Below are 58,414 nucleotides of genomic sequence, written 5' to 3' on the forward strand. Positions count from 1 at the left end.
AGTCACTGACTCGTGAGGCCCTCTGAGCCTGCTGGATGTGACTGTCTGGCACAAAATAAAACAGGGAAAACCAGGGCCTGACATTCTCACTGGTCAGCAGATGGCTGTGAAAGAGGGATTAGCTGTGTGTGTGTGTGTGTGTGTGTGTGTGTGTGTGTGTGTGTGTGTGTGTGTGTGTGTGTGTGTGTGTGACAGCCAGAACTCTGTGTGTGTGTTCCTGCCTATACACTTGTAGCAGAAGTTTGATGTGAGTTTGTGACAGAATGGCATTTTTTTTAATTTGACCAACTCACAAACTCCACTGACACGGAACCAAACATGAGTTTGAAATGTTTTCCTTTGGACCGTGAGGCCATGACTGAATACACACCTGAATGTAGCACTGGCAGGATTTTTTTTATTTTGTTTTGTTTTTTGGGTTTTTTGGGGGGGGGGGGTACATAGTTACATTAAAACACAAAAAGACCAAGTACAGAACTAAAATCTACCACAGTTGCAGTGAAAATGACATGAAGAATGTTAACTGTGGCATTTTCTCAGGCTTTAAGTAGTGTATTGACAAAAAAAACAACAATTAATCTTGCAGATCATCTGGACTCTGATTCTGGAAAAATACTGAACCTCTATTAAATCAAAGTGATGTAATAATTCACAACAAAACTCTATGGCAAGATGTCATCAGGTATACCTGTGTAACTCTGCTCCAAGAAAATTGATCAAAGAAAATCAACAACACTTTTTTGTAACATCTACAAACTCCAACCACATTCTAAGAGATCAAAAGCTCCTGTGCACTGAAATAGCAGCCACAACGAAAACAAAGGTTAATATGTAAAGTTAAAGTACAAAGTCTAATTATACAGTAAATGGTCTCTAAAACAATAAGTCACATTCTTCTGCGGGGATTTTTTTTAATGTTGTGCTGTTTTCACTATGTAGGGACGGGACAGGAAAATAGACCCTGCTGGTTCAAGATCCTTCCTTTGCTTGTTTGACTCTGAGGAAGAAAAATTCTGAGGAAGACAAACTGATCCAATGTCATGAGAATGATAGTGTCCAACTTGTACTGAATGTGATGTCAAGTGGCGAAGAGGTTGTTGAACTGCTCCTCTGGGAGGTTTGTAGGAACTTAATTCTTCAGAAATAAACATGATCTGCATTTAAATCAACAAAAACAAAACAGCATCTTCCAGTAACTTCTCTGTGTCACTATTTCATGTTTATTTAGAATTCACCACTGTTTGCTCTTGCTCAACAGATGACTTACACGCCATTCATGAGGAGAAGGAGGAGTGGACGACACTGAATAAGACTGAACATTGTTCCTTCTCGGCTGCACAAAGTTTACCGCTGACTCATTTAAGAGATGTTAGAGGGTCTGAATCCTCCCTGCTGCCCCTGAAGACTGAGACATCCAACTAACTCAGCATATTTAGGCACCTTAAAGTGTACGCCTACCTTCATAACAGTCATTTAAGGTTTGATACGATTTACTCAGAGGGTTCGACCATCTTTGTCAAGTCTGTTGGTCTCGTTGTCAGACGCTTCAAGAGAGTTAAGAGTGAAATCGAGATTCTGTAATGAAAGTTCAGGCTCAGTTGGATCAAACTGCTGGTGCTTCTTGATTAACTTCGTAACTAATGTGGTCTTGGTCAAGAGCCACCAGCAGTTTGATCCAACTGAGCCTGAACTTTCATTACAGAATCTCGATTTTACCCTAATGCTCTTTTCCTTCCAGATAAAGTGGATGCAATCAGCCAGATTAGATCTCTCTGAGGGCGACAGTATCTTAATGACTTAACTAAAACAAGAAATTTGCTGTAAAAGTGAAACCTTGTGAAAGTTTGTAAAAGAGAATTTTTGGTTTTAATATTGCAAATTTAACAGTTCGGGTTTACGTGTGAGTGAAATGGGCACCTGGCTCAAAAGTTTCAAGTGCGACCACCAGACAGAGCAGAATACATCTGAGAAGAGGGGGACGTGAAAATTCAACCCCGCTTGGTAACCACCACAGAGGTACCCTAACCACGCAGCTTAGAAGGAGAAAGAACCAAAATAATCTGTGACTATCTCTTTAGCTGTCCGCATCTTTCAAATTCCACATGCCCAGATCATAACAAAGGCTTTCTGTTAAAAGTACGTGGTGCCCACCCAAGCCCAGATGATGTCATCAGTATAATTTTCAGACTTCCTCTGGAGCCACAGAAGGTATCAGAAGTTTCTTCAACTTCCTAAACTGATCTATATGTGTACTTTCGGTTGAGTTTCACTTTTATGATACTGCCCGTTTTCTGAAGTAGGCTTCATCAAATAAAAACATGAACTGAAACGTATAATAAAATAAATCGTTATTTTTACAGAGATGAAAAGTATGTGTGATATACCGTACTATTTTGGGCAACAGCTTACAGTTGTATTTATAATATATTTGTTTGTACATGATACGTTTGTTGTTTTAATCTATTTAATCAATCATTTAAAAATATTTTATTTAATAAAATTAATAATTGGCACTATTATATTGCATGATAACCTCACATTAGATGCCTTGGGGTCGTTTTTTCTTTTGTCTTTTTTTCATGCTCTTTTCCGGGTCCTTTTATGGCTGCCCTAATATCTGGACTTCAGTTTATGGAAGTCTGCATTTCTCAACTTCCTGTCTCAAGAGTTTATCACATCACACCCATTTACTCAGGCATTATTGCTTCAGCACCTGGGTCAAAGTTTGAACTTGCAGGTAGGAGGACGGCGCACAGGTCCTTATTCAGGAAGTCTGTCCGGTGCGTCATTGGTGACTCTTTGGAGCTGCGGAGCCACAACAAGTGCGGCTTCATTAATCACCTCATACAAATGGAATAAAGACGACGATGGAGAGCTTCTGGGGGAATATCTTCTTCATTTTAGTAGTCATTAGTAAGTAATGAACTTCTTGTCGTACTTCCGAACTTTTGATGCGTCGCAGTTCAAAATATGCTCCAGAACTTTAACCTGTTGTTTTTTCATCGGTAACTTTTAAAAGTTATTTGTAGTTGAGCTTATTCTCATGATAACAGCGACCGGGGGGGACTGTAAAAGAATTATTCTGCCATGCGCCGTCAAATGCATGAATAATTCCCCCGTGGGTGTAATAAGATTAATATCACTATTCACCGTGGTGGATAAATTCAATTTAACGTTATTTTTGGCAAGTGGCTGTCTGCACAATAACGTGTGTGAATTTTTCAGCAGCAGCCAGACACCTTAATCTCCCCTCCAACGTGCACATTCCCATATTTTTTACAATAAAGGAAATAATAATGTGTAATGAAATGTGTCCTATTAAGAGTGCTACAATGTATTGTAGGTAAACAGGCGTGGCAGGACATTTTACAAGTGCAGCTCTCCTGAGTCCAGTAGCCATCCACATTCCTCTCACTGCTGTTTTAGAGAGAAACAGGCTGCTGTTAGCTGAACTCTGCTTGTATGGGCTTGTGGCTCTGATGCAGCACTCAAGCAAATTCCATGTCCCGAGGAGATTCAGAGGGCTGCGTTCAAATGCCGTCTGCGGAGAGACAGTGTACCTGTCAGACGGATCTTTAATCGTAAACAAGTGCAACTGATAGACAGTATGAAACCCCCTTCAGTGGGCACCCTCCTCTCTGTAACTCGAAGTGACGTGGCTGAAACCTACATCATTCACCTGCTAAATTAGGAAGTCAGGCTTGTTGGATCTGTAAATAAGACAACACACATATTTGTGCTTAGTAATACAACATAGTGTAACAAAAACTAAGATTAGGAGCACGGTAAAGACAAACCCCTTTCACAAGGTTTATGGCTCAGGGTGACACCTGAAGGGGCTCATCATTGGGATCCATCACACAGCATTAATAATACACACACACACACACACACACACACACACACACACACACACACACACACACATATATATATATATATGAGGTGTTTGCTGTGAAAGGTTATTTGTCATGGATTTGTTGAGGGATCCTTCCTTAGTTGCCCTCCCATTTTGGACTCTTGAAGGTTTTTTGGGGACATATAACCAGTTGATATGGATTAGATACATTAGTATAACCCCGTACGGTTCAACACCTCCATCTCAGATAATTCTAATTTTAACCCTGATTTGAGGGAAGTATTTCAGGACCGTTTACACTGCATTAGTGTTATCTAGATCTACTCACGTTGACGAGAGAGTGCATGTTTCTTCGTCTTCCTGAGAGTCGCTGGCATCGTCTGCTGTTAAATCATGGTGAACAAGCAGAGGAAGGATCTTGAACCAGCAGAGTATGTGGTCTATTTTCCTGTCGAGTCTACATAATGAAACAGCGGCAGCACGTCACTGAAAATCCCCACTGAAGACCATGACTCACTGGTCTTAATGTTTTTTGGTGACCATTTATAGTTAGGCTTTGTCCTTTTATTGTTCATATTAAAGGACTACAATATTCCAGGTCATACAACCAAATGTATTTTCTCATTTTCCTTTGAAAAATGTTGATATTTTGATCATCAAGCTTAGTTGTAACAGGGATGGTTCAACTGCTTTGTTCTGGATTTAAGAAGTATCAGTTTGTGGTATAATCTCACCTTCTCTCAACCACCAGTTGACCTAATCTGGCTCTCACACTCCTTCAACGTCGGAACTGCTGGTGCCAAGATTTTTAGCGGACCAGCAGCAGAGGAGTTTGGCTACACGGTACAACAAGCGACCAACCATGAAGGCAAATGGTATGATTGTCTGGACATTATTACAGTACCTCTATCTTATTAGATATACAGTAACAGTGTTTTGTTTCTGAAATCATCAACCACATGTCATTAATGTCTATTTTTTTTAGTCGGCCTTCACTCCAAAATATGTTTTTCTTCTTGTTCCTTAGGTTGAATGTTTGACTTTCACATTGTGGAATGATGAACGTGCATTAGTCTGACGCAAGAACCTCGATGAAAGTGATAGATTTCTCTGTGTTCATCAAAACCTACAAGAATGATGACATAAATAGTTTAGCGTCCAGTCCTGGTCTAATATTGTTGATGTTTGTATCCTGGTAGCATGTGGAAACTTGAATGATCAGTTCAAGTTGTAGGATAAAAGTATTTACATATTCAGTTGGTGGCATTGTGTGTGTGTGTGTGTGTGTGTGTGTGTGTGTGTGTGTGTGTGTGTGTGTGTGTGTGTGTGTGTGTGTGTAGGGGGGTGTTAATTATGACTTTGCTACACTTTTTAAAGTAGCAATAGCAGGTTGAAAGACCAGTGTCTGTCAAGCAAACCTTGCATTTTAGAAATGCTAATATGAGCGGTACCACAAGCAAGGCTGCAGAACACAACAAGCTCAAATCACTCTTGTGAAAACCAAATTAACTGCAGTTTTCCTCAGTCATATTTCTGGATTATAACATGATGATTTTCTATCAATGGAAAGTCCTGTCCATTTAGTCCTGCCCTGTTTATCTTTTTATCTTCAGGTATTTAAACACATTCCAACAAAGATTAGGTGGATTAGAGCCTGGCAGTAATATGTGCCAAGAAAACATTACTCACACGATTACATTTCTTCCAGTAGCCCTACACCTGGATCAGCCATGTTTGCGCCTGATTCGACCTTCATCCATCATCTTATTGTCAACCAAATCGAATTACATTTTTGAAATATTTGCTGTTTGCGTTCATGTTTTACATTGAATGTCGGCAAACTGTCGCCCCAAGTACCACTGTTCACTTGAGTGTCTTTACAGTGTGAACCTGCTTTTTTACTTGTAAGTTTATGTTAACAAAAAAAACAGCAACAAAAAAAACGGAATCTTACAACACCATACAGACTAAACTCAAGCAGCATTGTAGACAAAATTGTATATTTGGTGGTTTGGTGAAATCCCCTTGGCTGCTGCAAACACCAACAAACCTTTACTCACAACTGAACTCACAGTTTGTCACTCAAACAGTAATGCCTGGATGTCGTGCACTTTGAGTCAAACTATTATGGTCTGTTTTTATAACTGGACCAGAGTTCAGACAGTGTTTTGTGTTTAAGATTTCTCACCGGTACCCACGAGAGCGGCGTCATGCATCCTGTTTCCTGTCTCATGAAGAACGATGCTCCCTCTTTTAATGCTTTGACATTGTGGGAAAATGACATGACTGAAGTCCTCCAGCATATAGCAGTGTGAGAAATCCAGCCTTGCTTTGAGTGGTTGGTCTGAGTCTATGTTGTAATATAGCCATGATCAAGCTTTCTGTGTGAACGTGCAGAATCTTGTATGCTGATAACCGGTATGATGTGACTGACTCCTTGGCACTCGCCAAGAATGAGAAGGAACATAGTGTTACAGTGTTACTTTTGAATTTGTGTACTCGTGTTTGCCCTCATGTTACTACAATAAAGCTTTCTTCTGTTTCTGTAACCATCTACAACTGACCATTCACACAAACGTGCTTAAAAAAGTTGTTTATAATCGTGAAGAAGAGATGAATACTGTTGTTCTCTGTAGGCTCCTGGTTGGTGCCCCATGGAGTGGTTTCACTAGAAACAGGAAGGGGGATATTTATAAGTGTCCTGTCTCAGGATCCAAAAACAGCTGTGAAAAACTCAATCTCCAAGGTAACATCTGTTGTCTTGTCATTAAACCTCTCGACTAAATGTCAAACACCTACGATCTCTCCAAAGGTTTTATTGACAATAAACACATGTATTTTATGCAGATTTTTAGAGGCGAGGGCTGATTTGTTATCTTTGTTAATAATCTACAGATACTGTCAGTATTCCAGATGTCAAGAACATCAACAATAACATGTGTCTCGGTATGACTCTTACACGTGTGCCTGCAGCCAACGGTCTGATGGTATGTTTGCGTGTTTTCAAACACAACATTCAGAGAAATGTCATGTGATTGATCGTCATGCTATCTTAGAAATGAGTGTACTACATGTATACTTACAATGACAGTAAATATTTCTCGTAAATCTGTCTCTCCTTATGTTTTCTTCAAGTTTTTATGATCATTATTTTGATGGAAAATAGATGATTTAGACGTATGTGAAGTCGTGCTGACAGATAATACACTGAGTCAAAATCTGTGATGGAAATGTGTGTCGATAGGTTGTGTTTGAGTAAAGGGAAACCAGCTACGTAAAATTTAAAATTAGTCAAACTCGGATTACTGGGAGCTTCCAAAATTTGAAGATCCATTAAGAGTGTCCTCTTTTCTTTTGCGGTCTTCTGGTACAGATGTGCGGCCCTCTTTGGGGGCAGCAGTGTGGCGCTCAGGACTACTACCCCGGAATATGTGCGAGACTGAGCCCCCTATTTCAGCCTCAACCTGCCTTCTCTCCTGCTGTTCAGAGTGAGATCTCACGTCATCCTGTAGTACCCAGTTGTGGTTTGCTCATGTTTCATAAAAGTAATGAGTTATGTAGGAGTTGGTTCATAGTTGGCTTTTAAACAACATTCTTTTCGATGCAGGTGTAGGCCGTGTTCTAATAATTCTCTCAAGTAAGACATTATATGTCATGATTTCAATATTTTTCAACCGCTTTCTGTAGCTCACCAGTGCTCGTTTTGTCCTCGGCTACAGGAAAATGTCCAAAACCTCCCTGCTTGCTCATGTTTTACCTCACAATACCATCATTTCAACTAAAGAGAAAAGGAAACATACTAATTATATGTTACGTATTGCAGGAAAATTTGTTGTCTGAAAAGTGTGTTGTCCTGATCCTTTGGTATGAACTAAAACCAGCTAATGAATGAAGATTCTGCATCTGAAATACTTTTCAATTTTTGTAGTGCAATCAACCCAGAATTTAGCTGATGTCGAACCCTGAGTCTTGTGAGCAGTAATTGGACTATAGACACGTGTCTCGTAGCTTTCGCATTATTCTATTTTAATCACAGAAAACGTGACGTGTCTGTTTTTTTCTGCCTCTTAATTTTTTGGTTTTTTTTAGATTGCAACTCAGTTCTGTAAGATTTCACATGAAGGACACACAACTAACTCCATACTTCATATTCACTCTCTTTCGTGTTTTCATCTCTTTCTCACATCTGTTAACGTGTCGTCTCTAGCATGTGGAGGACCTATGGACATTGTGATTGTTCTGGACGGGTCCAACAGTATTTATCCCTGGCATCCAATGACGGAGTTCCTCCAGAAACTAATCCCTGGGCTCGACATCAGCCCCCAGAACACCCAGGTGATGGCACGCTTCAGAGACTTTTAAGTTGACATAAAGCAAAAGATACATTTTGTCCTGTGCACTAACAACTCTCTGTGTTTCACGCCAGGTTAGCGTCATTCAGTATGCAGTTAATCCCAAATTTGAATTCAGACTGAACCAATATAAAACCAAGGATGCGGTTATTGCTGCAGCATCCAGAATCACACAAATGAGTGGTCAATCCACCAATACCTTCCAGGCCATTCAATTTGCCAGGTTGGTGTTCATGTATATGTGATTCTTTTCATGTGTACATCTCATATTCATATTCTGGTGATAAAACTAAAGACTACAATTTCAAGAGTAAAAGAGTAAATTGCGCTTCTGTCTTAGTCACTGGGGTTTCCATCAGCGTAATGGAGCACGACCGGGCGCCGCCAAGGTCATGGTGGTCGTCACTGATGGGGAGTCTCATGACGATATGTTCAGAGACAGCGTCATTGCTGAATGTGAAAAACAAGGCATCACTCGCTTCGGTATTGCTGTAAGTGGTGAAGTCAACACTTGATTTTGTTAATATATCAGCAAATTCACACTTAAGGCTTTGGTTCTTTTACATGTCAGTTGTTGCATGTAGTTGATCATTAAACATTAGCCATATAGCTGATTTGAAGTCTGAAGTGTTCAAACATTTGAGCGGCTTCTATATTGATAATGATCTTTATAGCTATTTGTATACTCTTATTCCCCAGCCGTCACTCACACATTGTAATCCTGAACATGTCTCTGTTCTTACAAGGTCCTGGGTTATTACATCAGAAACAACATCAACACCGAAAACCTAATTAAAGAAATCAAATCCATCGCCAGTTTACCCACAGAGAAGTACTTTTTCAATGTATCAGAGGAGGCGGCCCTCTCCACCATCGCGGGGACGCTGGGGAGTCGTATCTTTAATATAGAAGGTGTGTATTCTTTTAATTTCCTTCCTTGTTGCTGCATACATGTTCATTCATACACAACCTCATGAGCTCATCCGGGCATGTGTCTACAAGTCCGTGGTGGATTAAAGATCTCCAGATAAATAAGAGAACACGTGACGATCTTTCTCCATGAAGCCAGTTGTTAGATTCTTGAGCTGCTCAACTACTCCTGCTTCAGCTGCTTGCACATGCTCTGTCTGTCTTCAAGGCACTGGAAAAGGAGGAGAAAACTTCAAGATGGAGATGTCTCAGGTGGGGTTCAGTGCCCACTACTCCAGCAAAGAGGTACAGAGTGATTGCCTGTCTTTTATATGACTGTGTTTAGAGCTTTAAAGCTCTATTGAGAGCAAAAGACATAACTAGTTACCTCAATTTAGTTATTTTGAGGCCATGAGATATGAATCGTACCCATGACTGGAATGAATATGAATGCTGTTGGAATTGTACTGTTGGATGACAAAGAAATCTGGGGCAGCACCTTCAGTGATGCCAGACAGGCCTTGTTTATTTTTTATACCTCAGGATCTATGGCTCTTCAGATTCGTAACAATAATGAAAAAAATAATAAAAAGGTTGATTTGTTGGCTAGATATTACTAGGGGAACTACAAGAGTAAACATCGATGTCTGCACCACAGGCCGTAAGTTTTCTGCTATCACAGCGATCAAACTATGTGATCCTACTGAAATAATTACGACTAACCATTTCTGTTAACAGTTCCATAGCCAAGTCAAGCATGTGAAGCAGCTGCATAGCTGCTCACATGATACGGTGGTGAACCACAGCCTGCTAACTCTTCTTTTCACTGGAAGCAACATTTGCTTAGCCATTTTTTTAGTCTGACCACAATTTGAAGAACTTGCCTTTTCTAGGCATTTAGAAAATGTTTTTATACAGCTTCAAGCAGCGTCAACCTTAAAATTGTGGGAAACTTGAAAAATAACTGACTGATCTTTCTCTCTCGGTGGAAGAATGTGATGATGCTGGGTGCAGTGGGAGCCTACACTTGGAGCGGAACTGTTGTTCATCAAACAGGCTCAAAATTTGACATTCTTCCTTTTTCGGCCTTTGAGGGAACGCTTCAAGACAGAAACCAGAGCTCATTACTGGGTAATAATGCATTTCATGGACTTAGGAAGCGGCACCATGATATAAATAACTTATCCACTCATCTATCAAAACACCGTAGTTGACTGGTTCAAAACCTTCCTGTGATACAATGTAATTCAAATTCGTTTGTTTGCTTGTAAATGTATAATTTGTGGTCATTTCCAGGTTATTCTGTCAGCACACTGAGTGACAGAACTGTAGAATACTTTGTGGCTGGTGCACCTCGCTCCAACCACTCTGGACAAGTGATTGTCTACAGCATCAATGCCCAGAAGCAGTCCACGATCATAGACTCGGAAAGGGGCAAACAGGTACTCATATTAGTCCATATTAGAGGTGTTTGCATCAGCCAGAATCCAATCCACAGGATTTGGTCTTTTTTTGTTGCAATTTTGCGAGGTGAATAAATTGTAAGTCAAGGTCAATAAACTGTGCGATTGCTCTTCTAGATTGGGTCATACTTCGGAAGCGTCTTGTGTTCTCTGGATGTAAACAAAAACGGGGTGACGGACCTCCTGCTGGTTGGTGCACCCATGTTTATGAGTGAGCTGAAGAGAGAGCAAGGCCGGGTCTATGTCTTCTCTGTCACGAAGGTAAATTGTAGCAATTTGAAACAATAAGAAAGACCAATAGATTTTGTTTTAATAAGTAATTTTTATTTAAAGGAACAGTAATGTTATGTTCCAGTCTTGCATCCGTGTGATGTTTTCTGTCTTGCCTTGTGAAGGGTATACTTAATGAGCAGGGATTTCTCAACGGTCCGGCCCCAATGGAGAACGCACGTTTTGGCATGGCTATTTCTGCCGTTCCTGACCTGGACTTGGATGGTTACAATGATGTCATTGTCGGAGCACCGCTAGAAGACAAAGAAAGAGGTGTCATCTACATCTATAATGGAAGGAAGAAGACATTAAAGAAAGACTTCTCACAGGCATGGAGAAAAGTTCTCATTTGGTTGGATGAAGATATAATGAAAAGACATGTTGCTGCTCATAAAGCAAATACATAACATTTACTTACCTTAAATATCAAGTGACTAATCATGATATTTTAATGTCCCTTCAGAGAATACTTGGCTCCAAACTTGATCCTCAGTTGCGGTATTTTGGAAGGTCCCTTGATAGTTACAAAGATCTGAATGATGATACACTCCCTGACATCTCCATCGGTTCGTATGGTAAAGTGGTCCAGCTGTGGTGAGTTAAACCAGCACTAAATATAAAGATGATAACAATTAATCATTTAGACTGGTAATAATTTTAAACTGCTCTTGATTTCCAGGACCCGAGGTGTGGCATCGGTCACAGCTACGACTGCCTTCTCCCCTAATAAAATCAACATTTTCACCAAACCTTGTGACATAAGTGGACGCAAGCATTCATGCTTCAGCGCCAATGTTTGTTTCAGTACAGAATTTAGGCCCAAGAAGCCTGTTGGACCCATCGGTAAATTCAAACAGCTCTTTACAGTGATTTAAAGAAATATTTTGCGATTTTGGGGAATAAATCCATTCATTGTCTGCGTTTGAAAATTAATAGTTATCAAAAATATCAAACTCTCACAGGGAAAAAAAAGATTGATGTCAAATGTCATTCTGTTTTGTATTTTTTAAATTTTATTCTAGATGTAACATACACTTTGACCCTGGACGCTGACTTGCAGGCGTCACGGGTCACCTCAAGAGGACTGTTTACAAAAAACAATGAACGCTTCATCTCAGAAAAGGCCAAAATATCGTCTGCACCGCTTTGTCAAGACTTCCAAGTTTATGTTCAGGTAATAGAGGGAACTCGTCCACTGTGTGTCTTCAGTTGTCAGTGTTTTCAGTCGTTAAGTGCATAATTGCACAGACATCCTATGAGAACTATACATTTGATTGCAAAAGGGTATTATTATTCTTTGAAGTGGATGTTGGAATAGAGAAACCCTTGTCTGACCTCATACCTGTCTTTGTGAAACAGGCATAAAGCTGTATTTAATGTGTCTTCTTTAACAGGAAACACCAGATTTTGTCAATTCTGTGAGTTTGAAGGTAGAAATCGAGCAGCAGAATGCGGACGTGAACCCTGTCCTTGATATCTCTTCTCCAACCGCCTGGCAGTTCTTTGTAAGTGACAGAAGCATCTCAGGAATTTTGTGCTTGTATCTCTGTCACCGTTATGTTTTGGCATGGCCGCGGCTCTTTTCACATTCTACTCTTTGACTGATCTTGTCCTGTTGTGATGGTTATTTTGCAGACACGTTTGCACATTTTAAATGATGTGTGTGTGTGTGTGTGTGTGTGTGTGTGTGTGTGTGTGTGTGTTTGTGCGTCTCATGATTACTAGCTTCCAAAACGTAAGTGACTCAATAGGTCACGCGACTTCTTAGTTTCACACACTGCTTGTTTTCCCAACAACTTCATCCACTGCAGTAAAAACACAAGATATTATCATTTTGTTATTTCTGTTCTTTACAATATATATGTATATAAAATCTACCATAATTCAGAGGTGGCATGAACTGAAAATGTGATGTTTGTGGCATACTTACTTCATAAAGCGGGTGTTTTATTTCAGATTCCCTTCACTAAAGACTGTGGCTCTGATGAAGTGTGTGTCAGTGATCTGGTGCTGAATGTAAAAACAGACACAAAGGCAACAAGGTAAGAATTTAAATCTTAAACTTGTCTGTCACATTTAGTACCAATTTAAGAAATATCTTCATTTGCGCTTTTCTTTGCGTCCCTACTTTGACGTAGGATGAGCACATTTGAAAAAAAGGACAATCACATATTCCTGAACATTATACAAACTGCTTCGTGAAACTACACCTACATAATGTTGATGGTTCACATGCATTCTTCAGTTTAGAGGAAATATGTTGTCAATGCCTGTACCCAAAACATTCAGAGCAGCATGTTAAAAAGAGCACCAGAGTACCAAAACACCACAAGCGTGCTCAGGCTATTTAAGGCAGTAAAAGCTGAGCATTAAAACTCCTCCCAAAGCTTTATTTGTTAACAGACTAATTGTCTCTGTCTGCAGCGAGGGAGAAGGGTGAAACATGCCGTGTTAGTGGTGGTGGAAATGAGTTTTTTCTGTTGTTTTTGTATGCCTAGCTAGTGCTGGGTTGTAGTTACAAATGTTTTTTCAGTGTTATGTAAAAAGTCCCTCTGCTGCCTCTACAGGCTGCACTTAACCAACTGACTATCCTCCACACCATGCTCATGAATTCAAATGCGAAGATTTGGAAATATATGTAATCTTTAATAAAATGTCAAGCCCTGGTAACTCTTAACAGCCATGACAGCGTTGCTGTTTCTCTTTTTTATGAGTCTGTCTTGGCTGGAAAAAGCAAAACAATTTAAAGAGTTTTTCCAGTTTACACAGCAACTTCATAGCCCGTAAAATGGTCGGACTTGTTTAGCTCGGAGTAAATTAGCGTGATACATACTCAGTGAATTAACTTTGCCTTCATCCTCGTTCAAACACATTTGATTGGATGATTGGTTTACAGCCTTTTTCATTGTTGTGTCATTTTTGAGCGGATCGTAGGCTCGGCTCATCTGTTTTTGTTCTTAATCTCAAGGAAAGTCTTTTGATTGCTGCATGCTGTCATGAATATTGTAGAAATGGAGGCTTTATTGTCAGTTTTGTTTGCATGATTATCTCATTTGAATTTAAAGACATTAAATAAAAACAGTAAACGGATCAAAAATCTTTAACAGAATGACTACAGCTCAAAGTTTCTCCCTTCCCTCATTTCAATATAAGAAACAGCAATCTTGTCATTCCTGCTCTTGTAAATGAGACTCCATCTTTTCGAATTACACTCCATCTATGCAGTAAATTTGCACATTTAATTTCTGATATACACAAATTAAAAATCATGAATTCACTGTATACTTTAATCTGTATACTCCTGTGTTACAGCTCAGCTCCTGTTCTGGTCAGCGCCAATAACCGTGAACTCTCATTTGAAGTCATCGTGAAGAACGTAAAGGAAAATGCCTACAACACTCAGGTTATGGCCACATTCTCCAGCAACCTGTACTACTCTTCCGTCTCCCCTCCTGTGAGTAATGAAAAGCTAAAGTACAGCAGTTTTATTGACATTATCCCCAATAACTTATGTCACCTAAGTTTAATTGTATTGTTCTATTCTTTGTTGACCCTTTATTAACCTTCATGTGACAATTGAAGTGTTGTTGTTGTTTTTTTTTTACTTTTTCAAGTGTGTCTTGTAATGGAAATTTGAATGACCAAATATTTTCAACTTATCAATAATAAAAAGTACTGTCAGTCTATTAATAAGTGGTGAAGTGTCGATGTACTGTGGTCTAAATTTACAGACAGAAGGAGTCAAATGCACCGCAACAGAAGCAGAAGTTGTCACTTGCCAAGTGGGATATCCAGCATTAAAAAAAGACCAAATGGTGAGTGAAAGAAAAGAATCCATGTCTGGGTCATGTGAGATCATTTTAATCATATATGCTGTTGTACTAAATACAACTTGCTCTCTCATTTTAGATGAAATTTCGGATTAATTTTGAGTACAACTTTGATCAGCTGCAAAATCAAGCAGAGGTCAAATTTGAAGCGAAAAGGTACAAAAGATTTATAAGATTAAACAAAATTACTGTCATTTTAGATTTCACTGTTAATATGTAGTAATATTGTATTTCCTTTACAGTGACAGTAAAGAAGAAATACCGTCTAATAACAAAGTGGACTTTAAAATTCCTATCAAATACGATGCAGGGATTGTTTTATCAAGGTAATTTGCTTTTTGTCTAATAAATCATGTGATATTAAAAATCTGTTTATATTACATCTTATTCAAAAGACCCAAAATGCCTCTTTTTTTTTTCTTTACAATTTTGTTGCCTTGACTTCAAAGCCCATCTTTGTGAAGTTGCATTCCAGAAATATCCACATTTGAATTATTTGCAGAGCAGTGTAGTTTTAGGGGTGACAGTATAATGAGTTACAGTGTAAAATCCCTGTGGTTGTTTGTTTTTCCAGGAAGTCAAATATCAATTTCTACGTGGCAGACACCTCAATTCCAGTGGCAACAAAAGTGAAAACATTAGACGACATCGGCCCGGAATTTAACTTCACTGTGAAGGTACGATGAAAATATGAATTTGTCAGTAAAAACATTCATTCCTCATTTTACTCATTTAAAGCGTTCATTTTTTTCATGTGTTTATTGAATTTAAAGGTTTCAACAGGCAACTTCCCAATCAGCCTCCTGTATCTGACCATCGCTCTGCCAATGACCACCAAAGGAGGAAACCGTCTGCTCTATGTTACCGGTGTGAACACACAAGCTGTGAGTTGGCAAATACACCGAATACTTGGGTCATTACAGTAATGTAACACAAGCAGGCGGGCTCCTCATATTCTTTTTGAAAACCAGTAATAATAACATCGACCAATAACATCTCTCTGCATGTGTGATGTCACACTTCTAAATATTTCCTTGGGTTAAATGTCATGTTTCATCATTTTACAGAGAAACATAGGTCTGCACTCCACCGACAGCTCCGATTGCTAATGTCCTGCACATTTTTGGATGTGTGCGCAATCGTTCCTTTTCTGATATTTTACAATGTTTACCAAAGCTAAGAAAAAAATCTTTGTGCCTCCCTCCAGTAATTCATATCCACCCCAGATTTGAACAGGTCCTACTTTAGCCCATTGTCTTCCCCACCAGCAAGTTTTGTGAGAATTGGCCCAGTAGTTTTTACACAATTTTGCAAAGAGTCATAAATACAGACAAACAAGTGGCACTCAAAGGTAATCTACTCAGTGGAGGGAAATAACCGCGGCACAAACATCCTACAACTGTCATCTTGTACTTTTGAACGGTTAAATACAGATTTTACGCCTTGTCTAACTGAGAAATTCGAAATGAGTTTTTTTTTCCAGCGAACTAAAAGCTTCTCCACCTGCAGGGAGGTTCTGTCAGCTGTGATTCCAGCAGCCTGGTTGACCCGCTGAAGATCGGTGTGAAGAGCCTCCAAGTCTCCTTCTCTGAGGAAAGTCTCAGAGGCGTGGAGAAACTGGTGACTCACTTTTCTGTTTGCACAATCTGTCACCTAAAGTCATAGGGCTGTGCTGTAGTTCGTATTTCAGTGTTGCTGAACTTTGAGCTCTAAGATACAAAGTAATTATTCAATATTTTCAGTGTTATTTTTATTATACTTGTTATACTTTCCAATAAAACGTTTAAAATTGTGGCGGCACATTATTATATTATAAACTCAATTCTTTATTTGATTGTTGTGTGTAACTAACAGGACTGCAAGACTGCAAAGTGCGAGTACATAAAATGCATCCTCAAAGACATGGACGTGAAGATGGACTATTTTGTGATAGTTAAAACGAGGATCTGGAATGGAACATTCATCACGGTAATATATGTTCACATATTAGCCTGATTTTCAAATATCTTGATGTCATTCATGTTTTTTGTTTTGTTTTTTTGTATTAGATATATTTCAACACTCTCATTTGTATGAATTTGTCCTCACAGGCTACCTACCAGAGCACTGTACTGACCTCCACCCTCGACGTGGAGACCTCCAACCCGGATTTAATCATAATCGGGCTGAAGCAGTTGCCAGTAAATTCACATTTCTACACTGAGATATTATGACTTGCATAACATTTTAATTCTTAAATGCTTATTCATGAAGTTGTAGCATTTAAATATTGCAAAGCGTTCAAACGTGCCATGGTAGAACATTGTTTTAAATCTTTTTTTCGTTGTAAAATTTTCCCTCAGTAATTAATTTGATTCGACTGACGATGATGTCTGTACTCTTGTTTTCCAGGTGGAGGTTACAATCAGTAAACCTGGAGAGAAAGGCGAAGTTCCAGTGGGTGTGATCATCGGCAGCGTCATCGGAGGCCTGGCGCTGCTGGCTCTGGCTGTTGGTCTGTTGTGGAAAGTAAGTATCTTGACTTCTGTGAAGATTATTTCATTTTTTTTAGAAGTATGTCAGAATATAATGAAAATAACCATCCTCAGCTTAAATCTGACAAAATGACCTAAACAGAGATGGGGTGCAACTGTGAGGTTTTGCTAGCTGATTAAAGATCCGTTGGATGTTCAAGATTTCGTCTAAAGCATCGTCTCAAATGTTTGAATTGATGACCCACTGAATGATGATAAGCCAGCAGCAAATGTCATCAGGTGGCATCCAACTTTCCTGGAATGTTTCAAACCTGAACCTTGTAGTTGGCAGGTCGGGAGCGATGTCCATCCTCTCCTGACTACCAGCAAAACTCCTCCCACCTGGTCCAGAGCCAGTGATAGGGTCTCTCTGCTGCCTCCCTCAACCTCAAGTAGTGGGTGGCTTCTCCCCCTTCCCGGTGAACCTGATGATGGAGTTAATCTTGCATGGGTCTCACTCTTTTTCCATCTTTCCTGATCTAAGATGTCAGCAACAGTTTGTTCTGACACCATCAATCCTCCTAGGCAAAGTGGTTTTGCATCCCTGGAGTATCAGCACCCCACCCCCACCCTCCACCCCCTGCTTAATGAGCGGGGTTCATCTTTGCCCATCGCTGGATGTGGGTGGTCCTGATATTTGTAATATCTATCGGTGGAAGCAGTAAATGACAACAATAAACAGAATATGGACCTACAAGTTTCCTGCCCGACAACAAATATATTATGCTTTTCAATGTCAGTACATGTTGGTTTCATTTAAACGACAAACCTTTATAAATATATATGTTTACTTTCCAGTTTGGATTCTTCAAAAGAAAATACCAGCAGCTTCAGAAAGAGGCGGATGAAGACGGGCAGAGCCACGTACACGAGAATGAGATGCTGTGAGGAAAAATAGAAAACCTGCTGGCTTCATGCTGAGCTGGATCTTCCCAGTGTGGACGCTGGTACTTTCAGTACTCTGGTACTTTTTAGTACACTGACACTGGTGGTGCTGCTGGACTAAAGCTCCAAAGTGGAAATTGAACATTTTACTGAAATGGAAGCATAACTTCCTGGAATACTGGGAATTGTTTTTTGTTTTGTTTTTTTCATTTTTGTTTTTGTTTTTAAAGAATTGTTCTTAGCCTTTATTTTGTTTTGGGAAATTCTGCTTTCATGCACTGAGTTTTGACTCTTTTTTGCCATATCTCCCCTTTATTTGAACAATGCTGGGCAACATTATTAGCAGACATTTGTGTCTTGAGAGCTGCTTTCACCACTGACACTCAGGGCCATTCTTGCATAAAGACAAATTTCGTAATACAAAAAGAAAGAAAACACGGAAAGAGCGATACATCGAAAACTGTGTTTCGTTAAGTTTGTACTGTATATACTGTAATATAAAATTATGACCTTTTACACTGGGTTTTGTGTGTAAGAGGGTTGGATGCAATCCTCCTGGTGTTTTTATTATTATTGATTGTATTTGTGAAGGTTTTTTTTCTGCCTCTTGATTAAAATATGAGCAGGACTGTTTTCATCACTGTCCAACCAACAGTCCAAACTTGAAAATATTCACAAAGATATTTATTGGTACACTGTGTATTGCCACAGCTTCACCACAAGATGGCAGCAGGAAATAAGTGACCGGTTGGCTCATTATTTTCTGATTGACATGTGAATCACTTGAACACTCCATGCAAGTTTTAATTTAAGGCACATCTACGATTTGATAATCGGAGGAAAAAAAACTGAACACAACCTTGCAAAGATATAAATACAGCTGTCATTTTCCCACAAACTCCATGTCTATTTGAATGTTTTTTTTTGTTGTTGCTTTGACTCATTTGATCTGCTGTGATAAAATATGCTATTTATCTCTGCTATGTATCACATTTTTGGAAGGGCACGTATAGAACCTGATATAGGACCAAACGCCTCTGTTTCTCAATTACTCACGCATCTACAATGTTGTGAAATGTTGGACGCAATGTATGTGTGTGCTGACGCCAATGTGGAAGCGTTTCAACACCTTGTAAACTCATTCCACTGGAAAGATGACTGGCAGCTAAAGCCAAACATCGAACTCGTGCCACGGTGGAATGATTGCTCACATATTGTTGCAATAAATCAAAAATGATGTCATCGCAAACAGTTTACCTTCAGATGCACTTATGCATTACAAAAATACTGTCATCTTTGCTAGTTTTTCTCTATTCTGTTAAATAGCAGGGATCGTTTATAACCAGTGGACGTAGGATACTCTTATTTGGGAACGAAACATGGAGATTTGATTTTTTTTTTTTTTTTTTTTTTTTTTTTACGAGAGTACTTACTTCATGTGTAATGGACTAAATGGGCAACAGCTGCAGCCACACAGTGTTATTGTAGTCTTTTAAAAAATTCTGCATCAAATTAAGAACGAATAAATGTCAACCCCTGTGTGCTCAACCGATCCTTGGTCTAAGTCCTCTATAATATCATCTTAAACAGTGACTTTGCTATGATGCAGAAAGTCCATTCTAATCATTCACTGCATGGGTCTATTTGAACCAATTTCAGATCAAAAACTGGGATATCCGAGTCAAATTGTCGCTCTGTTGATGCCATTAATGGCTTCAGTACGACAGCCAGCACTTTAAAGTTGATACGGCGGGTCCAGCAATGAACTTGCACGTCAGGAAGTGCGTTGCAAACGTCAACTTTTCAAAGACACTGAGCTAACAAAACACACTCACATACAACATGTTCGCGGAGCATGAGTCAACATCATCAGAGCATTTTGAGGATGTGCTGGAAAGAAAATAGTCTTAAAATGCCGACTGAATAATGTGGTTAATTCTTCAACAAACAAGCAAAAAAAAAAGGGAAAGCAGATAGGAAAAGTTGACAGTCAAAATAGTTTTAGTAATGGTCATCAGTGTCATTAGAAGGTTGAGTAATGTCTCTGATCATTACATGGAATGAGAGTTCATTTATATAACCAAATGGTTGACAGATCTACTACGCTGGTTATTATTAGGGATATTTCCTTAAACGTGAAAGAACCTGGAAAGTTGTTTTTACTTCTAAAACAGTGGAGGAAATTGTCAGTTTACCCCAAAATAAGATTATTCTTTAATGGCGTCATGCTACATCGTCTAGCTGCCTTTGATGGTAAGTATCGCCCCGTAGATGCCTTTTTGAGCTCAACAAATACTTTCCAAGTACAGATCATAATAACAAAAGTTCTTCACAAGATACTATGTTGACGGGCTGTTAGAATATAACAATGATTTCCACCCGGGAATAAAACAATTCCCAATAAATCCTTGATATAATAATCCCAAGGGCAACATATTTATTGATTCTGAGTCTTCCAAATGACTTGTGCTTCTATCTCCAGTCTAGAACAGGTAATATGTGGCCTGTCAGCTGATCAGGTTTTGATCTGGAGTCCTGTGGAGCCACAGATTTTCTCTGTTTTACTCCTTCATCTGGAGCCCAGCTGTTGGATCAATGAACTGTTGCCTGAATGTCTTCACTGGATTAGAAAAAGGCCTCACCATATTTGAACTTTTATATGTCAAATATATAAAGGCAACACATTTGATTTTGTCCCTATTTAAAATGAGTTCAAGCAAAAGAAGTCACACAAACGGTATATTTTTGCACAAATTTGAAAAAATAAATGTGAAGAAGTCTGTGTTCTACCTCCTGACTGGTTTGGCATGACAGCGTACTGGTTGAACTGTATTATTATTATACAAGAAGGCATTGTACTGGTCACAATCACAGATATAATGTAGATTTTTATATATAACATAGTAATATGAAAGATTTTGTTGATGTTTAGTCTAGCAGAATTCCCAGTAGGCTGCATATTGCCATCTTGTATGCAGCCTGCTGAATGTTGGAAGAAGAAACTGTGGTCCTGACTAAGATGTTAATTATGTTTTTCATAATAGCATAAATGAAATGCGTGAACGTTGTCCCTGTTTTTGTTGCAAAACACCTCTGGAAGGTTTGTAGTAAAATCAACATGAAGCCAAAAGTTCGGTCAGTTTGTGTTGAGATTCCACAGTGAAAAAAAAAAGAAAAAAGAACCAGTTATTCAACAGCAATCAGAAAAAAAGTAACACTATAAATGTCACCTTAAACATGAGAGCAAAAAAACAACAACAATATTTCATGATCATGATGGTGCTGGCGGTCACAAGGAGCTCACCGTGGTGATGTATGGTGGTGTTGAGAGGATGTACTGTAAAATATATCTCAGAGGAAAGAGGGGGGATTACAGTGTCGTCTGCCTGCCGACAGATAATCATCTCCGGGGTATCTGATTCGTGAGGCAGCCTCTTTGCTCTTTGCTCTGCGAAGCTGTAACCAGAGTTCCGCTGAAGAGGTCGCGCAAGGACTTCTGAAGAGTACAGCTTGTGCGTCAGTAAGTGAACGCGCGCATGTGTGTGTGTGTGTGTATGTGTGTGTATGTGTGTGTTTCATTCAATGAAATGCAACACCCTGCCATGCTCCTCTGTCTGAAGCCTCTTCGGAAACAGGTTTGATTATATTTAAAAGCTTGACCCGGGAGAGAAACCCAAACAACTGTCTGTTCTAATATTAGCAGTGCGGCTGCGGACTACTATGAATTCTATTACTGTCTGTGCTCTCGGATATGTTCCGAAAGACAACTCACGTCAAAAGATTTACACGTTTGTCTCCAGTTGATGGAAAAAAATATCAGTTACTACCTAGTAGAACTCTTAATTTGAAGGAATGAAAGTATTTTTGTTATAGGTCTGTTTAATTATACAGTAATAACGACTTTGATTAGTGATTAACCATCTTTATCATCATCATAATTATAATAATAATTATTATTATTATCATTATTAATAATAATAAAATAATACTATTTACAGGAAATTTAATGAGAACATAAAGTGATTATAGAGGCAGATTAATTACAAATAGACAGTAGTTTGATTCTCCATTTAATCCAAATCCACCTCAAGTGGCACGTTTTGTCTCCCGCTGTACTTGATGAACTGCAAAACCACACTTCCCACATATTTGAATTACAAAAAATTAAATCAAACATATTCCAATATTCTTCCATTATTTAGGCAGGAGAAAGTTTCTTGTAACGATGTCACCTGATTGGGGTTGAAAGAACTTTGGTAAGAAAAAAAAAAAACTCCCCACCCCCACGGAAAAGGAGACCGCCCACCAGAGACAGACAACCCGAGACCCCTTATAGATTTAAAAAGAGAGGCTGCATTCTCAGACTGACACTTATTCAACACTGCTACCTTAAGCAGATTACTTTTGCGCTGCCTGTGTCAAATACGTGGTTCGCGTTGCCTCTCCATCATGTTTAGGATGCTGAAACACCATCTTCACCCGGGCATTTTTCTCTTCTTCATATGGCTGTGCCACCTCATGGAACATCAAAAAGTTCAAGGTAAGCTCTCTTTATCATTTTCTCTATTAATATTTGCCTTTATGAAAAACTTGTCAGCGGCAAAATGCACACGAGTATCGGATACTTAGTGCAACCGAGAAACTTTTCAAAGTGAGCTCCCATGTTTTTTGTTTTGGGATTTTTTTTTTCCCGCTGATAAAACTCTGTACATCAGCACAGTGCGTGCGTAAAGCGTCCATAAAACAGGTGCCGTATGGGACACTTCGAAGTGAGACTGTAATTTTGCAGACCTCGCCAGACGCGCGCGCGCACGCACACACGCGCGCACACACACACAGACAGACAGACACACACACACACACACACACGCGCTGTCCTGCAGTGCTGGTGGGAGCTCTCCTGAACATATTCACATACTTTTCTCTTGTGCAGTTGTGGTCTAAGTTGTAACAAACTTCAGAGTATCAACTGTTAGTTCACTGGCGTATCATTTCTATATTTCACGCACGCATCTACATGATCAAATACTCTCTTTCACCGAACTGCACTTTAAAGTATGATGAAGAAATACGTATGGACCCTTATGCACATATGATTTTAGTTTGTTCGTACCGATAGAAGTGTTTTCAATTTAACAAATCGATCACTTCATGTCATGTCTGTGTCTGATTAGACACCCTGCTGTTGTTTGTTTCAAAGCACATTTTGTGCCATATGGATAACTTTTTGTTTCTTATTATTGAATTGAACTTTATACAATCAATCAATAAGTCCTTGTCTGAAGTGCAAACGTCTGATATGATATTGTGAGGCGTAGGACAGGTTGGTGGGTGACCGTGCTGCTCTGAAGGAGATTGGCGGCAGTTAAATACTGTCTAGACGCTCCACTTTCGGCTCAGTAATAGGAAGGAGGCTCTGGGAATAAAGGGAACCCCCTTCTAAAAGATTGTTCGCACTTTTTTTTGGTCGGTGGCTGCATTTTACACGCTGTCAGTCACAGATGGGACAGACAAGTGTTAACGGTCTGGCAAAAGATTCAGACAAAATAGTGCCGGGAGGGCGAAAGGGGAGGGAGTTTCGGATAATACAAGCTGCGTTTAGTGCGTCTGGGTCAGCGGTTTTAGACGTACAACGTGAGGCAGTGGAGCTTTTTGTTTTTTGTTTTTGTTGTTTTTGTTTACAGCTGGGAACTGCTGGTTGCAGCAGGGGAAGAACGGGAGGTGCCAGGTGCTCTACATGCCCGGGATGAGCAGGGAGGAGTGCTGTCGTAGTGGAAGACTTGGAACGTCCTGGACCGAGGAGGACGTTCCTAATAGCACGCTCTTTAGGTGGATGATCTTCAATGGCGGAGCCCCCAATTGCATACCTTGCAAAGGTGGAGGTGCACTCATTTCCCTTCGTTTCTACATCATTAATATTACACATCTTCAGTCCGTACGCTAATTAACTCTGTGATGATCTGTTTTAAATCAAAGCAACGTGCGTAAATGCAAGATTGAATGTGTTGTTGAAGCGTCAGAGCAGTTTTACGCACAACCCCTACATCTTCATAACACGGATATTTTATTTTAGAAACCTGCGATAATGTTGACTGTGGGCCTGGGAAGAGGTGCAAGATGAACAGGAGGAGTAAGCCGCGCTGCGTGTGCGCCCCAGACTGCTCCAACATCACATGGAAAGGTCCGGTGTGCGGCTCGGATGGAAAGACCTACAAAGACGAATGCGCATTGCTGAAGGCAAAATGTAAAGGCCATCCCGACCTGGACGTGCAGTATCAGGGAAAGTGCAAGAGTGAGTGAATATTTTTGCCCCCTTGTGTGAGTCCACATCTCTTTAATTTCTACATGAATTTTGTATCCATTGTTTCAAAATAATATTCTTTTTCTCGACAGAAACGTGCCGTGACGTCCTGTGCCCCGGAAGCTCCACGTGCGTCGTGGACCAGACAAATAACGCATATTGTGTGACGTGTAATCGGATTTGCCCCGAGGTGACGTCGCCTGAGCAGTATCTGTGTGGAAACGACGGGATCATTTATGCCAGCGCGTGTCACCTTAGACGAGCTACCTGTCTTCTCGGCAGATCTATTGGAGTGGCATATGAAGGAAAATGCATCAGTAAGTCTGCAACTAGAGATGTGAGAGCGTGAGATCCATGAGAACGCCTCCAGCCATTGACTCTGAATATTGTTTGAGTGCATTTTATTCTTGGCCAGCTCTGCAGTTATTCAGTGTTCATTTTTGCCAACATTCCACCGTGGAGGGGGTCTAAGGGAGTCAGGGTGTTTGGTAGTTGCTTGTGTTTGCTCAAGAAATGATGGACACTTTATTATTTCCTGATGTTGGCAGCACTATCCCATATGGGAGAGAGGGAAAGAGAGGGTGAGGAAGAAACAGCAGAGTACAGAGAGCTGCTGCAGGCCATGAGGATATGCTTCAAGTTAACAATTGAGTCAGATACATTTGTATCCAGAAAGCAGTCAATCAGTATCATACAGTCATAAAATGAAAATTAAAACATGTCTGCCTGTTCCTTGCCACAAGCCCTAACCCTATAAATCAGGATTTAATTTTAGTACCTAGCTAAGTTCTCTTCAAACTCAGCAGTCATCTGATCCTGCTTGGAAAAGCATTCATGATAATCCATCTAATCAAAGATTTCCCCTGTGCTGATTCTTTCCTCTGTCCTTCTAGAGGCCAAGTCATGTGAGGACATTCAGTGCAGCGCAGGAAAAAAGTGTCTGTGGGATGCTCGGATGAGTCGAGGTCGCTGCTCACTGTGTGATGAGACCTGTCCAGAGAGCAGGACGGATGAGGCGGTGTGTGCCAGTGACAACACCACATATCCCAGTGAATGTGCCATGAAGCAAGCTGCTTGCTCTATGGGGGTTCTGCTGGAAGTAAAGCACTCTGGATCTTGCAACTGTAAGTAAATAACAAAAAATACGAAAACAAAAGAAACAAATCCCCCCCTTTTTTTTCCTCCAAGCAAAAGACAATATTCCATGTTGCTTCCCCAACAAAACCCCACTTCGAAAGGTGCCCCCCAGCCCAGCTTTCCCCCTAACTCCCACCCCAGCCACACCACCAAGCACAGCTTAAGCAAGCAGAAAGGACTTGGGAAAGGAAGAACTTGCATGATGTTGTCTTTGTCGCTGGCTTTTTTTCTTGTGTTCTTGCTGTTGTTGTTTTGTTTTTTTAATTGTACATTTATTAATTCTTCTGCAAAGCAAAATAACAGAAAGGTGAATGAAAAACCGTAAATCTATATCAGTTGACGCTATGGGAATCTGGGAAAGGCTTCCTTTTTAAAAAAAACAAAGAAACTAACACAAATCAGAAAGACTAATTTTGTTTGCAGTGGAACAATCCTGATATTTAAATATCTAAATTTATAGTCATGCTAGTGACCTGCAGGAGCAGGTTGCCTTAGATAACATACAGCTTTCTAATCAGTAATATTTATGACAGTGCGGTCCTATCTTTACATCTTGTAAATTCCACAAGTGATGGTGTATTTGTGTTTTTGTATGATTTCTGTTTTTGTTGCTTTGGCTGTAATCAATCAATTCCAAATGCTCTGCCTCCTGTGACATTCACACTGCCAGCGTGTCAGAACAGAATACCTTTAAATATATATTAATAAAATGTGCATAAGGTGATTGTAACATTGGTGCCATGATAATGAGCACTGGCCATGGATTTTCACATTGAAAATTCTGTAGACTACCTATCTGCAGACCACAGTGAGCCATTCATACAATCACAAATCTGGGGGAAAACCGTCAAATTGAACAATAGCCTCAAGGAAGTATCAGTTTTACATTCCACGTTGCTATGTAAAAGAACATCTCCTTTCTTCCTTCTGACTGAGTACCTTAACGTGATGTGCCTTAAGGTATGTAATGAAATCCAAGGGACCAACTTTATGATCACCTCATGAGCTAATTCTAAATGTGATATTTTACAGTGTGCAGGATAAGCATAAGACGCTTGTAGAACCACACCCTCCTCATCTCATCATTAAAAAAAGAGTTAACGTCCATCACTTAACTTTTATTGTTCGTGTTTCCACTGAATGTGTTGTCTATCATGTATCAGAAATTACAAATCCACTTGGATTGATGAGGGACTGCTTGTTTTTTTGTTTTTTTTTGTTATTGTCACTCCTGCTCTTGCTTGTGTGCTTTTTTTTTTAACATGTCCAATGTAATTCTCTCCTGTAAAAAGAAAAGAAAATACCTCAGAACTGTGTTAATGATCTTTGACCTGCTTGCTAAGGCCAGGCTGTCAAGAGAGTCCTCCCTCAAAAGCTAGAATAATGATACAAGCTAAAAAAAAACAAACAAAAAAACAACAACAACAACAAAACTAGCAACTCTGAGAACACAAGAGCACTTTTTTGTGTTATGTGCGTCTGATTTCAGTATTCAATCCGAAAGGGACCAGAGCCACTGGACCCATAAGTCCCAGTCCCCTCCCTACCCCATGTAGTGCCCCCCCCACACACACACACACAGACGCACACACACACACACACACACACACACACACACACACACACACACACACACACACACACTCCCACCTGAACCCCAATCCATCCCTGTTTTCCATCAGTCCTCTTTTTTTTCTCTTGTTGCAACCCTGACTTGTTAGATTATGTAAATGGAAGTTGCATAATTGGGGATGCCACAATAAGTGTTGATGCCAAGTCACACAGACTCTAACTCCCCTCCACAAACATGCATACACAGACACGCATACACACGCACACACACACACACACACACACATACACATTGCACATGTAACACATACAAGCAGAATCAACAGAGAGGCTGTGTGCCAGTGGCTTTGCTGTGAGGTTTTCATGAGAAAATTCAGTGATATTCTGTGCTGTTGTGGTCCATATTCATACAACAGCTACCATATATTCTCCCATATAGCCATTACAGAAGACCAGGAGGAGGATGAGGAAGATGAGGACTCAGACTACATGGCCTATGTCCATTTATCTTCTATACTGGATGGATAGGCCCCTCGATCACTAGGGGAACAGTCCCAGGGCAAGGAATCATGTCCATACTGTACATTATGTGTATGCTTATTTATTTTTTAAAGAAAAAGGAAGTATACATATAGTTCAGTCTGCTAGATGTTTATTTATACTGTATTGTGTTTTATAATTTATACATTTACATTGTCAGGCTTACAATTTACCATGATATATTGTGTTCCCACTCATTTCTACCCTTTTTTTGTTGTTGTCCTTTTTACTTTCTTTTTTATCATGAAGAAATATATTTGTCCAAAGAGAAGCAGTGTTATTTATTTGTCATGTTACCATGTAAGTATAAGTCCTCTACAAGCTGTAAATTGCATTCCCTCAGCTGTACAAATCTGCTTGTTACTGTCAAAGCTCTATCACAGATGTTTATGTCACACATACGTAAATGCATGTTTAGGCTGTGTGTTTATTTATTGGGAATATATCAATCATTTTATGTACAGAAATGTTTCTGGTTTGTTTACAACTCATAATAACTGACCAAAGGGATTCTCTCAATGGTTTTTACAAAGGAGCATTTAAAGGGGGCAACACAGCAGCGATGGAAAAGAAAAAAAAGAGCCATTTGTTTTTCTTTTCCTATTCTTTTGGTTACTCTTCAGTTAGATGTTTAGAATCGTTTCTACATGGAAACAACTATTTTAGACATTTTTTTCCAATAGCATTTATTTTGTCTCACCTCATTACAGCAGAGGTCATTTTGGGACAATACTTGATTATTTTGGAAACAATGTGCCATTAACATTTGTGTGCTGTTGTCTTCTTGCCAATGTGCTCCATATTGCTCTTGCAGAGCCAAAATAGGATTAACGTTCTGCAGTATTCAACACTATATCAGACTTAATCACTTTGTTTCTTTTTGTTTCTTTTTTTTCTCAGAAAGCATCTTTATTTTCAAACATCACAAGAGAAATACAAAATTCTGTTCTGAATATATAGTTTTGTATTTTTTATGTAAATGTCATATGTACATACAAAGTTTGATGGTATTTGTACAGATATGAAGAGTGAAACAATAAAAGTTTTTTTTCCTTATACTTCCTCTGAATCTGTCGTATTATTATTTTCTAGATAAAATGTGATCAATTCAAAAGAGAGTTTATGCCAACATAGTACATAGAGTCTGGTTATACAACGAAATATAAAATAAACTTGCTGTCTGTGTGTGAATCTTTGCATTCAGCTTCACAAGTTAACATGTGTTATTGATGTATGCGGTCATAGTTTCATATTATTTTTGCATCAGTTTCATGATGTGTCTTATTTGTCAGGAGGTTTCATTCATTTAGTAGCTAAAGACAGATCTACCCATCTGAGTTTGGTCCCAGTAGATTTTCCAGTGAACTTAACTATAACACAATATATACAGTATGGATATTGCAACCCATCCAATTTAATGTATTAGATCGTATTTTATCATTGTCACTAACCTCAAACTATGTTAGTGTTCCTGGCTGAATAAATGCAGAAATCAAAATGTTGTGTAACAAAATATCCCCAAGAGTCAATAGGGTTCTGGCTGTGTGTTTGAAAGTAGGTTACACAATCACACTTAAACAAAAGACATAGGGATGGGACTTTTGGCATATATATTCACTTTCCACATTTAAAACAGGCCATGTGAGGTTGGCCATTGACAGAAACAGCCCGAAAACACTGAAACAGTTGGAAAACATGATTAGCATTTGTTGTACTTCTGTGAGAAGTAATAATAATAATAATAATAATATATTTGTCTTTTTCTGTAAAAAGGGACATCAAAAATAATATTTCAAGCTGAGTATCTTACAGCTGAGAATCCCTCACTGTATCGTATCACATAAAAGAAAATAATATATAAGCTATTTTCAAGGAGGGCAGATACTGCTTGAAATACATTTTCCTTCTGTAGTTGCCACATCACATGGATGAACCATTTATATTAGTTAAATCATCCAAATCCATGTCAATATCAGCATTAGAATGTTGAAAAACTCATATATTTCGTTTAAGAAGTCACTGAAGCATATCTGCATTCAAAGTAACTTGATTGTGTAAAACCTCTATAATCTATATCACTAATCTGTTTATGTTCGATTTTTTTCAGGCAATAACTAGTTAAATCTATGGTTTATAATTTGTCTGTTACTAGGCATCCAAAGCAAACTGCTCTGAATGAGTTTAGTTACTTCATTAACACCACCATCATCATCTTCGTCGTCGTTATTTGTGATATGAAACACTAAACAGACGCTAGATATGTCTGGACATGTCTTGCTGTATGTGACACATCGCTGCAAAGTAATTTTAGTTGCTGGCATCTGTCTTCCAATATGTGCCAGCTGTCTCCGTCACCCGCTCGTACTGTTTGTTCCTTCACGGCCGCCGTACGTCATTGTTGACAACAATCATGGCGTCCTCAATGTCACTTCTGGGCCTGGGACGTTTATCAGCGATAAATTTGACTTCTAAAATTTTCCTGAATTCTGTCAGGTAATTGTATATCGATTGCTTAACATTTTCATTCTCCTGTGCGTTGCTGCGAGTCATTGTAATGGAAATAAATGATCCCCGTCTACCAAAGACGAAGCGAATCGGCCGTATGTCAACGGCTAATGTTGGTAGGTGACGGTGCTAACCAAGGTTCAGACTAAAAAAAAGCATTTTAAACGTGACGTGTGTCCTTCAAAGTGACACAAATCAGTTTAAAACGCATCCACTCGTGTGGTTTGTCTTTAAAGTGCCAAGGATATGAGTAAATATCAGTAGTACCCCGTGTTCTTCCATCACTGGACTAGCTAGCGTTAGCTAATGTCAGGTATAGCTGAAAATTCAAAGTGCGAGCGCAGATAAACGGTGTTTGCTGGTGGACATTTGTTACATACAATCACTAAATTGGCATGACGGATTATTTATTAAGATATAGAACTCTTCTCAAACGGCTGTATCATACACTGACTCATTACAGTCCAATGGAACACTGTAACTAGAGTTGATTTGACATTCCTCTGAGGCATTACGCCTTTTTTAGCCACATATAACCCAAGGTTTTACAGGACTATAACGGTAGCAGATGTTGGACAATTTAAGTACTAGATGCAGGACTGCGTGAATAGTAGATGCAGGGTTACATATGAACAAGTACGATTACATGAATGCAAAGCCAGGACTACCTATATCACTACTTGCAGAACTGTATGAGTACCGGAGGTAGGATTACTTGCAGGCCTACATGTATACTATATGAACTTAATAAGTATATTTGCAGGGCTATATGAGTACTAAATGTTGGAGTATAGGAGAACTGTGAACGTGTATGACATGCAGAGTTGTATGAGTTACATATGCTGTTCTACTGTCATGCATGACATGTTGGACCATGAGAGTACTGCATGCTGGAGTCAATGAGTACTACTCTTTAATATTCAATTTTAAAACTCCAAATAATAAAGTACGATAAGTAAGTATAAACTTAATTAATGTTTTTCAATTCAATTGCATATGTGTGCATGTGAATGCTGCCGCACATCCTGCCCTCAACTCACTCAGATTCAAGCATAAATGGTCAATGCAAAGCAGCTCATGAGTGAATGATAAAAGCTGGCTCATTAGTGGTTTCTCATGGTGAATCATAGAAATATTTGCAGAGAAGAGCAAGAAAAGAGGAACGTTAGTCATAATGCACGATTGTCACCGCAAATGTTCATGTATACGGTAATTAGACTGACTACTTCACACCGTAACAAGAGGATTACATCAAACAGTGGTGTCCTGTTATCATTTAATAAAGATGATTGACATGTAAAATATAAGTAAGCTTGGTCATGGTGAGTGTGGCTATTGTGATTATTTTGGACCCATACTGAGGATGAGGAGGGTCATGATTGTGAGAAAACTCTCATCGGCTTTATTCACAGACTTAAACGATGTAGCGATCCATGTGGAAGTGATAACATTGAGACAGACGAAGGTGATGTCTTGTGCTGCACCTTGTCTTATAGTTGGTTTTCATTGCAGTGATTTTACAATAAAACTACAGGTAAAATGAAGATGGTACTTGGTGATGAGTACAGAATGAGATGATACTATATGGTTGGTTCTATAATGTTTCACTGTGATCTTTTACTCAAACAACCGGACTGTATAATTGTTGCGTGGAAACGTTACATCCACCACCTCTTCACTCTAGTGGTGGAGTGTATAATTGAGAAAAAGGCAACGATGAGTTATTGAGCGGTCTTTATTTGGGCTATAATTAGATTTTTTCACATTCAAAAGTGATTATGGAACAGTTATGAATCGCTTCAAGTGAATGTCGTTTACATTAACACTCTCTATTTTGGAAGTCAATGATAATGTCAGCCATCAATTTACCATCTCGTCACCTGCATCACCAGTTTCCTCTGTCTCCAAAATCTTTGTATGCATGTTAATGAGTTTACGTTTCGGTGCACATATTTTCCCGCCAGATTTGTTTATTTGACTCACAACTGCTGTGTGGAAAGTGGCCATTTTGTGCGTACGCAGCACTTCTACATGAGACCACAGGACAGAACAGTGTGGTGGCAGGGGTTTTGATACGGGCCAGCATAAACTGTGAATACGTTCACCTTATTGATGGCAATTTGAATGGCCAGATATACCATTCTGAGAGCCTTAGGCCCATTGTCATGCGTTCATCCTCTGCCGTCACCTCATGTTGCAACATTTTTATAACAGTTTGCAAGCCTATAAATTCAAGCTAAATTACTTTTCATGAAAAAAAGCAGATCAGCAGTTGTTTTTTTTTAGCGTTAATGACTGATTTCTTTACAATTAACAAAAAAACAGGCCAAAATGGAATGTTGAATTGACCTACAACATTATGAACGGCAGATCAGTAGTGTAAATAAATCTTTAAATAAACCGTTGCCTCTGTTATTCATTTGAAGAGCCTTACCAGATTTTATTATTGATGAGTTTGTATCAAACACTATCAAATATTTCCAAAGAATCCTTGATGTATTGCATTTGATTTATGGTGTCATGTTGCCATCAGATGTATAAAAAAAGTCCTTAATCATGAAAATATTTGAGGTAAATGACTAAAACTAATTATTAGATTGCGATCAATGGAATCAATTTTCTATGAACTAATCTGGAATGTGATTATATAGAACAGCCCTTCTCTTATTGAGCCACGATGGTTGCTGCTTTGTGACGGGCTGCACATTCACAAAGAGCTACACAGTCCTCGCCTGACAGTTGACCGCAGCCAACATTAAGCACGTCCTGTCATTAGGATGAGAGCGAGAGTCTGCCAAAGATTCGCCAGACAGAACTAATAGGTGGAAGGGGGATTCACTCCTTGTCTGTTCCTTTTCACTGTATCCTCGCCCACTTCTCTCTCCAAGATAGTCAGTGGCCGCTGAGTATTAACTTGCTTGTATAATTGTCATCTTTGCTTGTGTGCCTTTGATGGGTTAATGTGTATCTAATGGTTTTCAGGTCTACCAGCACATCAACACGGAGGCTGGCAGAGAAACCAGGACAAGACACGCAACTTATTACAGTTGATGAGAAATTGGTAAGGATCCCGCCCTGTTCAACGTGACACACAAATTGTTGTTTGTCTGCTCTACTGTCTTCCATCCAGGCAATGTTTTAATCAGACCGTTCACTGTATTTTTACTGTTTTGGAAAAAAACATTGAAAACTTTCCTAAACTCCTGCCAAAGTGAGCTTCAGTTAGAGAGTCAAGCCTCATGAAGACTGGCGCATTGTCAAATCTAAACCGATGTGAAAAATGTAGGAGACCACAGCCATCGTGATAGATTTTTGTTCAATTTGTTTTCCTTTGAAAGTAGAAGCATAAAAAGTGTCATATTTTATGTTGCACAATGGTAAAACAGCATAGAAAGTGGCCTGGAAATGTGAAATCATCATATTTTCATCAGTTTACTGGCTGCAAAATCATTTGTTTCATAGAGCAACACAATTTACACGGTGCAGGATCCACTTGCCGAATGAGGAATTCTTTTCATCTTTATAATTGCAGATGATGTTTTTGATATGTTTTCTTCTCACAGGTGAAAATTCAGATTTTGTAAGTTTACAGTTGGCCCCATTTGTAAACCCTAAATAAAAAGAAATGTTTGGTTTTTTTTGTTACAAAAGCTCCTCAACTTAAACAAATATGTTTAGACTGTGATCCTTTTTTTTTTGCCAATTAGGGTGGCATCAACCGATCATCTCCATTAAGCTAAAATACTCACCGGTATTCAGTCGGCTACCATGACACCTGTCAACTGCTGTGGCTTGGGCACAAATATACTTTGAATCAAGCCGGGAGGGCAGCAGGCGTCAATATTTAAATACATTTTCCTGTAACTTCTGTTGTTCGATTGTATTGAGCTCGGTGTTACATCAGTCAAGGTCTTGGGTGCCTCTCCAGTGTGAAACAGCCTAAACATTGATAAGCATGCATTTGAAGTGGCCAGCATTAGCAATGTGCCATCTGTTCAAAACAAAGAAGAATATTTAAAATGAATGCTTTGTCATTAAAAGAAGAAGGACATCAGAGATAAGGGAGAAAGAGGGAGTTTGGAGAGAATGTGGGAGTCTGTTGTGGACTTGTTTTGGGGGTGGGAGAGTGGGGGGGTTGCTGTGTGTGGGCAGCGTCAGTGCGCTTTTGTCCCACACCAAAGCTGACCATACTGGCAGACAAACCTTTGGCTGGGCGGAGTGTCTGTCTCTGTCCTCTCAGTAGGGGCCACTGAGAGGAACAGCAGAGAAGAGGAAAAAAGGGCCTCTAAAAATGGGGAGGGGGGGGTGAAAGAAAAGAAGCTTGCATGGAAAAAAGTTTGTGAGACACCCTGAGACTCACGAAAAAGACAGTGGCCACTTCAGTGTTGTCGGCCACAGAGGTTTCTTTGTGGCAGGCCGATGCTGGCGGCGGCGGGAAATACTAATGCTCACCCAGACAGGCCAAAAAGAGAGGCCCTCAGCTGTTTACAGTACAGTGGTCTCCGTCTCACATGGAAGAGGGCAATGGGAGCACTCTCCCTTTTGGGCATTCAGCGTATGTCAGCACGCTAGTCATTCATCGGGCTGTCAATAAGTGTGAATTGCTTTCTGGTTTGACCAATCAAAGAAAGGTCTGGATCGACTGCAAGGTTATGCTGGGTTTGCACGCGGTTTCTCTCAAGTAGCCTGAGGAGAAAGTGGCGTGGCACTTGTTGTGTCGCGAAAGTTTCTGAATAACCTCATTTAGATGACGTTGCATTTTGTCCCGGCCAAACGATATTTTGAATTCACTCCAAAAAACTTAGTTCGTATAACACTCACTGTCTTGTCCTTCGTTCTCGTCTGTCCCGAAAATGCAGACCTTACAGGAACTTGCATCCGGTCATCTCCATTACAGTCAGATTTGGGATGTGAAGGGCAAAAATCTCCCTCAGGTCAAAAAGTATGAACTATTCCAGTATCAGAGCTTTTTCAGTTGAATTTGTGAGCCTTTTTACTGCTGGCTGCAAACAGAAAAATTATGTGCAACTGTTTTGATGATATTTTACGTGTCTATAATAACAGAACAAATGACTGCACCCGTATGTTATTTCACCTGAAGGATGGAACTGACCAAGAATTAGAAGTACTCTGACAGAACACAAATGTCCAATAGTACGGTCTTCAATAAAAGCCATGGAAGTATCCTGTGTGTCCGGATAGATCTCAGAAAGTTTTAGAAACATTCAGATTTTTCTCAGATCCAGAAATGTACGAAAATATTTAAAAAAATGCAAATCTCACAATGATAAAGAAATGCAAAAACTGCAACCACAACATTATTTATGTCTGTTCCTATTTCCAAAAGTATTAAAGGTATGCCTGGTTTTATTCTTGTAATGTGTGTATGTAATATTGCCTTAAAATTAATACAATTAAAAAAAAAATGGAACAAAATACTCTATCTCAGTGTTCTAGTTCTGTCCTTAATCATACAGGTGGCCAATGCTCCCCCCTCCATTATTTTTTTATGAAAATCTTGTGTCATCCTGCCGGTTGAAGGACAGGTGCAATAAAACTGAAAAACCTTAACGTCCTTGCGTCTTCTGACCCTGTTTTATCTTTTATGTGACTACACTATGAACAAAGAAGGTGAACTATACATAATCATGCTCCCTTGCTCTCTGTCTCATTTCTTTGTTAAAAATATCTCCACTTGAATTTAAAAGGTGCTTTCCCACTAAGTTATACAAGAAGCCAGGTAATGCTGGTTTCATCTAAATATTCAAGCAAACATGTCAAATACTTTCTATCTCCAGCTAATCAGTCGGTAGGATGGCCTGTCTTATGTGGTAGAAAATTCTCTATTCTTGTTTATTTATTTTTTTTGGCTGTCGCTCAGAAAATACAAGCTATTTCATATAATCCATGAATGTAGAAAATTTCACTCAACCTATATTTTGATTGGATCCTTTATTCGATAGAATAGAAATAAGCTCTCTTAAAATAATCGGCAGATTGAATGATCATTTTAACAGCGAATTTAAATGACCTTGACTGTGTTTCATCTCTGTCCCCATAGTTAAAGTCTTGCAAAAATCTGCGGTAAGTTTGACATATTTGTGATCAACCCTGTGAAAGCTGTGTCTGAGTTTCAGAAATAACGCCAAAGAAAGACCTGCGTGATGGAGCCCCAGTGCCCAGAGCTGTTCCCTAGATTGCACATGCCGACCTGCTTTTGTTTGTAATTACTGTTTGATTAAGCATGCTGGGCAGCTCCCAGGGTCCGGCTGGCTGGCCACTGATACACAGCTTTACACGGAATGTCTGCGACTTCCCCCAGCCAGAGTCCGGCCTTTCGTTTTAGTTTCTGGCCTTTTTGCAGAAACCTATTGTGCCTTTAGCCTTCGACACTGGCACTGCTTAAATATGCAATAATACTCCTCTCACGTATGTCTAGTCCTTCTTCAGCTGTGGCCAAGTGCACTCCCCCTCTCCACATAAAGACAACACCATAATCTTAAAGCGCTTGTGAAGCCTTGTTATAGAGTTCTCTAAAGGCACTAGGGTTTTACAAGACAGAGGAGGAGAGTTATTGGAGTGCAGGGAATTGAGGGGAAAGGAAAGGGAAAGACTGGGAGTAGAAGAGTATGAAATCAGTAGGCCTGTTTGATGCTTGGCATGTTTTAGTTTCCTAATCTGAAATCTTTGGTTTCTTTTAAGTGTAGAGCACAGCGCTCACTTGGCAAGTGACATCACATCTGGACAAAAGATGTGGGATTTGATTTTTTTTTTTTTTTTTAAAGGTAATTGGGTCTCGAAGTGAGTTGTTGGTTGTTTTTACAGTCTTAAATTGGAATGGAAATGCATTGGAAATGTACTTGTTGTTATCTTTCAAGATTTATAACAGAATCACACCTCTTAAAATGTTGTAGTATTGCCTCAAACTGCTCCAACAGTTCACCTGCAAACCTTATGAATAACACTGCTTTCCAAAGTTTGGAAAAACATCTTCTTATCCATCATGCTGGTGCCTGCAGAATACATACAATCTTCTTGAAACCATAGAGGGGTGCGGCATGGACCAAAGAAGAACCTTTAAGATCTTTTTGATATAGTTAAAAACAGTCCCTTTAGTTATTAATTACCCCTGCTAAGGTGGTGATATCTGTTTGTCTGTAAACAAGATCAGACTTTTCTTGAAATTATCATATCTGCCCAAAATCCAGTATTTTTTTTTAAAGCATAACACTACATTAACCTTAATGACAAAAGAAAGGCATATTTCTAATAATTTCTAAATATTTCCTGACACACATGATGCTTTCATTTTTATATTTGTATTTATAGTGCATTTTCATATATTTTTTTTAAAGAAATATTTCACAGGCCATGAAAAAATGAGATAATGAATGCTAATGGTTAGATTATATGGAAATCCTAATAAAGGTTTCAGAGTGGGTTGTTTATTGGCCTTTGCAGAGGTTCTTTGCACTCCCCGTACACTTCTAGTTATTATCTTTATCCTCTATCTCTTCCTGAGGTCTATTACATTCTAAACAGGCATTGAATAATCATGGGGAACCTAGAAAAGCCTGGAAAAGGTTTTGAAAAATAATCATAAAGCCAGACAACTTAGGAAAAGTCATTGAAATTTGCTCCACAAATACCTTCAGGTTAGAGCAAATGTGGTTCACTTAACATTGATTTACCTCAGAAATATATTTAATCAAATTGCTTGGTTTGTCATTAATTTTACTTAAATACAAGCTGGTTCACTTTGACATGGATGTCCTGGTTCATTTAGCATGTGTAAACAGACGTTTCAGACAATGTATGGTCATAAAATGGTCCTCAATTGCACTGAAAATGATTGGAAATTCAGTCCAACTGCAGTGTGTTTTTGGGCTTTCTAAGTAAAATTTGACCTGACTTAAGACATCAGACAACTCCTTGATACAGAAGTCAGTCATAGGAAGCTGGATGGTCTCACGAGGTCATCCCAGTAGGCTGTTTGGACACACCAGTTTGCCCAGTGACACTTGAGAACTTAATTTCAGCAGAAGTAAAAGTGTTAAATTGGACAAAGTAGTGCTTGCAAGCTCAAACAGACACTTGTTTACACTTTTTTTAATCTGTAGGAAAACCTAAATGTTGGACAATGAAGAAACAGAATCCCAATAAAACACAAGCTGTCCAAACTATGGGTTATATTTAGCACAAGGAGTTTAAGTCTGCAGTACAGGGGTGTATATTCTCTAAGCCTGTCTGGTCTCAGACACCCGGGTGACCTACAGTGGAGCAGACAACATTCAAACCCCCCCCCCCCCCCCTTTATCCTGCTCTCCCACCCTTCCTCCCTCATTCGTACATAGACAATTTAAGTGTCTGTTTTGTCTGGTTGCCCGCTCATACGGTGTTGCGCAAAAAAAAAAAAAATCTCTCAGCTCAACTTTGGAGTAGTGGGTCAGAGGATGTTGGTCTTTGAAGAGTGCCAGACAAGAGGCTTTATTATGTATCATCCACTAAATAGTATTTCATTCATTAACACTCGCTTCCATAGAGACTAAGCCCTGTCAGTGCCGGGTAGTTTAAGGACGTGTCAAGCTGCCGAGTGTAGTGTTTGCAGAGTGAATAAAAAGGCTGTTGGCTGCTTCTTTTTCACCTGCACATCCACTAATTATCTGTGAGAAAGCAGCTCTTTTCCATAATGTCCAAATCAGGTTTGCTGTGGAGTCCCATGTGTTGTTTTTTTGGAGCCAGGTGTGCTGCCATTGCACCGTTTGAGAGCTGCATCTGGTGATTATGTTCATCGTCTGCATTGTTTGTGACTCATCTGTCGATCCTTCCTATAATAAATTGTTCAAATGTAGTGACAAACGTCAATCACATATTTGCAGAGCTTAAGGCTCGTTTATTTGGTCCACTAAAAGTTAAACAATTCAGATATTCATTTCAATTTTGGTTTTATATATCTATGCACGCTTTATTATAAAGTGCGTAATGAACCACGTTTTTCAACTTAAAACCTTAACCCGTGTACTGGTGATTTGACTTGTGATTTATGCTAGTTGGTGCTCCCGTTTAACTCCCAAGGCAACCGGAGTCACAAGATCACGCAAGGATCCGTTTTTACCAGGTCTCAAGTCCTCCTCACTAAAAATGATGCGGCCAATCAGCACTCTCTGAGGAGATAGGGAAGTGGTTTAGGTGCGAAGACGACAAGATTTCAAAACAATAATCGTGTCGATGCTGTTGTAGCATCCGTTATATCAGAACGAGAGAGAATTTCCTGTTTGAAAGAAAAAGGGAGGAACGCCAATGAAGGCATTTCTTGATTGAGAATGTGCTAACACTCTTCTACCTGGATGAATGGCAAGATGGCGGCGCGCACACACGTACTCCTTTTTTCTATTTTAACTACTTTCTGTCAGGATTTGCTAATAGGGAGCAGTTACTGCCTCTGCACCTCTTTTTTTATTCCTCTATTTTTCCATTTGTATATTTTTTGCACTGAAAAAGAATGAGTTGAAACATAATTGTGCTGTCCCGATGTGTAATGACATAAAGGTTCTGATTCTGATTCTACCAACTGCCTTTTACTTCTGTGGGAGTTTATTGATCTGATTGGTTCTCCTGTGATTGACAGATGGCTCCTCAATCACCTGCTGAGTCTCTCTTGAAAGTACCTACCCTCGTGAAAGGGTTTCTACACAGGACTTCTCAGATATTTCTGGGAAACAAACTACCTCAGGTGTTGCCTCAGGTGTTACCTCACGTTATGCTCATCTCATGCCAAGTGATGTTAGAGAGCCAGCTTTCATCGTCAACCAGCCCACGTCCCTGTTCCTGCTATAAACCCTCGTCCTCCCTGAGGCTCCCTCTCCAATCAGACTGAGGCGCTCATTTTCAAATCTGTCTGAGGCACATCATTCCCAGGATGTGTCTCAGCTGCTAGTTTTAAAGCTTTTTGTCTTCCAGATCATGTCACTGCACTTGTCAGACTTCCACCCCCTCACAGTACTGGTGAGGGATTATCTTGAGATGGGTTCTACTAACTAGTTCCATTTTGGATCTTGTTCCTAGTACCCAGATTCTTTTAAGTCCAACATTCACAAATCTTTTCTAATCTGCGGTGGGCAGATTAACTGCTTTAAAGTGCGTGCTGACTTTACCAAAGTAGAAAAGATGTATAAATAAATGAGAAAGAACTGGCAAATAGGAGGAGAAAATACCACATGTTCAGAGAAGCTTAGATTTTTTTGGGGGTGCACTTTGGTTGGAGTTCAGCCCCTCATCTGTTTTCTCATTCCTTCTCTCATGACAGCTAAAGTGTCACAAGTTGTAGGCGAGCACAGCTGAGATGGATAAAACTCCGTTGAGTCCAGAAGAAAGAGACAGGTTTTGATCCGTCTCTCTATTAAATGGTCTTCTGACCATGGCCTTGCAGCCTCCTCTGCACTGTCCCTCTAAAAAGACCTGGACCGGTGTCTTTGAGATGCCGGACAGCAGACGGTCCCATGTCCTGCCTGTCCATCGTCATCGGTATGTGTAATGTGAGATTGGAGATGTCCCTCGCGCCAGCTGCTTCTTGTTCTCTCCTGCTGAACCACTCCCACACATGAGCAAGCAACCTAATATTTGTTTCTATTAGAGACGCCCCCCTATGTCCAATCAGTAATTGGCACGCTTTGTGCACTTCAAAGATGTCTGAAGGTGGGAACCGGCAGAGACTGATGAGTGAGGCTCTTGGTCTGGGTGTGGGCTGGACACTGGAGGGTTAAGGGTGATGTGTTTGGGCTTTCACCACATGCTGACTCAACATGATTCAGCTCGGCTGACCCCGTGACCCCCCTCTGGCTGCCGAGCTGCAGTATTGGCATACGGATGTTTGTGCTATGATAGGCCAGACGTACTTGTGTCATGACTGTCCACTATAAGCTAAGCTAGAGATGTTTTGTCTGAGCCCCTCGCCAACAGGCGTCCTTTACTGGTTTCTCTGGTTGTCATTGTTCCAACTGGAAAATACATCGCGTACTTCAGTGGAGATTTGTAAACTATAAAAGTTCTAAAAATGGCTCCACCAAACTGTTAGATACAGACAATATGGTCCTTTCTGGAATGGGTGTGGACACTTGTCTGGGAGAGTGCAGAAACTAGCAATTATTTTCATTATTGATTGATTTTTGATTTTGAGCTTTCATTTTAATGTTTTTAGAAGAGTTGTTGAAAGAATAGCCAGTCATTATTTCCTTTAGCCAGTGGTGCCAGGCAACAGCAAACAGAGAAAAGAAGCAAACCGTTGGGTTAGAAAAACCAGAACCAGGACGTTGGAAATTTTGCTCCACAAGTACCTGTGAATACAGTGATTCAGCTTTTGTGGAATAATTGCACCGTGAGTCGTCCGCATAAAGAGGTTATTAATAAAAAGCTCTATCAAACGTTGTTAATGTGTTTTGATATTTTGTACATTTGGGTTTTTGTCCGACTCTACACTTCTGGTTTATTGGAGAGTTGATTGTTTTCACAAGTCATAATTGAGCTGTCCAAGATCATTGCAAGAACAGATGTGAATTTTCTTTTTATGGATTGTTTTAGGTTGAAAATAATCCTGTTTCTAAATAGGCACAAAGGGAATATCCAGTGATTGAGTGAAAAGGACCGAGCTAAGCAATTCACTAAGTGAAGGAACAGTAATGTCTTCAGACGACATGATCTTTATATTAACCTCTTTTACAGCTTTCATGTACATAAACTCGTGCTTTTGATACCCTTTATTAAAATTGGCTGGATAAAAAATTCAAACATTAGTGTTTTCTTTATGATAGTTTTCTCAAGAATGTGCCAAAATGCATATCGTGATGCAGGGATATTTACTTTACTGGCAACCCACTTGCTTTTTAAATTACATTTCTTCTCTTGGCCAAGTCATCTTACAGAAATGCATTACATACCACAAAAATCCTCAACCCGTCCTTCCATTTGGATCAGATCTGCAAATGATATCAGCAAGAATTTGGAGCATATTTTATATCACTGAACAGGCAAAACTGGGTTTAGTGTTCCACCGTATAAACTGTGGGAAATAAACGACAGGAAACGTAGACATTCACCTGTGTTATCCAAACAATATGGAGGCCGTACTGGCTGGAGGACAGTTTAAGGGAATAGTTCAGTATAACACACGCACTGTAAGTGAAGAAGATGGCTCGCTACGCTGACGGTCACTTTTGATTGGCTGTATTTTTATTTATTTTTTCGCAGTTCAACGAGGTGGAGTGCTTGAATAAATGCTTAAAAAAAACCACATCGGAGTTAATCAGGATCTCCTTCATTCTGTAGTCGCTTTGATCGGGGAGTGTTAAGTCAGCGTAGGTACAGCTTGCTAATGTGTAGGAATTTAAACAAATTCCTCAAGATGTCATAAGAAATATTAAAACCAAACAGTAAAACCAAAAAATACTGTTGAAAATGAAGTCACAATCCCAGGCTAGACACACTCAAGAAAGGAAGGTGGTTATTCCAGATAAAGTGATGGCAATTTTGTGGAAGGAAAAAAAAAGGAAACCCAAATTGGCAAAGTAGATTATTCCAGTCATTTGTTACCAGCTGCCATAGAAGACAGAGAGACAGGTCCGATCACATGACTCGGTAATTAGACACATAACGCACAATCACTGTCTTAGAAGCTCACCCTGCCTTTGATCAGCGGGACGGGACAAATATGTCAGCGGCGGGACAAACAACAGCAAAGGTGAACAGCACCGGCTGATGAAAGGAAACCGAGGTTTCACATGGTTAAGTGTCTGACTGCTCTCCAGTTGTTTCAGAGGGACACCTTGATGGTCTGAACTATCACTCCAGCCCCCTTCATCTGAACGAGTGCTTTGTTTCCAGGGTTACTGCTCCATTTGCACAAAGACAGCAACATTTGAAATTTCATTTATTTGAGAACTGCTGTTAAATCCTGTATACTCTATCCCACTTTGTCATATAGAGATTTTTGTTCCTCCTTCACACCAGATTGTCCATCCAGGTCTCAGTTGGAGCGTTAGGGGTACCAGCGTTCAGCATTCTGGTGGGCCCGTCGGCCCCACAGCAACAAGCCCCTATGCTCTTTATTTGGCACATAGCCCGGAGGTGTCAGAAATATCGACACGCTTTCACGTGACGGAGACTTTACCAGCCCCCTCCCCCCCTCTCTTAAGCTCTGCATTCTGTCCGCCCAGCCAGGTATTGTAGGGCCCCGTGAAGGCCCTGTGAATAGTGTCAAACTTGATAGTTCTCATTTTGCTTCCTGTACATGGCAGAAGAAAAAGTGCCCACCGTGTGGGTTTTCCTTTTGTGATGGCCCTCTCTAGTCTTCCTGGGAACACACCACATTCCAGCCACAATCATTCCCTTTGTGAATACGGGTATTGTGGGCGAGCCTGTTATGCCGATAACCCTCCTAGCTTTCAGTGTAATGCATGCAAGTATCATAGAAGTCTAGACTCGGTAGTTTTGCAAACAGCACCAGATAATGAGCAGCGTTTTCAGTGATTTGGCAGCGAGCTTTTGTTTTGACACATCCTCCCTCATTCATGAAGGACGTTTTGTGCTCATCCACGCCTAAGATGTGATTTAAGCTCTGCTACATCTGGACAAATTATTGCAGGGGTTGACCATACATGGGCCGCGTGTCAGTTGTGCTTTATGTAATGTACGTGCGTGTAACCAGCGTCTGGCCTGTTAATCACAAGGGCATCATTTCTGCTGCGTCTCCAAGAGGGATTTTCATACAAACCACAGAGCTGCTAAATATTTCACAAAATGTGTCAGTTGAGATGCATCAGATTTGATTTACTCAAACTGACAACTTAACTTATTTATTTATACATTTTTATTTATTTATTTTTTTGTTTCTCCTCCCTGGATTCACAACTCCAAATCTGTTATGATCATTGTGCAAAAGTATTTGAACGCTTCTTGTCTTTTCTCCAGAAACTGTCGGGAAGTTTCTCCGAGTTTGTCTGTGGTGCCGTCCGCCGAGGAGAATAATTTCATTCTGCAGACGGCAACATTTCAAAACGAGGTTGATTACCTGCTGCAGCTGGACAAAAACACCGGTCCCTCATTTTGTTGCGCCCTCTCACACTGTCTGGTGTGTTATTGTGTCATGAACCATCCACCATTCCCCCCTTTGGGTGAGGAGAACATGTTTTTCTCCTCTCTGTGACAAGGAGGAATTGTTAAGGTTAAGTAGATAGGGCAGCCGGAAATAATTACCAAGCACTTGTGAAGCCCCCCCCCCCTTCTCTCCCCCCCCCCTTTTCCTTTAAACAATCTTTTCAATGTGCCGATCTTGTTTATGATTAAATTCAGTCTGCTCTTGCCTCTTAGCATGGCAAAGGACGTTTCAGTGAAACGAGCAGCAGTTCAGCAGTTGGACCTGTAATTTACAAGGCTTAAATACCATTGGAAGCTCTTTTTGCCAAAGGAAAGGCGGGCTTTTGTGTGGAGTTCATGCAAAACGACCCCCTTTCTACAAATCAACTGGCAGATGACAGACAATGATGAAAATTTGATTCTTTGAAGTTGTAATGGCCATTGAAATGTGTAAAATTCTTGAATTGAAAGGAGAGCCGCCATGGAAAGCCCTCGGTCTTGGGTGGCTGCTGCCTGCGTGCTGGGAGGTTTGTCTGTGTTTTGTCGCCCACTTCCCATTGCTTGTTTGCTAATTCCCTGAAGAATTGGACCAGATCCTTGATAGGAGCTTGAAGGGGGCACCAGTTGCTCAGGAATATGCATTTATGCCCTAAAGGCCCCTCTTCCCCGTCCTCCTCCTCCTCCTCCTCCTCCTCCTCCTCCTCATTGCACGTTGGCCTACTTTCTGATGGTCTGGAATAAATCACATCTAAGTATTAAGGCATTAAATTCATCCACCAAGATACAAAAGAATAGAGCAAGATGGCTTCCGCAGTGTCTTCTCAAGGCACGTTTAAAGTTGTGAAATAACTTGTTTCCCAACCATTTCCTGAGAGGAATACCCCTCAAACACTTTCTGACATTTACATGCTGAGTTCCAGATCTTAAAACACTATTTCAGACAGTTTAAAACAAACAAATGTGTTGCACAGTGTTACTGTAACACTGGCAGAGCCGAACATGCCTGCAGGCTGGAAGAGTGAACGTCAATAAAAAAAACAAAAGAAACAATCCAAATATTTAGTTTGTTTTACTGGGCCGATGGGCTTCGTGTTTTTATTGTTTTTCTGACACCGAAGATGATGTTTTGACACTATATTTAATATGAAAATAAATTAGATTGATGTGAGGTACAAAAATATAAAACAAAGTAATTTATTATGGAAGTATTGCACATTGTTCTAACCTCGAAGCCTTATTTTTTTTTTTTTCTGGCATTAAGACCTCTTCAGTCCTTGCAGTTGTATTATTTTTGAACACCTGCGAGCTCACTTTCCGTTGACCCTCCTCAAAAATCGCGCACACATACATCTTCGCACAAACTGTGCGAGCGGGAAAAAAAAAGATATCAGTCAGCAAGTCAGCTGAAATTCAGAAGGGTCCTGGAGGACGGCTGTGTGGTCAGAAGTATGTCAGTTCATTATTTTCCTTCACTTGATATTTCAAGGAGGGCTGTATTAGCAGAGTTAGGTTGTTCGCTTTGTTTTGTTCCCTCAGATGTACCGTCCTCCGTTTTGAAGTTTCCTGAAGAATTCATTTACGTGATCCAAAGAGAATTTATTTCCGTTGAGTAACTCCTATTTCTCTCTTTGTTTCCGCACATTTTCACAGGCCTTTTCTGGAACGGAGTCAGTGTCAGCGTTCATGTTTTACACTTGACGATACTGGTGACTTCTCCTCCACCATCACCCAAAACAGACTTGTTTCTTTCCGTGTGTTCTCAGGACATCACCACGCTGACGGGGGTGCCAGAGGAGCACATCAAAACACGCAGGGTTCACATCTTTGTGCCCACAAAAACAGCCATGCAGTCAGGAATCAACAGCACCAAGAAGTGGAAGATGGACTTTGATACCAGAGAGCGCTGGGAGAACCCGCTGATGGGCTGGGCCTCAACGTAAGGCATTAAGAATGACCTGTGTGTGTGTTTTTGTGCTAGGACTTCCATTATCATTATATTCATATATTTATCATGATGGTTGGTCTTCGCTCAAGTCAGTGGAACAAGTCCAACATCACGAATGTGCTTTCAACTGCCATGAGAGCGATTTTTGCCTTCTTCCATTCCTTCTGATTCCTGAACCACGTGACTAAGAGCCGTTGATTCGTCTCTCAGGGCCGATCCCCTCTCCAACATGGTGCTGTCCTTCTCATCCAAAGAAGACGCCATCGCTTTCGCTGAGAAAAATGGTACGATTTATAATTCCGGGTTGAGACTTATAAGAGCATCAATATCAACGATTACATTTTAGAATTCTCTCTCTCTCTCTCTACATATATATATATATATACAGTATATACACACACATATACATCTGTATCTCTATATATGTATTTCTATATCTATATATATACGTATATATTTCTCTATATATTTAAAAAGTTTCTCAAAAATTAATGAAGTCATTTGCACCCTTTTATAATTTTACTGCCTGTTGATGTTTGGCCTTCATTGCCTTTGAATGGTGAAAAGTGTTCTGAATGCTAAGAATTGTTTTTGAAGTGTTTAAGCTCTCAAGTTCATCTGTCCATTGCTTCACCCCCTTCTCCAAAATCCATTTCGCTTTCATATGTTAAATATTTGTCGTAGCCAAAGTTGGCACGAGATACATTTTTTTGAATTGATTAAAAAAAAACATCTAATCAAATTAATTTATGAAATGCTTGAAAGCCCTTGAATGATAGTCTTTTAAGCGTCTTTAGGAAAATGTTTTCTAGTTTTAGCCAGGAGGAAAAATCCCATCCTATAAATTATTGTTCCTAATTCTTCACAAGAGTGGACATGTGTTAGAAATTTAGGAGGATGAAGCGGTAAAGACTTATGAATTGAGCATGAAATTCTCAGGAACGTTGCCATCACTTAAACGTGTCATACTCATACAATACATTTTATTTGAAAAATGCGGAGGTCACAAATAGTCCGAATCTGAAAAAAAAAAGAGAAGCAGAGGAGTTTCAGAAAACTGCTCAGTGGGAGAAACAGGAAAAAAAACTATTTTCCAAAGTATGTCACAGGATGAATTTGGAATATTCTGAAAGTTTGTGGTGAAAAGTCTCTTTGTAGTGGACACTACAAACGTTTGATCAGACTCAGTTAAAACTTAAGAAGAACCCTTCAAATATGGGTGGGTTATTTAGTTTGAGCCTTTGGTGTTTGCACTTCAACAAACACCAAAGGCTCCTTGAATCAGTGAAGTGAGATCAGAATGAGTGAGAGTTATTGGTGGCAGGAATAGGAACGGTTCAGGAACAGTTCCCTGCAGAACCCCACAAGAGCATCCTTTAAACAGACCATCGTCTGTTGGAAACATCTGCAACTCCTCATATTAAATGTTTAATTCCATCAAAAGCTTAAAAAAAAAAAAAAACCCAACAAAAAACAGGGCTATGAAAGTACCGCAAATAAATTCACTGTTAACAAGCGGAGAGGTGTGTTTGTCAGGTGAAGAAGAGTAATACACGTGGAATGTTTTTTCCCAAAATAAAGATTTTTGAGGACCTGAAATAGAACCCAGATGGAGTCCATTTGTGTATAATTTGTTCTCATATTTTTGGGGGAGGAAAATGTGGAAAAATGGTTAAAGGTCTGTAGATATTAAAACAACATGAATCAACTAGTTTAAACAGAGGAATAATGTCAGCCATTTTTAAATCCTCTGGTACAGTAATGACCGTTTCACCTCAGATGCGGAAAGACCAGCTGAAGGATTTTAATTCATAAGTTATGTCACTTTTTTGGATATCGGCTGTATGAAAATAGAGGTAATGAGATCATCACGATGACCAACTTATATTCACTCATTTTGATTAAAAGTGAATAAAAAAAAACAAAAAAAACATGATAATTTTTTTTAATCTATATCTAACGGACTTCCATCCAGACTGAATGCTGTTCTGGGGTAGTCATTGCTCAGCTGCTGCAGCAGTAGCTGATTTACTACTTTCCAGGTAGTTTTAATATCTTTTTCTATAAATTTCTAAAAAACATGGGTAAGAAGAGAAGGATTCGAGACACATTTTCTGTACAGTATATTCTTTTTCCGCAGCAGCTTCATTAAATCAACTGTTGGGGTTTAAACGGCTGGTGTAGTTTTCTGTCTCGCAGCTTTTTGACAGAAAGTACACTTTGACTCGAACCATCTGGGAAAGTTTGTAGAAACAAAGCAAAAAAGACTTGGTTTCCTCTGTTTATTGCACCATGAAAGCGATTAGTGCAGTTCTGACAACACACAGCCTGTTGATGTCTCCAAAACACCTCATTGGTGTTGGAACCGCTCCAAAATGAATATACGTGACATTCTTGCCCCCCCCATCACTTAACTGATGTTTTTCCTTCAGGTTGGAGCTACGATGTCACAGAGAAAAGAAGCTCCAAGCCTCGGGTGAAGTCCTACGGAGCGAACTTCTCCTGGAACAAGAGGACCAGAAGGTCCGCTAAGTAAACTGAAGACCCCCATCTGTTGGTTGGTCTGACCTCACCCTGTCCCACAGCGGAACTGGATCATCCGTGTCAATAAATGCATCATTATATATGTTTAAACCAAAACCTCTGGAGTCATTGGCAGTTTATTCCTTCAAACATTCACCTCATTACCGGCTTCCTAATGTTCTCGTTTGATTCATGAAGTGTTTGTTCTGCGTCAACAAAGAGGAACTTAGTATCACTATTAGAACCTCAGTGTTTGAAGACGACTGGAATTCAAATAAGAGGGTTTACACTTTATTACGGCAACATCTGCGCGGTGAGGGTATCGTGCTGTTTACTAGCCAGATTCTTAAAGTGGCTGTTTAATATGAGCAGTCACCGTCAGAGAGACCGCCGTTGTATCGCCTATCTGGAAGTAGGTTAGTTAGCTCTCAGACAAAGACACACTATTTACATGTTTACGAATGGGACAAATTATAAGAGAGGATAATCCTTTATCAGTCCCACGGCTGGGAAACTTAGTGTTACAGCAGCACAAGGGGCTAGCAAGTTTGAAACATCAATAAATTGACAGTAATAAATAAGTAAACTAGTAAAGAAAAAAACCCACGAAAGACAAAATGTACTTTTTGTTTCCAATGGTTATCGTATCATATATATGTTCAGTATCACACAGGTTTGTGTTAAATGCTCAATGTGAAGATATTGCGCAGGTTTTACAATTGCAAGTGTGTGTGTGTGTGTGGGGGGGGGGGGGCGTTAGCGATGTAATTAAATTAATTAAGTCATTCATTGTGTGGCGAACAAGATGTCAGAAACTAAAGCCAAATTGCATGATGTTTTTCAGCGACAACGTAAATATTCATTTTGCTCTCATCGAAGACTCAAAAAAGTATAAACTCCTCAGAAGGGAGCAGCTGGAAAAACTGAAACAAAACTCTGAGGTGACAATAAAAGAAACGTTTGTAGAAAATCATCTTTGACAGTTTGGGGTTCAAAGGTGAAACGATCCTTTTTACACACCCCGATTTTGTTATGCAACATGAAAACATAGAATTGCCTTGCAGAATGGTCACTGGTATATTCTATTTTTCTTAAATAAAAAAGCCATTTTATTGTTAATTTAATTCCGTCCAAACCCAATTTCTCCGTCAGCCAACGACGCAGCTCTCCACCACCACCCGTCTCCTTCCCCCTCCTCTGAGATCAAGCTGAGACGCGATAAAGCCAGAAATCCTCCGTTATTAACACTTGTTGCCAGAGCTTGTTGATGGTCTTTGTGTTCAGTAAACAGTGGTGTTGTTACTCTGTGGCCTGTCCCGATCTGCGTGACTGCACTGATATTCACATACCAAATCGTGGGCGCCTAATTGTTATAACCCTTTCGTTAATTAACGCACTGCATTGCAAATCTTTCACAGCCTTGTGCTCGCTATTTATATTGTTCTGTGGCTGGGCGCATCAAAGGCCCCGATCTGATATGAGTGTAATGGTCCATCTGAATGGCGGGACATGAAGGACAGCATGTGCTCTTTTTTTTTTTTTTTTTTTTTACTCTTTGAAATTGACTCTGCAAGAAGCAGGAGGAGAAGAAAGAAAGAAAAGGAAGGGGAAAAAAAGGCTCTTGGCACGAGTTTGCGTCATAAAAGTTGAAAGAGTTCTGCCAGTTCTTGGCTCGTAGGAATAAATAACAGATCAGCCGTATTGATCAAGACAACCGGTCACAGTGACATCTACCGTCACTATGACGACGCAAAGTCAGCTGGTCATCACATCTTCATCACATCAAATCCTCACTCCAGAAAGTGTGTCAGCCACATTGTGGCTCATCAATGGACTCCCGGTTTGATTAAAAACGCTTTCTACATACAGAGTTTATAACGTTTGCTTATTTACCTTTAGAGACTTTTATTGATTTATACATTTTCTAAGCAGCCTCGTGGAGGTGGTAGATGCGCTCAAACCACATGAGAAGACTTTTTTTTTTTTTTTTTTGCAGTGAAGAAAGAAAGCGAGATGAATGTTAGTGTTCTAAACTGGAGTAGAACAATATGGCGGATGCTTGAGATTTATTAAAACAAGAACCTGACTGGACTCCAAACTACTGTGTTGTTCTAAATATAAAATTGTGTTTATCTGGAAAAAAAAAAGTGGTGTTTTCTATTTGGAATAAAATGGTATATGAGGAAAAATATACAAATTTACAGAAGAGGAAGGAATGTTTAAAAATCCCTCTGTGACATCTCAGCTAGGACTTTAAAAAAATTGGCCACAATAATCATTTTCTTTTGGATTATTCCTTCCATGTTTTTTCAGCTTTTTTTCCAACAAAATTGAAGTGATTGGAAGGTCGGAATCACCACAGAGTCGATCTATAAATTTATCATGAGTCATGACTGTTAAATGTTGCTTGGAAGAAGAAAAAGAACTCTTTTTTATCAATATATTATACATAACATAACAATATCAGCTATTTTTTATGTGCTCTATTAAAAGCCTGGCACTGAGCTGGCAGCGCAGGACTTGATCTCTAACATCATCAGCATGTTGACACGATGTGCAACACACAGCGAAGCACCTGCTCATTATTACAGTGTTTTCAGTGCCATAATGTTTTATTGTTTCACGGCTTCAGTAATAGTTGGCCTGAGGAGCTGGAATCTACAATAAAGTCGTCCACGACGTGTGACGCTCGCTACGAACGCGCTGCTACATTAAGAGATGCTCTTTTGCCGCCATCGTTCAAAGCGGAGCGAGCGCTTCCTGTCGTGTGACTGTAGGGTTCCTATCTCCATGGCTGCAGAGCTTCGTTTGTGTCTGCTGCTCTCTGTTGGAAAGCTTTCAGCAGTTATTGAGCTTCGACTCAGCAGCTGGACAGAAGAACTGATGTGAAAGTTTGAGTTTGAACTAGTGCCAAGACTTTGTTAATGGAGCTTCTCTAAATAACACACACACACACACACACACACACACACACACACACGCAAACCACTACCTGATCCACATTGACCTCATGATCAGCGCTGGCGGAAGGGGGAGGGCAGGAGGGACTCTGCGCTGTTGTGTGGACTGTTTTGAAGGGCACAGGATCAGATTGATGACGCCTTGTGGTTCTCTAAACAGCAGCGAGAACACAGAAAGGAACCTGTTTGCCTCAAGCGTTCTGTTTACTTCATTACTCATTTGTTATTTCATAGTATCTTCTTTCACTCTCTCGCTCTCATTATTTCTCCTCTTTTATGTAACAGGCTGAATATGAAAAATGATCTTTCTGATGATGAATGTTTTTTTCAATTAAAAAAGACACCCCCCTCCCCCCCCTCCCCGGGACAAAGGGGTCAAAGATTGTGTGAAACAATAAAGACTTATTTGAATTTTTCTGCTCTGTTTGTCATTTTTTGATGCTAAGAAATACATTTTTACATCGGCATGATGATGTTATTTATTTGTCTGGTATTGATTTCGTGTGGATTTGCCAAAAACAGGCAGAGAGGAGATTTAGAGGATTTTATCCGCATTGCTTAATTTCCCCTATTTACCTCTTGGGCTTCTACAAAATCTTTAACAGGCCGATAAATTACCCACGTCTTAGTGTTTTCTGTTTGATTCATGAAGTGTTTGTTCAAGTTCGTGGGGTTGTGCAACAAAGGGGGACATATTATTGCAATTAGAACCTGTTACAATATATCTGTTGGCCGGAATCAGTGACATTTTTCTTTTCCCTGCTTGAGTTTTTCTTTCCGTCCAGTTTACCTGGATTGTTTGAGGGTTTTGAAGAGCTGCACCACTTGGTCAAAAACAACACGGCGGATATTCGGTTTACTATCACACAGGATGTAGAAAACTGGAAAGTAGATAAACAGAGGGAGGTTTTTTTGTTGTTGTTGTTTTTTTGAGGGGGGCAGTTTTGGTTTCAAAATGACCAAATAGTTTTAGTTAGTGGAATAAATTAGCGGAGAGGAACGGATTTAGAGGATTTTATCCACATTGCTTCATTTCCCCCCCGTTTATCTCTTGGGATTCTCCGAAATCCTTAGCAGACCTCTAACTTGGACCGTGAAGTTGACAAGATGTGAGTGTTTACTAATTAAGGAGGGGGAAAAGCAACAAAGATGAGGTGCAAAATACCGCTGCGGCAGAGCAGATAGCTCTCCTGTTCCATCTCTTCAGGAGGTGTTTCAGGAATTATCTTCCTTATAGAAGCAAAACTAGAGTTCAAAACTCTAGAAATGTTGATGTTTGGAGAAATCCGACGACAAAATGTGCAAAAATAAGGCGCAGTTGCGACGTATGATCTACCATTTTTTTCTTGTCTATTAATTCGTTTATCTATTAATATGGCTAAAACCACAGAATTTGAAATGAAAACTCCAGTGAAAATGCAATCATCATCACTCATGAGATATGGAATCAATTCCAGGATAAAATCATCGAAAAGTGTAAAAACAAAAACAAAAAAATCAAGTTGGAATGGTGCAGAGAGACGCCGGCGGCGTGATATCGACGTGACGGCCATTTCTCATCACGGAGGAGGACGTGTGGCGCTTCAGCAACACCATGGATGTTTTTCCTGATTTCCTCCGTTTCTTTACAAGGCCTCATGGTAACAGTAGAAGAAGTAAAGTTCAGGTTTGATTCCAATGATAATATTAAATATCTGTTAGATTTAGGCTCTTTTATCCCGGTTAGACCCAGACAGAGCAGCACTGCCTTATTTGTTAAAGTAAATCTAATCCAATAGATTAGATTTACAGCCATGTGCGGAGAGTTTCAGTGAAAAACCACTAGAAAGTATTCGAGGTATGCCGCTTGATTTCAGCTTTGCGGTCTTCAAAGGAACACTGTTAGATGGCGCGACGTCCCCCTTTGAGTCTGGGGTCTCGGGCAGCAGAAAGGTTGAGGTTAGGAAGGCCCTCTCCTGGGACTGAAGGCATCCACAGCATAACACACTCATGTTCCGCTATTTATCAATTGCTGTATTCATCTTTTCTGTTTGCTCATTCACACCAATATCAAGTTGGATGTGACACAGACCACCACCCCCCCCCCCCCCACACACACACACACCCTCAGAAGGTCAGGATACCCCCCTATACACACACACACACACACAGCAGAATTATCCTCCGGCTCTCCTGAAAGAGATCAAAGATGCTTTTGGTTTGCAAAGAAGACAAAAGGGTGAGCTGAGGTGGTTAAAGGAGGCCAGTTAGCGCGCTGATCCCTCGATGTCTATTTCAACCGCCTTCTGACATCGAAGACAAATTCCATCGCTGACGCTTGACATCTTATTAATGGCTGGAAAATGCCATAAAAATGTCTCCACGGACCAGTCTCCCCCGTGCAGCCATCACTCTAACGCGTCAATTTCTGCGTCACGTCACAGCGGAGGAATTGAACACAAACCCAAACGTCACAGCCAACGTGCTCGTCGCTGAAATACAAGGGAGTTTTGAAAATGTCTGGAAAAGCAGTTCATTTTGCCAGTGTGTTTGAAGTTGTCTGGCACATGGCGGGTGACGATGAATTGTCCCCCAAAGAGTTAATTGATGGAGAGGAGAATCCTTCAGGGAGGGAAAAGTTCAGTCTGGTAGCTCCCCTGTCCTGTTTGAAGGAGATGTGAGTTGGCAGTGCAGGAGAGGCTTGAAGATTAATGTTGCAAAAGGGGGCTCTGACAGCCTTTCCGCTGGTTGCGGTTCTCTTGGGTGGCCCGATTGGTCTTGGATGTCACTTTTGCTACTTAATCTTGTGTATGTGAACCAGGCTGATTCGGAGGGGCTGGGGTGGGGGTGCTGGGGTGGGGGCGGGGGTGGCGGCGGCGGCGGCGGTTGTCGGCCCGGGGAGCAACAGGAGAGACATGCTGAGAAGAACACGAGAATGTCGCACCCTCAACTTTCAGCAGATCATTGCTGTTTATTTTGAGTGAGTTTGCAGGGAGGAGGTGGTGGTGGGGGAGGGGGCAATAGAAGTATTCAATTTACTTTTTATACGTTGATTCTGTTCACATGTTGAATATTTCAAAGTGACACTAGAAGCAGCAGGTTATTCGACTCATCTATCAGCGACACGGGCGAGCAGCCGCAAACTGCTCCAACTTCTACTCTGGTCTCTGACGCCGCGTGTTCGCCAGCTAACACAAGTCCAGTAAATCAGAAAACACAACGTACAGATGCCGGGGGAAAAAAATGGCCGTTATGACTTGATTTTACATAGTTAAATTCAGAAATTAGAAGAAACAGGAGCTACTGGTGTTATGAGTTTTCTTGTGAGCTGACCACAAGCAAGCGTGTTTATCTGCAGTCTCCTCAATCTGTAGTATTTTTTTCAGCTGCTCTGTCTCAAGACCAGTGTTAGGGAGCTGAGTTTGAACCGGTACACGAAAAAATTCACGAGATCATCTGATGGAATAATGTGACCACATAATCCTCCTGAGACCATCGCTGAGATTACGCCAAGAACCAACGAGGAACGACATCCTCAAATCAGTGAGTGTGGAGTTTTACAATCAAACAGGAAACGAAGGGATAAACTGCAGACGCGCTGCTGCCAGAGATGAACTGTAAGTGTTGGCAAAGTGTTGCGGAGTTGATATACTTGAACCTTCTGTATCAGCCCTTTTTTTTAAATCCACAAACCTGGAGACTGTACATGCAATTGGAAATGGAGTTACCAGGTAAGGACAAAAATTATGAGTTGAACATTTGTAACCTTTTTTCTTTATCATTAAATCTAAATTAAGCTGCAGAGTATTTGGAATCGAAGCGTTTGGACGGTCGGTTGGCGAGCTGCTCTCTGACAGGTAAAGACAAGGGGACATATTTTCCTCCTCTGGGTTTCTCCTATTGCTTAATCCCATTAGAGGATGTTTAAGCTCAATCCTAAGAACAACAGTAAACTGATAGGAAGCAGTGCCATGTGATCACAAAACGCCGCACCAAGACACGTTAAATAGTTCTCAAACAGAGAAAAGCACGAGGGAAACACTTCTATTTAATTGTTTTATGTGCTGATGAAACTAGGATTCCTTCGGATCTGTGTTGAAACAACTGATATGTCGCCTATTTCTTCCCCAGATAAAGATAAAGAGATATAAATGTTTCTAAACTGTTGTTGTGTTATAAAACGTACAGGTCAATCATAGTACATGTACTTGGCGTAGTACTGCAAAGAGCTCCGGTGAGCTGCGTCCAGCTAACCTCTCTAATCCAATCTAAACGGGTCTCTTACTTGACCTTTCTGACATTTAACCCCAATCCTCAACACCTTAAACACTATTTCTGGCTGCAGCTCTAAGCTTATTCCCGCTATCTCACCCGTGTTTGTGTCATATTCCTGGTGGCTGCAGCAGAGCTGACTCATAGCACCATTCTGCTAACCCTCGTCCCTTCCTATTGTTCACACACATCTTATTTGTGACTGACTTTGCACTTTCCTGCGTGACTCACGAGTGTGTTTCGTCATAGGGCGACATTAAATTTGCACTCGCCCAAATATGGATCAAAACTGCTTCGTGCCAAAACTTTGGTAAAACACAGGTGTCCTCTCTCTACGCAGCGTCCCTGTTTACTAGATTGTGCCTGTGAAAGACTCACTTTTTCTCCTTTTTGGCTTTCACACGGAATGATTGCGTTTTGAGAACAGCAAGCTGCCCACATAGTGTCGTCACCAGAGCCGCTCTCCCCGTAAACTGTTTGGATTCAATGAGCTAATCCACCTACAGAGTTTGACTCGGAGCCACCAGCACACCAGACAGAAAGATAATGTATAAAAGACTACATATAAGGGCAACAATGAAATATTTACTACATATTATAACCAACTCATCACCTCAGAAGCCAACAATTATGACCAAACCTTTTCTTAGTCCTCCGAGATCAACATCCTCCAGAACCATCTGACTCGCCTGTAGAGCCTCTGCGTGTCAGACCCCACCCCCTTTGTTATTCCCTGTTTTTCTGACAGTAAATCTATAAACAGGATGGCCAAAGACTTAATGTCTGTCTATCTTCAAAGAGTTATGACAAGAGTCCCTTGTAAAAACTCAAAAGTCTGATAGCCATCAGAGGGACGCGGACTCCAGTAAACGGAGTGCTGAGTCTAGACCACTTGAGACGGGCATGTTAGGGTCACGCTCATAAAAGTCTCCTAGACACAGTTCTCCTTAAAGACCTGGAGGGGTAGAGTCGGAGCAGGAATCACCTGCCCAGATGGGTCAGGAGCTGCTACTGGGCCCCCATCACATGGCCTGAGAGAGCAATAGGTTTCATATGGTGAATCAGGCTGAGCTTCAAACTGTGCGGTAGGTTTGTAGGGGAGGCCAGGGCAGGTGGACTAGACTGTGACAGAGGTGTTAGCGTAGAATCACCGTGTGTGGTTTTGTTTTTCACCTAGCAAATCAATCTTACCGGACGATGAAGAGAAGAAGATGTAAAACTTTTTAAGAGTCTCCGCATTTTAACTTTTAACATGCAACAGATCTTTCAGTGGCCACCACTAACTGACCTTTTGAAGGAATGCAACGCCTTCTCCTTGACTGACATTTGCTTTTAGTGGCTCCTGTGGGATGGGGCGGTGGGCTGGTGGAAGGCGATAGTGTGGGAGATCCTCCGGAGATAAACCGCCCATGCCCCCTGTCCCTCAGACAACAAAGAAAGTGAGTGATGTTTGTCTGAAAACCAAGAGCCGCCATGCCTCTTGTTTTGATGTGTGGGCCACCTGGGATGCGGGTCTCCATCAGCACTCGGGCCGCGGCGAGAGGAAGAGAAACAGGACTCACACACAGATCTCGTCACCAGGACAAACAATCTGAGTGACAAGGCTGCTGGAATCCCACGGAAGTCACCCGACAGACGAGGCATTCAAACACGTAGGAAAAACAAGAGGCGTTTACGTGGCCAGAGTTAGAAACGTATGAGGTCTCAGATTCATTATCTCAGACCCCACAGAGGTCGTGAGTCGAATTTCCTCTCAAACCCGCCGTAGACTTAATGATGAATAGTAAAACAACAGTAAAAAACACATAGCACTGTCCTGATTTACAAATCTTCTGGTTGGAATATGATCAAATGGATTGATTCATCAATAATCCATAGCAGCGGGTGATCAGTGGGATGTAGCAGTGATTAAAAATAATCTTTTTATCATCAATCTTATCATAAGAAACAGAACCTGAATGTCTGTGCATATGATCCTTCTATAGAGCGGTTCAAGACTTTTCAGACTGTAAAGATCTGTGATGAGCTTGCTGATCACATGATTGATCTGGAACACTAAAACAATATGGCCGCCTCCTTGAAGACAACATGTGGGGAACATCACAAAGGGTGTTTAAGATAGGATGCAGTGTCCTGCGGGATGAACCCGTATACAGTCCATGTGTAACGAGTCATTGCGGCAAACCAGCAACAGTGGTAGAAATACTGCAGTCAATAAAATCCTCGATGGAGAACCACTTTATCTGTACAAGCTGTCTGTTGGCACCATGTGCTAGACAGTTTGGTGAGTAGAGATTGTTGCAAAGCATGCCATTCTCCTGTGTTTTTGCTCATCCGCGGTTAGTCACGGTCGGCTTTAATAATAAAAATATCAAACAATCATGCAACCCCTCGTCCCCCCTGAAACCAAACATTCACGAGAACTGTGCTAGCTACAGCTCGCTGTGGATCTGTTTTTCAGACCAGTATGCA

General features: G+C 40.3%; 3 protein-coding genes across 4 annotated transcripts; all 3 read left to right on the plus strand.

Annotated features, from left to right (window-relative positions):
* Positions 1 to 2,716: 2,716 nt before the first annotated feature.
* On the plus strand, positions 2,717 to 19,640 carry LOC147260176 (integrin alpha-2-like). Its single transcript, XM_086206618.1, has 30 exons — positions 2,717 to 2,913; positions 4,611 to 4,734; positions 6,496 to 6,605; positions 6,755 to 6,846; positions 7,233 to 7,347; positions 8,067 to 8,194; positions 8,286 to 8,434; positions 8,552 to 8,702; positions 8,958 to 9,123; positions 9,350 to 9,426; positions 10,113 to 10,251; positions 10,417 to 10,562; positions 10,701 to 10,844; positions 10,979 to 11,182; positions 11,317 to 11,447; positions 11,533 to 11,696; positions 11,876 to 12,027; positions 12,248 to 12,358; positions 12,810 to 12,895; positions 14,166 to 14,307; positions 14,585 to 14,668; positions 14,763 to 14,839; positions 14,926 to 15,009; positions 15,258 to 15,360; positions 15,457 to 15,567; positions 16,193 to 16,303; positions 16,538 to 16,651; positions 16,774 to 16,863; positions 17,075 to 17,191; positions 17,995 to 19,640. The coding sequence occupies exons 1-30, from the start codon at positions 2,868 to 2,870 to the stop codon at positions 18,082 to 18,084; spliced, it is 3,558 nt and encodes a 1,185-aa protein (XP_086062744.1). The 5' UTR covers positions 2,717 to 2,867; the 3' UTR covers positions 18,085 to 19,640.
* Positions 19,641 to 22,433: 2,793 nt separating this feature from the next.
* On the plus strand, positions 22,434 to 28,776 carry fsta (follistatin a). 2 transcript variants are annotated; one of them, XM_086206619.1, is made up of 6 exons: positions 22,434 to 22,621; positions 23,766 to 23,963; positions 24,155 to 24,373; positions 24,475 to 24,699; positions 25,276 to 25,506; positions 27,531 to 28,776. In XM_086206619.1, exons 1-6 carry the CDS (start codon positions 22,531 to 22,533, stop codon positions 27,617 to 27,619), a joined length of 1,053 nt encoding a protein of 350 aa, XP_086062745.1. In that variant the 5' UTR covers positions 22,434 to 22,530; the 3' UTR covers positions 27,620 to 28,776. The 2 variants fall into 2 exon arrangements, with proteins under 2 accessions (XP_086062745.1, XP_086062746.1); XM_086206620.1 differs by having other exon boundaries at positions 23,766 to 23,957; positions 27,531 to 28,775.
* Positions 28,777 to 30,003: 1,227 nt separating this feature from the next.
* ndufs4 (NADH:ubiquinone oxidoreductase subunit S4) lies at positions 30,004 to 49,465 on the plus strand. The gene is made up of 5 exons (XM_086206621.1): positions 30,004 to 30,124; positions 33,119 to 33,197; positions 46,027 to 46,199; positions 46,419 to 46,492; positions 48,641 to 49,465. The coding sequence occupies exons 1-5, from the start codon at positions 30,042 to 30,044 to the stop codon at positions 48,742 to 48,744; spliced, it is 513 nt and encodes a 170-aa protein (XP_086062747.1). The 5' UTR covers positions 30,004 to 30,041; the 3' UTR covers positions 48,745 to 49,465.
* Positions 49,466 to 58,414: the final 8,949 nt, after the last annotated feature.

The sequence above is a fragment of the Aulostomus chinensis genome, chromosome 6 (genome assembly GCF_037954235.1).
Source record: "Aulostomus chinensis isolate RoL2024-O1b breed Wild chromosome 6, RoL_Achi_v1.0, whole genome shotgun sequence".
Lineage (NCBI taxonomy): Eukaryota > Metazoa > Chordata > Actinopteri > Syngnathiformes > Aulostomidae > Aulostomus > Aulostomus chinensis.

Excerpts from the sequence above, each read along its gene's own strand:
- LOC147260176 (XM_086206618.1), top strand. The coding sequence starts at position 2,868 with ATGGAGAGCTTCTGGGGGAATATCTTCTTCATTTTAGTAGTCATTA. Across the intron at positions 12,359-12,809 it reads CAACCGCCTGGCAGTTCTTT|ATTCCCTTCACTAAAGACTG; the intron begins GTAAGTGACAGA and ends GTTTTATTTCAG. Across the intron at positions 16,864-17,074 it reads TCGGGCTGAAGCAGTTGCCA|GTGGAGGTTACAATCAGTAA; the intron begins GTAAATTCACAT and ends CTTGTTTTCCAG.
- fsta (XM_086206619.1), top strand. The coding sequence starts at position 22,531 with ATGTTTAGGATGCTGAAACACCATCTTCACCCGGGCATTTTTCTCTTC. Across the intron at positions 24,374-24,474 it reads GTATCAGGGAAAGTGCAAGA|AAACGTGCCGTGACGTCCTG; the intron begins GTGAGTGAATAT and ends TTTTCTCGACAG. Across the intron at positions 25,507-27,530 it reads GCACTCTGGATCTTGCAACT|CCATTACAGAAGACCAGGAG; the intron begins GTAAGTAAATAA and ends TCTCCCATATAG.
- ndufs4 (XM_086206621.1), top strand. The coding sequence starts at position 30,042 with ATGGCGTCCTCAATGTCACTTCTGGGCCTGGGACGTTTATCAGCGATA. Across the intron at positions 33,198-46,026 it reads TTACAGTTGATGAGAAATTG|GACATCACCACGCTGACGGG; the intron begins GTAAGGATCCCG and ends GTGTGTTCTCAG. Across the intron at positions 46,493-48,640 it reads CGCTTTCGCTGAGAAAAATG|GTTGGAGCTACGATGTCACA; the intron begins GTACGATTTATA and ends TTTTTCCTTCAG.